The sequence below is a fragment of the Nesoenas mayeri genome (assembly GCF_963082525.1).
Source record: "Nesoenas mayeri genome assembly, chromosome: 2".
Classification (NCBI taxonomy): Eukaryota; Metazoa; Chordata; class Aves; order Columbiformes; family Columbidae; genus Nesoenas; species Nesoenas mayeri.
This window is the reverse complement of record NC_137543.1, coordinates 132,832,364-132,902,015: the sequence shown is the minus strand read 5'-3', so window position 1 is coordinate 132,902,015 and position 69,652 is coordinate 132,832,364. Positions and strand designations below refer to the sequence as shown.

Below are 69,652 nucleotides of genomic sequence, written 5' to 3'. Positions count from 1 at the left end.
TGAGTATATCATCTTTGTGTAAGGCTGGATCCTTTAAAAGATAGGTTCATATTTAAAATGGTTTGGTACTGCTGACACAGCCTTGTTTTTCAGCTGCATCTCAGTTATTGCTTTGTCAGCTGCTGCATCTCAGCGGCAGCACCAAGCACACTGTGAGCTGCTGTGACTTCGGCCGCTCCAGGGAAACGCTGCCATCAAGCTTCAACACCCTTCTAGAAGAAAAACCGCTCCTGTGGTGACAGGAGAAGGTGGAACTAAAGCACAAGATGGTGTAAAACACATATTCCAGCTCATACTGGGAAGTAAACTAATTCTTAACTTGAAAATCCACCATCATTTAAAAATCTCTGCAGAATTAAGTTTAGATTTACCTTTACATTTCCTTGGAATTCAGTGTACTTTCTGTGAAGCACAGTCACGGCAAACTTTCCCGCATTTGGTGATTATTCACTCATCTTCTTAAAAAAAAAAAAAAATGAAAGAAAATAGAACAACATAAACCCCACTGTTTCCTTCCTTCATTTTGTTCCTGTTTGCTTCTCTAACTCTCTTGCACAAGGGCTCTTGTCCCATGTGAAAGTGCATAATTAAATGGAAACTGTATCAGCACGCTGGTAGAACACTCTTCTCTTTGAATGTGTAAACCATAAAGAAAAAAGCAACTGCATAGAAAAAATGAACAAACCAAAGTTAATACTGGCCAATTCATACCAAATCATTTTTGACCGATAGCTCTCCTGACCAGCAACAACTAGAAACATGAAAAACCATAGCTCCAAAAGGGCAAACCCTAAACTAGGACTGCATGCTGGCAAGCCCGGCAACAGAAAGAGGCAAGTCTTGGGACTCTGAGAAGAAACTTGGGTGAAATATAAGCCATGCCCTATCACCTCTTTTTTTTAGGAAAATTGTACCAAGTAAATTCAACTGACAGAAAATTCCTGTGTGCTAAAGGGATTACTTGCTTATTGCAGGTATCAGTATGTGACCATCATCTTGTGTTATGTCCCTAACACAGATGTTTGGTCACTGATAGCAGAAAGCACTGACAGCAGACTTGATAAGCAACTAACCTGTAGGATAAAATCCGAAGTTTAAATGCTTAAGCCTATATATTGCTTAGCCTGCATAATGTCAGAAACGCACCCCATATCAAGACAAATAGGCTGATTTTCACAGTGATATGGCTGCTACTGTGCTGGAGCTGGATGTACAGGTCAAGAGCAAAGAAGTAAGTTCCGAATAAGCACAAGACTTTAGTGTTTCACTGCCAACCCCTGGATATGTCCTGGTTTCAGCTGAGATAACTTTCTTCTAGTGACTGGTATGGTACTGTGCTTTGGATTTAGTGTGAGAAAAATATTGATAAAACTCTGATGTTTTAGTTGCACTAAGCAGTTAAGGACTTTTCAGCTTCTCATGCTGGCCTTACAATGAGAAGGTGGGAAGTGCACAAAAGGCTGGGAGGAGACACAGCTGGGACAGCTGACCTCAACTGACCAAAGGGATAGTCCACACCATATGATGTCATGCTCAGTATATAAAGCTGGGAGAAGAAGGAGGAAGTGTAGATGTTCAGAGTGATGGTGTTCGTCTTCCCAAGTAACCATTATGTATGATGGAGCCCTGCGTTCCTGGAGATGGCTGAATACTCGCCTGCCAATGGAACATAATGAATTAATCCTTGTTTTGCTTTGCTTGCATGTGCAGCTTTTTCTTTAGTTATTAAACTGCATTTATCTCAACCCATGAGTTTTCTCATTTTTCTGATTCTCTCCCCATCCCCACTGCAGGGGACTGAATGAGCAGTTGTGTGGTGCTTAGTTCCAGCTGCGGTTAAACCACAACAGGATATCACCCAACACTCCAAGTAATAACAACAAATAAGGTTTGTTTCTTCTATTTCGTAGTTACTAGGTACATATTCCACGGTGAGCTGCATCCGCTTGCAAGAAGACTACTGGAAAATAAAGAGCTGTGCTCATAGAGGACCATACTCTGAGCACTCATGTTGCTTTACATTTCTATGCAAGAGCCAAAAACCCTTTCAGGACTTTCAAGGGAAAAGACTGAACGATGAAACTGCTTCCCAGTTTGTCCCCAGCTTGTGCACAGATGCTAGTGGTGATGCAGCAGAACTGGCTGGCAGTGGAAGGTTGTTTTCCTAGCCAGAGGAAAGAGTCATAGCTTTTTCTATATGCTCCTCATGCATGCTCAAAAGTACTGCATTCACATACCGACTGCACTTCAGAGAAAACAGAAAGAAACACCAGATACACAAAAATCTGACATTCTTTCTCCTCTTTTCTCTCTGTGAATTCCTTTTACCTGTGGATTGCTGGTTTGGACCTGTCATCTCCATTCTCTCACAAGTGATCTATCCTACCTGAGCAGGGAGACAAAGGAAAATACCAGCTCATGATGCCACAGGTCAAAAAGGACACTCTAGCTCCTGAACAAATGACATAGGAATGACAATGGAACTGGGTTTATTTAACCTAGATGAAAGAAGGCTGGGGGCAGATCCGACTGCATTCTTCCACTCTCTAAAAGGAGTTAGAGCAAGGACAAAAGCCAAACTCTTCTCAAGGGCAAACGAACAAGGCAATGGCCATAAGGGTGAAGTTTTCACCATGAGAGTACTCGGGCAGTTGCCCAACAGTTTGTGGCACTCCATCCTCAGAGATGTTCAAAACTTGCCTGGCTGTGTCCCTAAGCAAACTGCTTTGGCCCAGAAGTTGGTGTTACTTGGAGCAGCAAGTTGGATCAGACGACCCCCGGGAGCCCCTTCCAGCCTGTTGTTCTGTGACAGGCACAACAGACCTTGTCAGAAAGCTCACATGCACAGCATGAGCAGCAACGCAGCCAACAGACAGACCTGGTGACAAGCACAGCTAAGCAGCTTTCACTACAAACTTGTTGCTCGAGCTTTCCTTCATGATGCACAGCTTTTCTCCCCATCCTCCCGCTCTCACAGTGCGACATCTTGCTCAGACCATCCTCTACTGTTCTTCCACATACTTGTAAACACTTTGGATTTCTGCTTCTTAGCATATAACGCCTGATTACTTCAGGATTTCTTGAAAGCCTCCTATAGAATCACCTGGAAGGGCATTCAGCAGGTGGTATCAATTTTCCCTTCAAACCAAAACCAAGTGGTGATGGTTTCCACCTGAACCTTATAAAGGAATCTTTGGGATGTGATGGTAATGAGAACCTGTAGCAGATGTAACAGAAGACCAATAAAAACTGTAATTCATTTGAAAACTATTTATTTTCCCACTGCTGACACCCCACTGTCAGTCCACAGGCATTAACATGTCCTGTTAATCCCAGAGTTACTGTCTTAACTTATATTCGTTGCAGTTTGCTGGGTTTATTTCAGACCTGAAGAACAGATGTGACAGCAGATCAGGTGCCAGCACATCGCACATCCCCACTACAACAGGGTAGGATAAACCCTGTCTCCAAGAGACCACCTTCCCAACAGTTATCCACCTCTACAGAGAGACACACAGATGCCCTGTACCCAACAGCACAAACAAATTTGGATTTGGCTGCAGGAAGCATAAAATCACTTTGCTCCCTAGAACTAGACTTCAGCCTTTTTCTTTTTCAGACTTAATCTAAACCCAGCCCACTCCTGAACATCCCAAAATCCTGGCTTTGAACAGAAGGAATGGGCTTTGAGTCAAGCCTTTGATGTGCTACTATTCAAAATATCATTATACTGCTATTTTCAGCCTCCAGTTATTTGTTTCTTTAATACATGAGAGGCAACAAACTCTCCTGATCCTAGTCCTCTATCAGCTTAATTTAAAATGGATTTTAAATGTTCCAAAAGGCAATTCTTAAAATTAAGAGCATCAGAAAATCCCAAGAACTAGCTTCTGAACCCATAAAATGAGTATTCGCCTATCTTGCTATTTTTAGAAGGCTGACCTCCAAAATACACTTTTCCTTTACAGTCAGTGCCCTGGTGCTATCTTATTTCTTTGTTTTGTTCTGTTTTCTTCCATCTATAAACATTAAATCAACAAACTTCACCAAGTCTGTCTTTTGTCTGGTAAGCCTTATTCATTGGACAATTCAAAAGACATGGGTATCAACTGAATTAACAAGTAGACATGCTATTGTTACACTCCAATGCTATTTTCACCCAGTGCATAGTAGATCTGCTGGGAATTATAAAGAATGGTTTCGAAAGTGAGGCTGGACATCCAGCTGCTCCATCCGGAACAATGGCTTCACGCTTGCCTGTAGCTGCTTTTGCTCCAAAATAATCTCTCTTTTAGGTAGTTTTTTGGCAGTGATTTAACTTTCCAAGCTATTCCAAGAACTTAATGCCATTTTGGTCAGAAAGTTTCTCAAATAATATATTCAGTATCTGTCTTTTCAAGAGCAAAGATGAACAAATTGTTATTTCATCACTAAGTCATGCGTAACCACTTGTTAGATTTATTAAACTGAATATTTGCTATGTCTTTGTGCTCTTAGAGGAGCTAATTTCTGGCCTAGTTGTGGGTTGCTGTAGCCACTGTACTTAAATGGCCTCTTTTCCTGTCCTAATTTCCCTTTCTCAATCTATAATGCTCCGTTTCACTAAAAAAATAAATAAATAAAAATGCCAAATGGTTTTGTACATTTCTTTTTTCTTCCCGGCAGAGAAGAACTTCCGATCCAAACAACACAGGCAAGATTATTCTGCATGGCAGAATCATCTCACCCTTGTGTCTGGCTCATAATGATCATCGACATGAGACACCACCACTCTACTTTGCGCATCTACCCACCAGACAGCAAAGATCCACGCAACAGCTACACCTACCTCAGCCACTCTATTGCCTGGCACCAGAAAGGGCTTCTTTAAGGTTGGGGTGAAATGTCATGAACGTAACAGCACTGCTGGGGATCTGATTGTGTTCCAGGAAGTGGAGAGAAATTCATGACGGCATGCAAACACCACAGCACAGAGAATTAATTGCAATTCAGTGAATTCAGTGAATAACTGGGGTATGTCCCCAGGACATTTACACTGAATTTAGCTCTTTAAAAAAAAAAACAACCAAACAACAAAAACCTTGATTGTTACTGCAGATGACATTTTAAGCATATGTTTTATTTACTCCATATATTCTACCTGCTGTACTACTGATAACTAAGGTGACCAATTGACATGACTGAATAACTGAGGTGGTTCAGGTGACCAAGATGACTCAGATTTCCCTTTTCAGGGCCACAAGAAATGGCCGGACACTGGAACCTGGAGAGACACAGTTGATCATACACAGATTATAAACAGCATTTTACTTCACAGACTTCGTTAACCATAATATAGATCCTACAGCCACCAAACTGTTCGCCTCAACACTAACATCTAAAAATGTCAACTGCATAAAATAAATACTTTGAAAACAATTTAGACAGACAGTAGATGCTTGGCTTGTTTTTTTAGGGCTGATTCAATAAGCTTTAAAAACTATCCCATGGGACCTTTTTGCATCTATAAAAGGAAAATGAGAAATTCCCTAGATGCTGCATCATCATAGCAAAAAGTACAGAATTACTGATTTTAACACTGTCATTTGCTGTTTTGATAATAGTGTCTTAAAGGAAGCAAAAAGACCAGTGCTATACTTCTAGAAAATAACACCAAACCAAACAAAAATACCAAGACAAATGTAGCCAAAGAAGAAAATCGTGCAAGGTGCATTCCAAGTTTCCATAAAATCCGAATGGAATTAGCAGTGGTTTTAACATGCCTGATTGTCTTGCAGTGCAGTTCATACCGTTTAGACGCATATCTATTTTTTCTACTATCACAAGTATTTTGCTTACACATTTAAGAAGAGAAAGTCAAATTAAAGTCTAACAATTACAAGTACAGAGATTGCATGCGGCATTCCTACTCCTGGAAGCTTCTGGCTTTTTTTAACGCCATTTTTCCCCTCCCTGATTTTGATGTGCATGAAAGACTTTATACAAACAACAGGGGAAGAAAAATGACTTTACAAGACAAAGAATGAAATTAACTACCCAAAGTGCTGTCAACAGCTCACCGTAAACCTGGGAAAAATAAAGCGATAAAAATCAATCTCTGCAAACAATGTTTCACTTACAAAGTTTTAAACACTCCACAATAGCAGAGAGCAAGAAAAAAGGTCACACTGGCTGAATTTTAAGACAATAGTATATACTTTAAGAGAAGTTTGTACACACTTAAACCTTCAAAGTACAAATTTGTGCCTCAGAAGTGACACAGACCTTTAGATTTCATGCACATAATAACGTAAACCAGCTGAGTTTGCATTCAGAGTGTTTCAGCAGAAAACCTCCTGGAAACCACCCCAGCTGATGGGAGCTTCACAGGGAAACTAAGAGCAAAGTACCCAAACGGCTTCATTTGAAGCTCTTCTGACTAGTAAGAAGCTCACTGGCACTGAGCCCTGGGGTAACTCTGCCTTTTCGCTCCCCTCTCGCCTTGCAGGAGCTTTTCCTTCTGTAATTCTGTGCGGTCTGTATGTGCACGTCAGCAGCATTACAAGTGCCCAGTGCGCTTTCCCCTGTCACAGTTTCCCATGAAAGAACAACTAATTCACGCTGTCCATAGCTGCTCCTGCTGCCAGCAGTGTCATTGAAAGACACCAAAGACGGGCAGGAGAACAAAGACTGTGCAAGGAAGCGGAGAATAAGCGTCAGAAAAAGTGAGGGAAGAAAAGGAAAAGGCAAATTCTGCTCTTGCTTATATCTGGCAGCTCTGGATTCATGTCACAGATCGGAGTGCAGAACTTGTCTTCCACAGAGACAAAGGGTGAGGAAACAAATACTTAAGATCCTCACCTGGACCAGCTTAAAATAATCTTTAAAAAGAAAAAAATAATCAAATAAATTTCTCCTACAGAGAAGGAAAGATTTCCCTCCAAAAGCAAGACAACCATTTTATGACTAACAATTTATAACTATCCCTTTAAACGAATTAAGCCAATTTAGTTCTAGCCAGAATATAAAATAAATTCTGCAGCCTGATAGGGAATAGGAGCACAGACATACCCCTGACCACTACCAGAAATTACAGCAGTCAGCACTGCCAAACGCTGTAACAGCAACAGTATTATTCTGTATCTAAACCATATTATTCTAAGTTTATACTATAACTTGTGAAGAGAACTGGAGGGAGAAAAAAATAATAACTAGACCCCAGCTACATTTATCTCAGTTCCACTTATGTAATGGAAGCCTCTGATTATTTATATCATCTGAACTGTGCCCCACAGTTTACAGTCAGAGGTGGGTAAAAAACAAGTTGCATTAGTCATAGTTAGACATCTACCTGAATCTGAAGAAGTAAACCTGTAATAGTTACTTTTCACCCACAAAGGGCTGTAGGAGCTGGTTCCCTTAATATGAAACAGCAGCATTAATTAAGAAAGTGGAGGTACACCTTTTAATAATTAAAAGTGAAAGAGATCTTCTAAGAAGGGCAGTGGGTGATAATATTGAATAATTCAGCACTATAACCAAAGGAACAATGGTACAGTAACTTTAGATGTGCGCCTTTGCAACAAAATCCAACAAAAACATTTGATATGCTGATGGCTTCCTGTGTTCAGGAAATGGTGTACATTCAAGGTTCTCCTTCCTATTGAGAGGGCACCAAAAAGCTTCTGGAACCAGTGTTTACAACAAAATTCAAAACAGCTGGTAAAATTGCACTGAAGCAAGTGATTGTCCTGGGCTTACACTCTGCCAGACTTGGGCCCAAAAATCAGAGGTGTGGCCCTGTAAAGACAGTAGCTCCAGCCAGTAAATCTGCATTCCGAATATGCCAAATAGACCAGAACATCAACAGTTTAATTAGCAAGAGGGAAGGAAAAACAAACAAACAAACCATCCCAAAAAAGCCCACCCCAAACCAAACAAACACAGAATCCCCAAAACACAACAGATTTGTCACTCACCCTGTCACTTCACAAAGCACCAGCAGCAGGGATAGCCTGTGTCTGTCAAGTTGAGAAGCAAACAGAAAGCTTCAGCAGCTGTTGAACATTCAGATTTAATTTGTGGTCACAAATATCGGAGAATTTTAATTTGTTGCCTGGCTAGCAGCTGAGAGGTAGATATACACCAGTAAAAAAGTGATGAGTCTGCTATTGCACGAGACAAAAATGTGTCTTATATTTAATTGCAGAAGTCTGGCAAAATATCAAAGAGCATGAAAAAAAGACATTAAAAAAAAATCTGAGTGACAGACAAGGACAAAGGCTGGTGCTGTTCAGCCTCTTTCTGTCTCACTCGCTGGCAGGGATTATTAGCCTGCTGTGGCTTCCCTTAGCAGACAGAGGCCAGCCAAATTACACAAAGCAGAATGCTCTTGGAATTTCCCTCTTAAATTGCTTTGATGACAAGCTCCTATTAAGAATTGTCGTGAATTCATCAGAAAGCAGATGCAGCTTCCTCTGCTTACTAGGAACTGACCATCACAACTTCTTCCCTGGCAACAAAACCCTGATGAAGCAAAACCACCGTGCTATGTACCCTTACAGACATCCCAAGGGAAGAATGTTTGTTTCCTTGTCTCTTTGTGAAGCCCTGCAAAAACATAAGGTATCTTGGGACACCCATCACACAACATGTACATGCTGAAGTGCCTCACAGTTAGTAGGTTTGTTATAGTTATTCTAAAGCATTATAGAGTGAGCCCAGCCTACAGTGACTGCAGGGACAGGCTTTTAGAAGCTACCAGTGAACTGGGACACCACCCATGCCAACTAAAAACAGTTAACAAAAAACTTGGTACCGACTGGTAGGAACTTATTGAACTTTGTTTGACTACCTCCAGGTAAAAATATTTAACTCTCACACTAAGGAAATATGCAGATTTAAATATGTAAGAAGTATCACAGTGAAAACATGACTGTTCTTCAAAATTTAAAAAATAGAAATAAATACACTGATGAATAGCCGGTAAAACTGTAACAGTGCTCCAAAAAATTAAGTGCCCTGGAAAAGTAAATCCCTGAATGTTTCCTTTTAATTACACAGGGGATTAGGTCACCGACGATACACACAGACCACCATGGAAGAAGAAACCTCTCGTTCCCTAAACAAAATGGCCGAGGAGATGCCAAACCTCCTCCAGGCACCCCTGGGTAAGGCTCAGCAAGTTCCCCTCTGCCCAGCAGCGCCTGCAGCAGCGCCTGCAGCAGCGGGGCCGGTAGCGCTGCCGGCCCGGGGGCAGGTGGCGCTGGGCCCGGGCAGCTCCCGGCGGGCAGCCCGCGTTCCACCACCCCGAAAGGGGAACTAAGAGCTGCGCGACCGACCCCACCGCCGGTACCGGGGGAAGCTCCGCCGGTGCCCGCAGATAACGGGTGACGGGGCCGGCGGGCAGAGCCTCCGCCAGCCTCCCAGCCCCCCCTGCGCCTCCTCATTTGCATACTTTTACCTTTGCGCCCGGCAGCAGCCAATCAGCGGGCGCGGCGGCTGGCAGCGGGCGCCGCTCACCTGCTGCGGCCGCGCCCGCGCCCGCTCGCTGCCGGCGCCACCCCGCCCCCCGCCTCCCGCTGCGCGGTTCCCGGCGGCGGCAGCGGCGCGATGGTGTGCGGGGGCTTCGCCTGCTCCAAGAACTGCCTCTGCGCCCTCAACCTGCTCTACACGGTGCGTGCCCGCCGCGCTGAGGCGAGGCGGCGGGAGGGAGGGGCGAGGGCTGCCCTGGCGGGGTCCCCCTCGCCCTGCGGGTTCTGCCGCCGGGTGGGATGAGGAGGTGTCGGGGCTCAATCCGGCCTGAGGCGGCTGCTGGTGCTGAGGGGCCTGGGGGACGCCACGCCGGGGCCGCCGCTCGGTCGCGGCCTCCGGCTGAGGCGGGGCAAGGTGGCACCGGTCGGGCCGGGCTTTGTCACCGCGGAGACGTGGCTCCCTGGGATCAAAATCCAGGGCGGTCGGGCAGCGGTAACACGGGCCGGGGGCTCGTTTCCTGCGCCCCCCACAGCGGGCCAGGCTGGGCCGGGGCGGGGGCGGCGCCGTGGCGAGGGGAGGCCCGGGCCGCCGCTGCCCTTTCTTCCTTGCCTGCGAATATCGCTGCGCCAACCCCGGCGTGAGCGAGGGAGGGCTTATTTTGTTATTCCCCAGCCAGGGAGTAGCAGCGGCTTAAGTGCAGATCGGTGAGTGACAAGTGCCGTGTCGGTGCGTTGGGCCCTACGAGGCCTGTAGAGACCAGAGCACATCGGAGAAGGAGGGGGATGCGCTGGAGAGGCCCCGGCCCCGTGGTGAGGGGCTTCCCGGCTCTCCCTAGGGACCGACCAGTAGGTTTCAAAGTCTGTTTACTTCGGGGAGCTGGGAACATGTGTGAGGGGAAAAGTAGGAATATACTAAACTGAAATAATGGAATTGCTGGGAACTCCCTGCAGGTGCCTGCTTTTGTTCAGGCAAGTTGGAGGACCTGTTTTCAACAGAGAACAACGAAATCTCCACTTGTGGTACAGCTGTGGGTTTTTCTTTTCATTATTTTAAAATGACACAGAAATAAAAAGAAACAGGACTACATGTAATGACTTCTCACAACACATCCGGACAGATAGTGTGTCTTCTAATGTTTCATGTTAACAACTGGGAGTTAACTTTCAGCAGACTTAAACTGGGGTCAGCCAGAGCTTGTGTGCAGTTGTATCAGTGCTTTTCTGAAAGCACTGTCTGATCTCATATTAAAGGCAAGACAGGAGGCTTGTAGCCGGCAGTGACTGTACCTGATGGTGATCACCAGGACAGAGTGCAGATGGAGATAGAAGCCACCTGTGTTAAAGCCAGAGTTGGTTGTTATTATATTATTTGGACCATGAGGTGACCCTTGGTCCCTTGGAAAAGAGCAGAACAAAAACCTTAATACAGGAGAGGGTGTGCTATTATGCATGTGCTTCCTTGGAGAAGCTTGTGGAATGTGACCCTGAGAAGTCTCCGTAGCATGTCTGGGGAGCCCAGTCTACCCACTGTAAAAGTCACCCAGGATCACAGTGGTACTGTGGTTTGCCCATGCTAGCCCCAGCCAGAACAGAGGGGAGCAGGTAAGCGTTGCTCCTGACATCTATAGCTGGAGGTAAGTTTAGCGTATATAGATTCTCATCATTTGGATAAGTTAGAATCATAGAATAGCCCAGATTGGAAGAGACCTAAGAAGATCATCTGGTCCAGCCTTTCATGGGGGTCCCTCATCCCAGTGGATGGGTTATAGATCTATTGTCCCATTCTGATTTCTCCTTTCCATAAATCAGAGATTAATGCAAGATGTTGTTATTATCTCTTATGTGACAGAAGAGAGAGAAATGTGAATCTTTCCAACATAATACAGACACAAATATCATTTTGATGTCATATGGACAGCAGTTTTTTTTTTTTTTCCTGAAGGTACCAGCACTTAGTCCTACAGCCATATATTAACCAAATCTAAGTGGTCTGGTTGGCGTCTTGTGTGTATTTAGCCTCAGCACGAGTGGATTGATCTTTGAGACCTCTGTAGTTCTCTTTGTGATACCTGTACAAGGCACCTATGATCCTAGTCTTGTGTATCGTTGGGCAGAATTTACTTTGTGGGTGTCACCTTGCTATTCTTTCATCTGACCTATGCAGAACATAAGTTTTTGCTGAAGGGAAGGAGTGACTTCTTTGAATTATAGTAACTGCAATATCCAGTTGTTATTGCTTGTGTCACTTATTAGTTATAAGCAAGTTACAGGACTAATGCTTTTAAATTCTGAGTTGCAGAAATAACATTTAAGGTATCTGGTTGGCCTGGTGGAGTTGATCCAGCAAAATGTGTGGACTTCTGTGTTCCTCAGTTAGACAAAAACCTGACAATATAGCACATAGGTTGCAACAGGACTTATTTTTTCCCAGCTGGAAAAAAAATGCAGAAGACAACCAGAGCAAGGACTTAATCAACATCTTTTTAAACAATGTTAATTCAGAGTAATAACTGGTGGGGAGTAGTGAAGGTAAAAAGGGTTGTTAGCTCAAGTAGGTAACACTTCTTGATTGTTTTTTGAGCTAGCGTTTATGTGTCTGTATCAGGTACTTGGGATGAATTAAGCCTCAGAACTGTATATTGGGGGTAGTAGTTTATATTCTGCTTTTCTTTAAAACATTTCTAGAATAGGATATTTGAGCTTGACTTTGTTTGTTTGTTTCTTTGTTTTAATGATGTCTTCTTTTACTTTTTATGTTAGTGCACCAAGAAAAATGTATGTCCTGGCAGTAATAAATCAGATACTGGTACAAGGCAAGAAACCAGAAACCCACTAACCTAATTGCTCGCTTAATGTTCTTTTTAGATGATGACTTTTGGTTCTTCTCTGAACTAAGTTAATGTCTTTAGGCCATGATTCTATTTTAAAATTTGTTTTATATGAGTAATTCTGACATCTATGCTGCGTCATGCTACCTTCACTATGGTTCCTTATGGGTATTATAAAAGTAGAGGAAATTAATTGACTATTTGTTGAGTCAGTGTGTATATAATGATGTGTATTGCTGGAATAAAGTCTTACATGAAAGAACTGTTTGCATACAAGGATATTTAAAATATTAGTTTTGGTTATCTGACCAATTTTGTTGTTACTTATTCAATCATACCAACATTTCCCATCAAATGACAAATCCCTGCAAACTGTTTAAAAAGCCTGTCCACAGAGTTCTGCCAAATTCAAGGATGTGTATGTAAAGCAAGACTTCTAATCTTGCAGGTATAAGAACCCTAGATGCTGGCTCCACCAGTATTTGCTCACTTGAACCAGACAAGGATTTCCTTAGGTAGACAGTGTTCTTTCCAAGCAAGTCTTGAGTAATTGTGTCAAAGTGTGAACAGCTGATATCTTATTGCAAATCAGATTCTCAGAAAGGAAAGGGAAATTCCTAAGTCCTAGCTCTGGATGAAACATTGAAGTGGTAGCTAGCTTGCAAGATTAAATATTTAAATGTAAAAAACAAAAATGACAGTTTGTTTGGATGGTGTTTGCTGTTTTTGTCACTTAATTATTGCTTCAGCAGCAAACATGAACTGTTTGTTCTCAGTATGTAAACATCTTGCCTTTGTTTTGATAAGCAGTTTTTCAGTTTTCCATACACTGGAGTGGCCATTTGATTTGAAGTAAAACATGTGGTACCTTTACCATTAAAAGTGTGTATTTTTTACTAGCACAGAGGTCATTCCATAAGAGCATCCATCTTTCCTCTTAACACTAAAGAGTACTTTTCTAAAAATAATTTACTTTTTTTTTATAATGCTTTACTCTCTGAACTTGCTTTCTAGACTGCCTGTTAAGTGTCCTGGTTTTGCTATCACTTTCCAAAGCGTTGTATTTGAAAGCTGTTGTGCTTTTTTGTTGTTGGGATTTGGGGTTTTTAATTTGTTTTGTTTGATTTTTTCCTTCCCTATTGGTGCCTGTTGTTTTCTGGGTGCAGTTTTTATTGGAAGTGCAATTAGTGCTTTTCTGCTGCCTTTATCAAAATTGCTTTTCCGCTGCCTTTATCAAAATTGCTTTTCCAGTATTATGGAAGTATGCACAGATGAGGACAGAAATTCTCAGATTTGGGCAGAATGTATTTGGCATAGTAGGGTCTTTAATAGTGTTTGTCTTAGTTGCAGCATTCCAGATGCAAAGATGTGAGCATGTTGCATCTTTGTGCAGATTTGCCAGCTCCATCTCCCTTCTCTTTGCATAGGGGAAACCTGGTGTCTGAGGTGTGGGCAACATCTGAATTTTCCTAGGGAAAGTGAACGTGACTGTTTTCCATGTTTTCTGATAGTTCCTGACCGCCATAATAGCCATGTGGAACCAGGTAGTAGCAGACAGGGATTAGAGAAACACAGTTCTTGCTTCATGTGCCAGTTGGTTTCACAATGGTGAATAAATCTGCAATCTCTGAGTTTAATTCCATTTTGGTTTGTGTAAGCTTGTTTTCTGCTGTAAGAAGTGAACAGTAATTATCCTGTTGTTTGCTGAATTTGATGGTCTGTGATCAGCGTTCAGGAGAACAGTGTCAGGAGTTTGCCCCAGTGCCAGCCTGTGCTGGGATGGTCTATCTCATCCTCCTACCTGGATGCTCAGCAGATGGGGCAGGTTGCCCTGGAGCCATTTCTGTCTTTCCCAAGGACATTTTTAAGGCGTCAGTATAAGCTGTGCTATCTGGTATTGATGTATAAATAAAACCGTGGTACAGAAGGTCCCAGGTACGTGGCAGGGAAGGTTAATATTGGTCATGTCAACTTAGTCTCAGGGATTTTTGTTTTCATTGGCTTTTTTGGGAAGGATTCTATGCTCATGCTTGAGAATACTGAAGAATGACCACAGCAAAAATATATATTTTAAGACTTTTTGTCAGTGCTTGGGAATGTCCTCAGGTATACTGTGTGCCAATTTATAGCCAAAGTGACAGTGGTTTGTGGTAGCAGGTCAAAATTGAGACATGTGCAGGGTCTGTAGACGACATATGAGCTGGTTTTGGTTTGTTTGTTTTTTTCACTTGTCTGGCACAGAGTGCATAGTGGCGTTGGAGCTTGGAAGGCAGACTGCCTTTGGTGACAGAACTGGAGAATGACAGGACACAGAAGAAGGAGGCTATATGTAGCATGGTATGTTTTGATACCACTGATGTTTTCAGCCATCCTAGTGGTGCAAGTTTACACTTTAAAACCAGTACAATTATCGAGAAGCCCTTTGAATGCCCTGTGGTAGCTTTGTAGCTTCAGTTACTAGTTGTGCTCTTACTACTCTTTTTCATGTTGAGGGGGATATATGTGTGGAAGAAGCATCTATGGGATCACTGAGCTTCCTGAGAACATTTAACAACTTCTTAAAGAACAGTGAACAAACAAGCAAAGGTAAACTTGGCAGAAGATAGTTTTTCCTGCTAGACAGCAGAAAGCTTGCATTTCCAAGGAGCAGGGAGTACAAAACAGGGGTTAAATCTCACTGCCATTTTAACATGAAAGAAGCTTGTTATATGGTCAAAACCAATTTGATCCTAATCATTGGCCAGTAACATGAAGAACTCTGAAGTAGACCGTCAAACTGAAGGAACCGGCTTTCATGATAAGAGACAAGAATGCTGCCTTTCACATAAATTGCTTGTTCCACGTCATGTGTCTCACGCCTGTTCAGTAACCAGACTACTCTTCATTTAAGTAAGTCGCCTAAATGTGCAAGATTTTGCTCTCTTTTAGAAGTCCTTTGGAGGTACCCAGAGCTTTCCTTACCCCTCAGCTTTTACTGTGCTTTCAGTAAAGCTGAAGAAGTACTGTAAGGTGATGAAGTTGCTTACAACTTGGCAAGCTTACAGCTGTAATGGAGATCTATTTAGCTTAGGCTTAGCTTGCTAAATATGTACCACTTTGTACTGCCTGCTGTTTTAATATGTTTTTGGATCAAATGCAGGGGACCAGAAGAACTGTCTTCAGGATTGTCTATGTTTGTGCAGAAGTGGCTGGCCAAGTTGAAGGGGAGAGTGGTAGAAATCTCTGCCTTCAAAATGTATACCATTTAAGTTTTAAACTTGAAAGCCCTCTTAAAAGAAATGGAATATGAACTTTCATGTGGGGAGAGAGAGAGGTTAGGGATGATGTGTTGCATCATGTGTGTAATTTGTGTGATTTGAATTCCTGTTCCATATCCAGCCTGACAGCTATTCTGTAAATATTTCCTTTGCTGATACCAGTGTAGATGCTATATAATTGCTTTACATGGGAATGGTGAAGCTGTATTTCTTGAAATTTAAATTCTGAAGCCCATTGTTTACTAAATTCCTCTTTGGGCTGAGGCTACAAGAAAATGGTGGGAACGCTGACTTCTGCAAATGACTTCCTTCCTAGCGAGCACTCCAAGCTAGCTGAAATGCTGAAAAGTTGCTAGTTAATCAAAACAGCAGGTTTGCTTGTGGATTGCTGTTGAAGGAAGGGGGAAATGGATTTGGCATTTGAATTGTTTCTCAGTGGCGTTATTGAGAGAAACAATTTATCAGAATCTTGATTTCTTTTTGTAAAGTAGACTTTAAGCTTGTGGATAGTACGCAAGGGGTAATTATGAAGAGTAATACAGTTTTCCAGTACAGGAGTGAGGGAAACGAGCAGCTATGGGCACAGGAGAACTTCAATTTAAAGAATAGACCAAATTAGTATTTTTTATTGTGGTTTTTGTTTGTATGTTTGTTCGTTTGTTTTAGGAGGAGTAGTAATTTATGCAGCAGTAAGGGGAAAGAAAACCCTGACAAGTATGGTAAAAGCTAATGGTTTAATCATATTAATCAGAAATTAATTGGAGAACAGGGCAATCAAACTTGTGATGACTTTGCCTCTGTGACAAATTCTCCTTTGTCTAGAAATTGTTATTTTTGAAACATCTCTGGAGTTCAAATGTGTGTGCATGTATATATATGTATAAAAATACAATGGAAGTCACTTAAAATGGAGTCTGATCTATCCCACTGGTCTTAGTCTTAACAGTCCTTAAAATCCTTCCTGTAGAGATGCTGATATTTGAGTAAGATTTTGTCTATTGGCAGTATGCTTGATTTTTTTTTTTTTTTCTCCATAGAAAAAGCACTTGATTTTATAGTGAAAACTATAAACTATAAATTGATGAGTTTATATTTTGGATTATGCTAAGCCTCTGTTTGCTTGTGTGCTTTTCAACTAAAGCTGCCAGCCTTTGTATTTATGGACAGTATAGTATATAGTAAATACAGATATTAAATTTAACTTACTGCCCATGGTCCTGTGTTGTTTTTCTGGTTTGTGGACAGTATGTGCTTTTAGTGTTTTCCTGTGAGACAGATTGCTCCAGCCTGAGATTGTAAGAAATTGTTTTGCTCTCAATGCCTGTTGACTTTCTATGTAAATGCATCTTAAGTGAACGGGACCTTTAAAATCACTTCTGAGAACAAGACTTATACTTGTGTATTTGAAGCTGTATAAGTACTTCTGAGGAATCATTCATTGCTCTTTTATTGAGAGAGTTTCTTACTGCTTGTAAGAAGGTGTTTTCTTGATATGGGGTTTAGGAGCTGGTATGATCTACCTTTAATGAGGTATATGATACAGAGGAGTCCTTGGTAAGTACTAAATCTGTCCTTTATCTGCCTCTTAAAGCTTGGTGTGGAGAGTGGCAAACCTTTCATGCTGGAAGAGCTGGCTGTCGTGTGTGGGAGTGTTGGTTGAAAGGGACTTCTGGGGCTCATCTGACCAGGCTCCTACTTAGAGCAGATTTATGAATAACACTCCTTCGCCAGCTGTGGCTTTGTCTGCTGAGTTGTGAAGACCTTGAGAACAAAGATTATCACCTCTTTGTGTACGGCACCACACCACCTTGCAGATATTTTTTCTGATATCCAGTGTAACCTCCCAAGCCATTACTTGTGGTTGTTGCCTCTTGTTTTGTGCTCGGTCAATACTGAGAAGAGTTTGCTTCTGTTGTTTTTGTAATGTGCCTTCAGCTTCAGTTGCTATTAGATTATCCCTAGGCTGCCTCTTCATCAGATTAAACAAACCCAGCTACATCACCTGCTTCTCAAACATCATCCTCAAGGTTCCAAGCCATTTTGGTGACTCTTTACAGGTTCTCAAATTTCTTTTCAACCTAGGGGGCTTGAAATAGGACACAGTATTTGAGCAGCAGTCTCATCAGCATTGAGTTTCCCATGATTGCACTCCTCTTGGCTTTTCCTCTTTGCAATAAGAGCCGACTCCTGGCTCATACTCAACTTGGCAAACAGTGTCATCCCCAGGCCTATCTCAGGCTGTTGTTCAACTGATCCATTCCCAGGCTCCACTGAAGCACCCCAGAAGCAGAATTTTGCACTTCATGAGGTTCCTGTTGGCTTATTCCTCAAGCTTATCAAGGTCCATCTGTGTTGAATCTCCATTTGGAGACTCAATCACTCTTTCTTGTTTGGTATCATCCACAGATATTCTGAGGATTCATTCTGTCTTATCACCCACGTTGTTGATGAAGATACTATATAATATTTGCTCCAGTATCAAACTTTTTGGTGCTCTTATCTGCTAGCAGCTGGATGTTAAGACGTGGATTACTACCCTTAAGCTCAGCAGTCCAGCCTGTTGTCATTCAGTCTAACAGGCCATTTCTTCAACCAAAGCCTTTTCAGTTTACTAATGAGACTACTGTGTGAAACTGGCTCCATCGTAATCACTAAAAACTGGACTGTGACTTTGTTTGTTTCTAGTGGATTTACCAACCAAATATGTGAAGCATTAATAGCCAAGGCTAGCTTTATGTAAGTAAACTCCTGTAGGTAAAATTGAGTTTCACATGTACCTCAGTCTTCCTGGGATGATGCTGTTTTATGTGGGGGAGTTCTGGTGCTGTGAAATGTGGTTTCAGTAAAATAAAATGGGACATTCAGAAACTCCCTAGAGAGTCCTTTTTCCTTTAGTTAACAGAAATAGGTGACTTTTTAAATTAAGTAAATAAAGCTTGTACGTTTAGAATGTATGTATTACTCATTTAGAAGTAGTTAGGGTCATGAAGTAATTTTGTTTCAGGTACATTTTACAAAGTCTTAGCAGCTTCACTTTTAGAAATATTGCATCTAAATCCTTTTGTTTCAAAACACTGAAATAAGCACTGTTGGGTAGTCATTTCTGGTGGCTGAACAATGCCTGACACTATGAGCCTTGCAGTGTTTTACAGACTTGTAAAACCTCTTCCCAAAACAGCTTAAGTTACTCTTTCCTGTTGGCAGTGGTGTGTGTTTACTTTAGTTTTTCACATTATGGCATTATAAAACTATATATGTACATACATACATAGTTTTATTGCTCAACATTCAGATAGTCTAATTCAAACCTGAAAATGAAGAAATAATCATAATTTCATCTTTTGGTTGACATGCAGAGGAGTCAGGAACTAAATCTGTTTCTGGTATGGTTTGTAAACCTGCAGTGTTGAAACACGAAGTCAGCGTTCCACAATTTCAAGTGTCCAGAATTGGAGTAGCCAGTAGTTATTTTGATCCAAATCATGTATCTGCCTCGATGGATATAGCATTTTCACGTAGCTTAGCAACCAGAGCCCAGTAGCATAGATTTGTGATCATACTGAACTTCCAGATGTTTTAAGGAACTAGGCAATGGACAACTTCGTCATGTGAAAGAAAATACAGCCTTAGTATTGTGGTGGTAAAGCTTGAAAATGACACTGGCTCTAAAACTAGAATGTGATCAAAAGAGAAACTAAACTATTTTATGTTACTTTATTTTGCAAAGCCAGTCATGTGTTTCCTGGACATCTAGGGTTCAACAATAGGTTGAAAAGCCAGAGGTTTTCTTTTTTCCACTTGAAAACCATAGCAGTTCTAGATTCAGTACGTGGCTGTTTCTACCAGAAAAACTTTTTGGACTAGGTGGCCACCGTAATAACTTTTAGTGTCATACGCACTAATTTCTTGTGTACGCCATCAGAATAATGGAAACGGAGATGCGAGCAGCAAGAAGTAACTGGTACCCTGCAGCTGGTGCACTGCGTTTATCCAGTAGGTGTTTTAAACACAGACTTTGTTTAGGTCTCTTCTTTTGATTGTGATACTTCAAGAATAAAGCTCATTTCATCTAAATTGTTTTAGACCTCTTCTGAAATGAGCAAAGAGCTGAATAAATACACATTTTGATATCCTGGAGGGAGATTGGTGAAAATAAAGATTTGCAGTCATAGCTCAGGCAGGATAAAAAGTGTTCGTGAAAATCTTTAGGAGCAAAGTTTCTTCTTCTTTTCTTTGTGAAATAAATTGGAATTTGGCATTGCTTTTGAGACTTTTTTATAACACTTTGAAGAGCTATGTAGTGGCAGTGTGAGTTCTGAGCTTAGAAGCTGGTGCAGAGCACGAGACATCAGCCAGCGCTTTCTGATTGGAAATTGGGTTATGAGATTTCTTTTGTTGTTTGCTTCTGATGCTCATGTGGAAAAATAAATCCTCCCAGTGGTATGAGATAAATGAATGGGCCTAGATCAGAACAGGTAGGTCTTGCACTTAAAAATTAGCCTTGCTAATCAGGCAGTTAACATAAAACATCAGGAAGTTTATAGTCTTCTGAAGCATGCATTCAGAAAATCTGTCCCTGGCAGAGCCAAGGCTTTGTTTTATTTTTTTCTTCTCACCTCCATGTAATTCAGATTTATGATTTCTTAGCCCTGTGTTTTAGTTTTAACTAAGCTTAAGGCTTTTTGTTTGAGAAACAAAGACAAACGTGAATTAATCCTAGAACTGTACTGATATTGATCAATTCTTTGGAATTGTATAGTTTTCTTTCGTCTCTTCATGTGGTAAAAGAGAGGTAAAGGTATGGCAAATATCCTCCTTCTTGCAGACTCTTAAATTTCTCCTGTGGATTACTGGCTTTTGGTGGAAACGTTTTTTTCGAGGTGTGTTCTTGTGTGAACACACTTGAGAAAATACTCACTGTGTTTAATCTTGATAAGCATGACTACTTGTTATACTGGATTTCTTGATGTTACCTTCAATTTCCTTGTTTCAAAAGCAGCACTACATGGGTCAGTCTTTTGAAAGGTATTTAATCTGAAAAAATACGCCAACATGTTTGGTATTAAAACCCACAAAAATGCACAGCTTTAGGTTAAGTATACTCATGGATAAGTTGGAAATTTCCTCTTATATTTAACTTCTTTCACCTCTCTGGATAAGCAGTAAAATGTCATGAGATACATCATTTGAATGGAAACTGGTGAACAACTCTTAAGTGCTTGCTCTGGATTTGCTGTCAAATAAAGCCAGGAGTTTGGACTAGACTAATCACTTACTGGTTTTGTTCTGTTTTGTTTTTAAAAATGATACAACTCCTGAGTATTTTTTGGTGAGATCAGGGTTTTTTGAAGTTAAAATTTGTATGTTGAATTGGTGTTATTTAACAGGGAACGTCATGAGTGATAAGTTACGCATAGGTCTAACTGTTTGAAACATGAGTGTGTTAAGCAACCGGTGTGTTGGACATCTGGGTTGGCTTTGTCTGCTGCTTCCCTCCTGCTGTACTTCATTACAGATTTCTCTTCAGCTTTTCATGTTGGAATTTTATTTTTTTCTGTGCTTTTGGCATGGAAACAGGAAAGGCTGGAGCTTCCTGCCCACCTAACAATAAATCCCAGTAAACTAACTGGGACAGATTCTGCCTGCCTTCCCTGAATACCATCTCTAAAAGGAAGGAAACAGCGTAAGAGCATTTTGGGTATTGAAATAGGATTGACTTCATAGTAGAGCTATTTTTCTTGCAGAAGTACATAGCAGAGACAGGGCACTTTTATTGTTTTCCTACATGAAGTCCTTGAGATACAGACCTAAAAAGTATTTTTGTGTGACCTTGTTAACTGTTGTATTATATCATGAACTATGTAGAAGCTTCTCTGATGAACTAATACAGCTGTATTCCTGATTACAGTAAGTTGGCAAAGTGCACTTTTTTACATGTTTAAAGCTGTGGAGCTGTACATCCTATTTTCTTTGAATATACTGCCCACATTTCAGAAGACATCTGGAATTTTCATTCTTCCATTCTGTGACTGAAGCCAGTGATTTTAGTTTATTTGTCAATTCTGTTTTAAGTGTCTCTAGTCAGTTGCAGATAATGTAATGTGGCTTGATTTGCAGGTGGATTAGGTTGTAAAAGCTCCACATTAGCAGTGTTGAAGAGTATATGTGCCTTAAAACATCTGGAACTGAAGTGATCTCCATGATTAAGTGGTAGATTGGTTTGTTTAGGGTTGTGCTGCATCTCTTTGCACTGGAAAGAAAAACTGTACCTAATAACAACTTTAATGTAAAGAATGTAGCTGTGTGTAGGTTGACCCTCTGTTAATATGCAGACTGACTTTTTCTTTTCTCTTCCCTGCAGCTGGTCAGCCTGCTGCTGATTGGAATTGCGGCATGGGGAATCGGCTTCGGCCTCATCTCTAGTTTCAGAGTTGTTGGAGTGGCAATTGCAGTAGGAATCTTCCTCTTCCTGATTGCCTTAGTTGGATTGATTGGTGCAGTGAAACATCATCAAGTGTTGCTGTTCTTTGTATCCTTCTAATGCCTTACATGGATCACACTTGGTTCAAGCCATGTGAACAATCTGTTCTGTCAGCTGAGACGAATGTAGAAGCTGCTTCAGAAACAGAGCAGCAATTCACAACCTTGTTTTGGTCAAATGCAGTCTAAATTAAATTTCCTTCCCCTTTATTCCAGCTTCCTTTTTTTCCTCCCTTGTTTGCGCTTTGAAGAGGGAAGTGTTTGCATCTCCTCTTTTAAAAAATAAAATCTTCCCATTTTTTGAGAGCTTTTAGTGGTGGGTCACTGTCACAGGTGCTTCTTACAGTGTACCCAACCCTACACCAAGCTAGAGTATGTGAACTATCAATGTTTAGCAGTAGAGAAAGGTGATACTTCCAGATAGCGAGCTGGTTGTAGTTGACAGGGGAATGCATCGTGAGAAGAACAGGCTGTCAAGAAGCAGCACTTCGTTTCATACCTTGACTCTAGTGGCCAATTCAGTCTAGAAATGAGCACAGGCCTTCTCAGTGCGCTTTGCTGCCCCTTTATGCTCACTGACACTGTAAGCAGTGTGTGGTGCTGTCTTGCATAACAAAATTGATCTGAATGAGAAAAGAGATTCATCACATAAAAATCTGTATTTTTCTAGTTGTGGTCTGTTACTAAGTAGTGACCTCCACTTTACAAACAGTTTAATTGTGTGAGATAAATACCTGTTTCTGAATGGAGCAGCCAAATCATGAAGAGTTTCAAAACGGGATATTTTGTATCAAAGTTTGTTCTTTGTGATTTGTTCTGTTTTCAGATGCATTAGTCCAAAATTGTGTGAGGATATGTTCCAAAAGTAACTCTCACTTATAACTTTAACCTAGTTAAAAAAATATTTTGTAATTAATTACAAGACTATGTCATTGAAGAAAAAGAAAATCTGAATGTGCAATACCCAGAAAATATTTTCTTTACTTCTGAAGTGAAGTATCTTAAAATGACAACACCAGTCCCTAAAGCTGGAGAAATTGACTTAAGATTTTTCTCTCTCGAACCCCCTTTTATTAACCTCTCTGCTCATGTTAACTTGCTAGGCAAGAAACATGTTACAAAAGCAAAATTAATTTGAGAGTATATCCTTAACTATTGCTTCCAGTACATGATTATTCTTTTGCTAGTCTTTATTGTCCAGCTTTCTGTCTCCTGTGCCTGTTTGGCACTAAACAAGGAACAGCAGGTAAGAAATGTTTCCTGACTTCTCAGTTAATGTATAGCATAATACTATAAATATACATACACACACACAAATATCTTCCATAAAATGGGGAGAGCATATTTTAAGAAAATCAGCATTATCCTTTTAAATAAGGACTAGACCTTAGGCAGTACTTGGCCCTGGTAGCTAGGAAGAAATACATCTGGTCCTAAAATGACTTTCAGCTGTGTTTTGTTTTGGTTTTAAGCTTCCTGTCTAGGTTCATGGTCACAAGTGTAGCAGCATGATATCTTGACTATATAGTGTGTTCAGCAGTTCCAGATAAGTTGATGATATCTACAATAATCATAATATAAAGATGATAAGGCCACTGAATTGTGCTGGTGTAGCTGAAAAGGTTGTAACTACATGAGGAACAGAGGTGACCCTTAAGTGTGAAAGTAAAACCAGCTTCCATGGAGTATGGAGACTAATTCTTAACTGCATAAGAAGCAGGCAAGGGCACAGTGACTAAATAATCAACTTTTATATGTAAGTGCACTTCTTGTTTAAAGTCTGAGCAGTCCCAGTTAGATGAATTGCAGGTCCCATTACTAGCGCTCTTGTTAGTTTTAGGAAAAAGAAAGGAAGAAAATGAATTATGACCATGAATGTGCTGCTGTCAGGTGCTGCTATTTCGTTAGCTGTACAGGCTGTTTTAACTTTCAAGTCGTATTTTAATATATTATCCTGTTAGACTTCAAGATCTGAAGGTTTCAGCTAATTATTGATTTGGCCTATTATATTGGTTTCCATTGAAATGCAAAACAGTTCAATTAATATGTATTTGCTTATGCCTTTTAGAGTCAACTTCTGGAGGTGGGATGGAATAACACTAACAGCGCAAGAACAGATATTGAGAGAAACCTGAATTGTTGTGGATTCAGAGTTTTTGATCCGAATGAAGTCTGCTCTTCTGTGAGTTCATCATGCATGAAAAAACTTAGGTCATTGTGTTTGTTTATATATGTACAGCTGTTTTCATAGTTGCAGAAATCAGAGTTTTTAAAGAAACGTGTAAGGTAGTTGTTACAATGATACTAAGCTCTCCAGCTAACTTATTGGAGACATAATCACACAGCACCCTGCAAAGATTGTACTCCATTGTCATTTTTATATACGTGCTTTTTTGGAGCGTTTTAAAACTGCTTGAGTTTTGTCCATGGCTGGCAGTCTTTTATAGAGGTAACTAGACACTTTCACTTAATGAAATGTCATCAGAAAACAGAGTGCGATTCTGCTTATGTATCTGCTGCAGGATTGTTTTAGAAGTCACCAGTGTCAACCATGTGCACCAATAATAGAAGAGTATTCTGGAATGGTGCTGAGATTTGTTGGAGGCATAGGACTCTTCTTCAGTTTCACAGAGGTAAGAGGTTAGAAAATGTAGTCCTTTTTCCCCACTTTTAAGGCTTTGTTTTGTGAAATAATTAATTTTAGAGGGTTTGTTACAGGAACTCTCAGTGCCACCTCAGGAGTCAAATAACTAATTGGGTCATATTTTTCCAGGCCATCAGCTTGTTTAAGTCTGCCGAAAGGCGGACTTGTCTTTATTTGACACAGTGAGTTTTTACAACTTTGTTATTTAGACTACAAACCACAACTAGATACCACATTAAAATGTGGTGCTCTAAAGTTTAAATTTTGCAGTCTTTGGGGCTTTCTGGTTTTGGGATTTATTTTTTTTTTGTGCCTCCTGTAGTGCAAGGATACAGTTTCTTGATGAGTGAACTACATTTTAAACATCAGGTTAGAGAGGTGCTTTACTCTTTGCTTCAGTACCCAGATTATACATATTCTTGCTTTGCTGGTTGGTGGATAAAAGTCCTTGGAGCAGATCTTTAGTAACTTCACAGTACAGCACGTGAAAATACTCCTGCTGCTTATTGCACTTTTCAGACGGTTTGTAGATATTACAGCAACAGAAGAGATATAGCAACTTCAACAGAATCACTCTGACATCTGCCCTCAGTTTCTCTACTAGGAATGTGAAGCTGCTGGGAGGGGGGAACGTGGTTGCGGGAATGACAAGATTTGAAACTGTGCTAGAAAAATAGCTTTATAGTTAAATGTTAACTGTAAAATGAAACAATTTGGAAGATTTGTTTATCATTACATGAATAACAGGCTTGTGAATATTTGTGATTTGGGGAGGGGGAAGTTTAGTGCTAGACATGCATATGGGAAATATTTTGCATTGCATTGCAGGTACAGTTTTGGCTTTTTTGCTTTATTTTTCTCTGTGTGGCTAGGTATGAATTCTTTCTGAGAAGGTGCATTTTTTTTCTAATTAAGAAAGCTGATGTGTGATTGTGCAGTTTTAGCAATAGTAAAGTATCGTAAACTTTTGTATTGGAGATTCATTGTCAGGATTTTATGTTTAAAACAAATTTTGTTCAAGTGATGAAAGATGGGGTTGCAGACCCTCTGCTTAATATCTTTGTTTTTTCTTTTCAGATTCTAGGAGTCTGGCTGACATATAGATACAGGAACCAAAAGGATCCTCGTGCAAACCCTAGTGCATTTCTTTGATAAGTTTATAGAGGACTGAATCTTCTGTCTGCACCCTCTACTTCAAAATGCTGACTCTCTGTAGTTTGGTATTTCTCCATAATAGGGATTCTACATGTACGCAAAAGAAAACTTGATTTCCATAAGAAATTTGTAGTTTTCATATTTAATTTTGCAGTATTCTTCTAAGCATCTCTATCTTGAAGTAGACTGGTGCATTTGGTAGCTGGGCAGAGTCAAATTGCTGCTCTGAGCTGGTTAAATAACTCTGTTAAGACTTTGGTAGTTGATGTGTTGAACTCTATACAGTGAGTTTTATAGCAATACCGGCTTCTCTGGTGTCCAAAAAACCACTAAAGTATTTTCTGCTGTATTCGTTGATTACAAAAAATCACATGATTTCTCATAAAAATGCTAAAATTATATAGTGGATGGTTGGACAGTATGATTTGATTAGGATTTGAAATTAACTTGAGTCAGAATTTTTTGTCTTAATAATGATCTCCCACTTTCCTGTTAAAGTAAAAATAGAAGCTTTGTCGTTTTCTGTGGTGCACATTAAGTACATGTTAATGACTACTATATTCTTCACCCTTTCCCTTCCCTGTTTGTTTTGGCTTTCTGGTAGCTTTAGAATTTTGTTGAGAAGAAAAATAATTAATTACTTTTTAAATTGATATCTTCACTATGAGAACAATGAATGAGTAAAATCAGGAGAATGTAATCTGCAGCTGATTAAACTTTGACTTGAAACTTTTGTTTTCTTTGACAAGTGAATGAAGTTTGGGATTTGCACATCAGAATCAATAGTGTCTGTCATCTTTGATGTAAGAAACTCGATGTCTGGAAAGTTGTTGTACAGCTCTTTTCTCAGATGGGGTAAAATTGTTGTTGTAATAACTCCACAGTGTATATTCCTCTGTCATCCAGCTAACAGTCTTGATTTCATGAGAGATGGAATGATGTGTGAAAAAGAAAGTTTAAAAAAAAAAAGTTAAAAAAAAAAAACCAGTAGTGGTTTCCAGTAGTGGTTTTTGTTTTGTTTTAGAAAAAACAAAAGAATTAAAGTTGGAATGGTGCATTATCCATGTAGTAAGTGTTTTCTGAGCAGAAGGAAAGCAGGGTCCTTCTTCCAGCCTGTCATAGAAGTGGTGCATCAGCTGGAACGTCAGCCATCGCGACACCCAAGGTACATAATGTCCATTTGTTTCTGATCACACTGAACTGCAGACGTGCACTGTGTTCAGCTGCTGCTTCTGGTGCGATTGGCAGCTGCTGCAGCCTGAATGTGGCTCTGCAGGAGGGGAGGGGGAAGAGTATTAAGGCCATATGCCAAGTACACAGCAGCTGAGTGAGGGAGACAGTGAGGGCAGACAAAGTGGGTTCTCATAGCCTCCCTTTACTGGGGAGATGCCTCCTTGCTCCTGCAAAGGAGGCAAAAAGAAGTTGACTTACATGCCCCTCAGAAAGCCCAGTGCTCCTGAAGAAGGAATTGTCTCGAGGTTTTAAATGGGAAGAGTTGAACCTGAAGGCATAGAGAACTTGCTAAAGACATCTTCTCTTCAGGTGTAGCTGATTCTTCCACAGCTGCTGTCAGCGCCATCTTCTGGTGTTTGCTCTGAGTTACTGCTTCCTACGTGGAGAAGTATTGACATCTGTTTCAAGCACATACTTGTACAGGCAATGTAAGAGCCCACTCGTGTACTCAAAGACCTTAAGAGCCTTCAGATTATTGCTGAAGTATAATGTAAAAGTATGCAGCATTTTTTCACACCCCCACCCCAAGTGCTGTCCTGTTTAAGCAACTAACCAGCTGTTCTCAATACTTGTTGAGGACAGTGATTATCTTGTGACTGCCTTCAGCAAGAGTTTATTTTCCTAGTCTAGACAGGACTGTTTAAATGTAGTAATTTAAAGGAGAAGTCTTACAAAGAAGGTGTATGAAGCTTAAGATAATACCACATTGCTGCATCGATTTTTATTCGTCCTAACTATTTCAGTGCTCAGTTTTGGGTGGGTTTAGTCTCATAAATGTGGTAGGTGATGCTGGAGTGTAAGTGTGCATCACTGAGAAAATACTGAAAAGCTTACCACTTCAGAAAGTGTTGTGTCTCAAAACATGTGAATCGATGGATTGTGTGGCTTGATTGAAGTTTTTCTACCATATTAATAATAATTTGTCTCTTCAAGGTTGTGGTTAAAAAAACCAAAACAAACCCCAGCACAAACTTGGAAGATTCACATTAGAGTGTGGATTCACTTTCAGAACCTGATTCTTAAGCCGGACAATAAAACACATTGAGTCTGACTTTGGGTTTTGGGTGGAAGAGAGTAACCTCCCTTGGGAGGTCTGACTTGTGTATCATGATACAAGAAATGTATTGTTCTGATGTGCTGAAATACAGCATTTTAAAGAATGATTTATGCCTATTCTTGGTGAGTTTTGTCTTAGAAGCTTTCTTTTTTTCATTGCTTTGTCTTTTCTCTTGAGAAAATAGTTTGGTCATATAAAGATTTTGTTGTTTGGCTTCTAGAGAGATGTTTTTAATTTTTATATGATCGAGAATTGGGCTTAATTGTAACCGGATTTTCTAGAAGCTGTTTACAAAAGCAGCAAAGTATCAAAATAACAAAGCGGTTTAACTTGGAGCATTCTTAATGCTTATATTAGATGTTTTTTGACCTTAATTACATTGAAATGCTTTCTTAAAGTTGGTTATTCTAGGAAAATGTAGAAAGCTGTCTTGATTTCCTTCAAGACACCTACACATTTTCATCACATATAAGTAACTGGCTATAAAATAATAAAATATAATTCTTCTACATCAATCTGAGAAAGTGAATCCAAATGGTAACTAGCATACTGATACCACTGTGCAGCATCTGCCTGGTTTCACATGAGAAGAACTATTACAAAAAGAAAAAGCTTGCAAAACTTGATACCTTTAAAAATGTATGTTAAAGTCTATAGCTGACGAGTAGAAATGTGCTAGTGTTACTAGCTTGCATGATTATTTTAGACCTAATTATTTAAAGATTGAATGCTAGTGGAATTCTGGAAACCTCATCCATCCAGTGTACTTCAGATTACCGACTGTATGTACTTCAGCAATGGTTTTCCAAATAAATTGAAAGAGGTTTTTAGGTATCTTAGCTTGGTTTGATGCCTCTATGGGCCTAAATAATCTGCATTTAGAGGGGAGGATGAAAAAAGCAGAATTAATTTGAATTAAGATTCTTGAAAATTTGGCTAAGGTGAAAAGCAAATGACAAGTGCCTTGAGTGCAAAAAATTAATTTCAGCTTCAAAAATAAAGTTGTTGCTACTTGCAGGCTGAACTAGCTCATGTATTTGCATCTATAGCACACAGACTACGGGACCCTTGTAGATTCTGCCTTAAATCCATTTTAGGATATGCATCAGTACATCTGCTTAAGCAAATGACGTTACTTCAGGAGTCTTGCAAAAACAGACTTGTAAATGTGATGGCACAAGCAGCTTCCCCCCACTGCATCCTTTTCCCCCCGCTCTGTCTTCTGGATGCTGCAGTAGAATGGAACATCTTGCTGAACTGCTGAAGGAATAGTGGCATGACTGAGGCCAGTTCCAGGTGTCACATGAGGTTTTCTGGGTGGTAGGGTTTGCATAGCTTGCCAGAGACATATCAGCAGGTTCTAATTTTGCTGAGAAGTTCCTTTGAGCTGAAACCCACACTTCTCTTACCTGTCCTACCCTCCCAAGTGTGTTCCTCTCTTGTGGTCATCATCATGACTGGTAGTGCTAGTAGTGGTAATAGTAGTGACAACAATAATGGCTGACATCATTGCCAAAAAGCTGAGGAGATAGTGGAGATACATTCCTGGGCAAAGTGTTTCTCACTGGTGGTCTGTACAGCCATGTGTTCAGCTGCAGGGTTTCTTTTAGTTCTGACTTCTCTTATTCCTTTTGGGCTTGTAAATGAGCAATCACAAGCTGTAACACCATCATGAAATCAACCATATAATCAGTATAATATTACTTCTATTAATCAGCTCAAGGCTTTTCTGAATTCCAGTGTAAGCAGGAGTCGTCTAAGGGCAACAATTTTTAGCTTTAAAAAAAATTCTTCATGTGGGTAATGTGATCCTCAGACCACATCAGAATGCAGCATGTTTAAAAGAAGAAACAAAAAAACCCCATGTAAACAATCCCATCCTCTAGTAGCAAGTACTTTTCTGTGAAAGGTTTGCACTTCTTATCTAGCTGTAAAAGAAAAGGCTGATAATGACAGCTCAGACATAGGTTGGTGCTATGAGAAAATAAATGGAGATAAAGCAGGCTGAGCAGTCCTGCGTTTAGCTGGCTGCTAGAACTGGAGATAAAAAGCTGCTTTCCTGTACTGGGCTTGGCTGGGTAGAGTTAATTTTCTTCACAGTAGCTGGTATGGTGCTGTGTTTGGATTGTGACCGAAACAGTGTTGGTAACACAGGGACGTGTCACTGAGCGGTGTTCACATGGAGTCAAGCGGGGAGGCTGGAGAGGCACCAGGAGCTGGGAGGGGGCACAGCTGGAACAGCTGGCCCCGACTGACCCAAGGCTATCCCAGATCACACGTCATTGTGCTCAGCAATAAAAGCTAGGGTAAGGAGGAATTGGGGGGACATTGGGAGCTATGGCATTTGTCTTTCCAAGTTGCCATTGTGCATGTTGGAGCCCTGCTTTCCTGGAGATGGCTGAACACCCACCTGCCCATGGGGAGTAGTGAATGAATCCTTGTTTTATTTTGCTGGTGTGCACAGCTTTTGCTTTATTTATTAAACTGTCCTTATCTCAACTCACAAGTTTTCTTACTCTTACCCTTCAGTTCTCTCCCCCATCCCTCTGGAGGGGAGTGAAGGAGCAGCTGTGTGGGGCTGAGCTGCTGGCTGGGGTTAACCCACAACAGCCCTTTTCCTTCCAAAGGGCTTAGGTGTAAAACTGCAAGCTGTGGTCTCAAGTAACAGAGTGGGTTTAGTCTTTCTAATAATAGTAGATGATTATAAGGAAAAGAAACCAAAACACAAAAATCCCCACAAAACCCACAACACAGCAACGTTTTGTATGTAAACACTGGAAACGGATTTATTTCTTAAAAAATCATTTTTTACAGTTGGATCATACAATATTCTTCTGTATGCCTTAAAGGCCTCCAGCTTTTAAATATGCTGCCTAGTACAAAAGTGCTAATGTAAAACTGTAGTGTTTGTGTATATAAACCAGCACTACACATTACTAAATATCGCTCTAAATAGGCTCTTCACCAGTTTCAATGAGTGGAGAAGAGGTTGAAGATCAGACTTCATAGTATTTAAGGGCTTTCCTTCTTCCCCTTACAGTTCAGTCTTCAGGAGCTTCTGCGCTTTCTGCATATTTGAATACACTGGAAATGAAATATTTATACATGTTATTTATGTTGCAACTTCCTATTCCAGCAGCTACAATTGTGGTAGAGAAAATGTCGTTATTGTTAAAGCTTTTGCTCACATGCCTATTGCTATACGGATTCTGATGCACTGTGCTCTTCCAAGCATTTTCTGAACATCATCTGTTTGATTTTGAGCGGTGAGAACACAGATCTGTTAAGGCAATCGTGCAGGCATTCGCAGGGCAGAGATGGGAGCTGTGCAGCGGTGAGAGTTCTCACCATTGCGTACACTGAATACTGCTGAATTATGCACGTTCACACTGACGTGTGCTTTCTCTTAAAACAGATGAATGTTTAAGGCTCCAGGGCTCTGCCGTCATTCTCTTCACCTCACTGAGTTTAAGTCTAGCATCTTGTTCCATTTTAATCCTGGTTAACTATCTTTCAGCAAGTACTGATTGTGAGAGGCTGTAATGCCTGGTGTTATTCCTTGTCGCGTGAAAAGTATAACCGATTTCAGGATATTTCAGAATATGCTACTTACACAATGAAATGTCAGAGGGCTCATACGCGTAGAGGCGATTTGAGTATCTTCCAGTGATATCTGCTCTCACAGTCAGGGAAGGATCTAGAAGAAAACAAAAAGGATGAGAGAAGTTGTAGAGAACAGGACTAACCTTCAAACAGAAGGAAATAAAGCTTTCTGCGCTTCTGCTTGCTTCCTAAATGTTTCTGCAAGACAAGTCTGCTTTCGCTAAAAAAACCCCAAACAAATCATCCTTCTACACAGTCACTGCATTACAATTTTAAGTGTTCACGCAGAAGTGGATATGTTTATTCTGTTCAATGCTGATGAGCCTTACACCCTGTGCCACTGCATAGATCCTGAATTAACTTTACAAGCTAAGGCTGCTTTCAGGCTATTAATGTTTTAAAAAATAAGTAATAAAGGCAGAGATAATATGGCAGTTGCCTTGGTCTGTTGAAAATTATCATCACAAGATAGATTTATCAAGGGATGTGCTAGTGATACGTGTGTATGTAAGGTTATGTATCTGTTCTGGGAGAGGGAACACTGGGGTGCCTGCATGGCCGCTAATACGTGTTCAAAATGTAAAAGGCTATGAGGGGGAGTGCAGGTGAGGTGAGCATGGAGCTGAGTTCTGAGCTTTGAAAATCGGCCCCTGAAGCCTCCAAGGTCACTGCTGTTCCTGCATTGTCTGAGACTGTTGTTACAAATGGAAACCTGATGGGTATGTGGTATTTTTAGGGATAGGAAGATGAGCAAGGCTGAGCCAGTGTCTACTCATTCCAGTGACTGCGGCATCACGTCATTTCAATGCCACAAGGGAAGAAATTGCATCATTTGTGGCACCAGTGGGGGAGGAATGCTGGACCTGTGAGGCTAATGACCCATCTGGGTTTGCTTTGAAATTTCATCCAACAAAACCAACTAGATTTTTTTTGTTTCTTATGGAATATATTCCCGCTAGCAAGCCTGAGGATTTGAGATGCACGGTGCAGCAGGGGCTTCAATCTGAGATCAGCTTTGATGCGGGAGATACTCACCTATGAACAAAATCCGAGGGACGTACTGGCCATCAGGGGAAAGATTCTTGTCTGTGGTTTCATACTTAAAAAAAAACAGATAAGGTTCCCAGTGAGGATTGCAGGAGGGCATGTTACATAATTTTTTTTTGTCTTTCTGCTTTGTGTTATGAAATAGAGCTTAAATAATACATTTTGCCATTAAAAAAGTCAGCCTGAGATGCAAAGTTTTAACAGCTGGAGTTGCAAATTGATAGCAACAGTTAATGTTACTACTGAACTTTAAGTTCCCTCATATTTTGAGGTTATGATAGCTACAGATAAAAGAGACTCATTACTAAATCTATTATGCTTCAGCACTAGTCATTTTTCTTAGCCAGCCCTGGCTGTTAAACCATCTAATTATAGCTAGAGAAGCCATAATTAAAACATAACTTTATTGCTTTCACTTAATGAAGTGTAACTGGGATACTTACCACAAGGTTCAGGAGAATGAATTGTTCAGCCAGTTTCTGTATATCTTTACTTTCGGCAAAGGCCTTCTTGAGGGCTAGAGTGGAAACAAATGGGAATGGAAGTTAAAAATATGTCCCTGAAATATATTGTCCTTGAAAAAGAGATTCAAACAAAATTACAGAACAAAAATGAGAATTCCCAGTTTACAATTACAGCAACTGAAGATTTTAAGTTAATTCCACTGGAAGGTGATCAACACATTTATACTTTGCGGTAAAGAGTAATTATAATGGTACAAAATGTCCCTTCTTCCTTCAGATGGTGCAGCTTGGTCTCAAACTTGTCTATATAAGTTTGAATTTGAGCATTGGACTCTTCAAACCTCTTACTCTACTGTTACAGTTTCTGGCTCCAGTTCTTAAGGCGCTGACCATACTGTGCATAGGACCTCAGCCTTGTACTTTTGAAAGGATTTTAACACTTGTACAAAGATCCTTCAGGAGTTACTGAAGCTATGGATGGTCACAAAGATCCTGCCGTGTGGGTTGGCTCATAGCAAGAAGGCCCCTCAGGTAAATTCAGAAACACTAGGGAAAGAACCATCCCAGTTACCAGAAATCCCACAAAAGCTCAATTTCAGCCTAGTCTTGTTTAGTCCCTGGCCAGATTCACTCGCAGTCACTAACAGTACTGAGGGCTGAATACGTCCTTTCCAGTAAATCACTGTTTTTCACTATTGCTGGTCTTGCTCTTATCTGATTGTGACACGAACAGAACCCGGATTTGTTACAGGTCATGTTGCCTGTTTCCGTACCAGCTCGTGCAAAACTGTAACGCCAATTTTATTTTATTTCTGCACCTGTGAAAATGCCTACGTGTGACAGCAACTTGAAGAACATGCCCTATGCTTATGCGAGTTAGCATTTCACTGAGCCTTCCTTAGCAAGCAGTGGGGGCTGATTTGCTGATTGAATTATTTTTGTTTTAAGCAGCATTTAGCCAGAAACTGAAAACTGGATTTTCTTTCTTTTTCCTTTCCCAGTGCCGGGGGATTACCTTGGCTGTGCGGGCAGTCGTCCAAGTGATGGATAATCATCAGGGGCTTGTTGCTGGAAAAGAAGATTCCTTGTTAGGAGCGGGGTAGATAGTAGGGGGTGCTAGAGGGCGCCAGGGGTACCGTGGGGGTGCCGGGGCCGCGGTACCTGTGCTTGGCGCGGAAAAGGGCTTCCTCGTACGTCTGTGTCCAGATCAGCTGGTCTCCCCAGCCTGCAGGGAAAGGACAGGCGGCGCGTTATAAGCGGGGCAGGTCGCCACGGGTTCGCGTCCCGCCCCCTGCCACTGCGGGGCTCTGAACAGAGGTGCTGCCAGAGGGCTTTGAATCAGGAGTAAAGAGGGAGGAGGGCTGGGAAATACTAGAAAATTTATTTGTAGAATGAATTGCAAGAAAATCAATATTTTAGAGCAGCGTAGAAATCAAAAGTTTAGCAGATTGCACTTTGTTTGTTTGTTTGGTGTGTGTTTTTTATTTTTTTCTTTACCTCTGGAGAGTGTCTGAGGCAGTTTCGGTTTGGCAGTAGTCTCCTTTGTCTCCTTGGTCTCCTTCTTGCCTGCATCCTTTGCTGCCAGAGCACAGGAGATGGCAACGAGCAGCAGGAACACGGACACATAACTCTTCTCCATGGCTGCTCCTGGAACAGGTGGGAGAAGCTGCAGGTTGTCCTGCCTGCCAGGCAGGTGCTTGCCTTGGGGCACACAGCGGATAAGGGCGGTAGAGGGGCAGGTCAAGTCCCAAGCATGCAGGAGGGTGAGTCAGGGCTGAAATGAACTGCTCCAGGCAGGGGCCTGGGCTTGGGGGAATGTCCAGCAAGGGTGAGGTTTGCTCAGCAAATTGCCATGGAGGGCCTGGCTGCTTTCTACAGCTCTCTTCATGCCATTAGGCTGTGGTCCTTCTAAGATGTGCACTTATGTGCTGGCTTCTCTCTCTTCTTTTTACATATGTTTAATTTGCTCAGTTAAACAACTGAGTTTTGGCAATTCCAAAAGTACTTTCAAGTCCTAATAAGTTCACAATTGTACCTCGATCTCCCAGAGTTACAGCAACCAAGGACTTTAGCAGCCCAGGCACTAAAAAATTGACTTGTCTCAGCTCTTTTCCATTTTGCAGCGGGAGCAACTCAAATGAGAAGTCAAAATGTTAAGCTAGGCTTTATAGTTAGCCATTGGCATAGACACAGCTTAATGCTGTTGTTTAAACTTCTGATCCTGTCTTTTCCCTTAAAAGCACCATATAATCCTTAAAACCAGTAGAATCTGTAATAAAAAGAGTGGGCAGGACTTGCTGTGTGGAACGTTTACTAGTTTAAGCAACACAAAGCAGAGGACTTTTCCTGAGCCAGCCTCTCTGGCATGGAGATGGAGATTAGACATGTCTGATGGGAAGCTCCTGTTTCAGCTGGGATGCTTCCTTGAAGGGATAAGACACTTTAGCAACATGACTCTATGTTTTGTTGATTAATATTCTCCTAGAAACTAAAACACTAATGTAATGGGTACAGTTAGAGAATCCAAGATATTCCAAAAGCAATACAGAAAATTAAAAAGGCTCATGCGAAAATTATAACTGGCTGACATTATTTAAAGTTCAGACAATGAAAATGAAACTCCAGGGCAACAGAAGCATTTTGCTGAGTAGGAGCTGCAGGAGGAGACATTAGCAGAATCTGCATCAGTGGTACAGTGTTCTTTCCTACTGGGATGCCCAATAGACCTCAAACATTCAAAGAGTCACTGTTTCAAAGGAAGGAAATACGACTTTTGCAGCAGGCTGCCTTTCTGCCCTGAGAAAAGTCTCCTTGGCAAGGAGGAAAATTGCATAAAGTTAAATTAAACTCAGTGGTTGCCTGAATAGTTGTTTTGGCTCGACCCATATAGTGGAAGTAATGCTTCCTCAAACAGAAAAAAACCAGAGGAGGTATGGAACAACCAGGAAAGCAAAGACCAGGTGAAGTTTATGCTGTTGCTGATGCAGAAAGCAAATACAGAGGAACATTAAACCCGCTCTTTAAAAACTTTGCCTCTGGAAGGCTATGTGCACTTCTGCTAAGTTTTCCACCCCCCAAAACAACCCCTCCTCTCTCAACTCCTCAGCCTGCAAAGCCAACATTTCTCCACACGTTTTTCTTCCTGGCAAGCTGTGCTGAACTGTGCCTACTTTGTTGCAGTCTTTTCTTTCCATGGATCGACCATCCCACCCCAGGTAAGCCAGGCTCAGAGCTCCCCCAGGTGCCCCCTGCAGCGGCGCCTCACCTGGTGTCCTGGCCCAGACGCCTGCCAGGGTGTGAAGGTGATCCGGCTGCGGTGTGAATGCTGCCGTGCCTACTGCCTATTTATGCACCTTCACACACCCCAACTCCGCCCACAAGCTTTGAATTAGGTTACTACTTCCAAAGAGCTAAACTTTCCAGTCTTTTCCCCCACCAAAACTTTCAGGGTTAAATTTGTAATTAAATAGCATTACAGATTCCTTTTGGAGGCTGCATCTAAAGCTCAGAGGTGTTTCTGTAGACTTTTGGACCTTTTTTGAAAGGTGATTTTAAAATGCTGGCAAAGATCCAAGTCCAGGTAAGCTTAAGTCAAGAATCCTGATTTGCCCAAAGAGTGATTTGTCTTTTTTTCATTGGCTGGAAAATCAATATGAGTCCCTGTTCTTTTAGTCCTCTGAAGAAGTTAGGTTGATGACTCAGAATTTTAGATGTTAATTAGATAATTAACTATGCACATTATATAGATATCTGTGTACACATGCACAGGTAACAGCACATAGGAAAATTGTAATAAAACCTAAAAGGAAAATTGGTCTCAGCAAAAACGTATTTGGAAGGTATAACAATAAACTGTGATCATAAGCGGAGGTCTAAAGGGATCTTTATTTCAAATGCCATGTTTTGTTGGTTGTATAAACATTCATTTTTAACTACAACATTAAAATATACCATTTTAGGTTTCAGATACACACATAATACAGTACAACGCTTAGAAAAGTGAGACCTTTCAGGTGGCTGGAAGGCCATCTCTACCATTGCACTGCTTGCAGGTGGTCCCTCCTCAGGGCTCAATGTGATCCTGTCCTCAGCAATATATGCTGAAACTACAGCATGTTCTCCTTGGTGCATGCCTCATATATTTCAGTGAGATTAAAATCACGTCTGTGGGCAGTGAACACTTAACATTACTCAGCTGGGTAGATGAAATCCATCAGATATGGATTTTCCTGTTTGAAATTCACAGTGCTCTCTGATGACTGCTACAAGGGCCCCCTTTTTTTTTTTTTTATGAATATACTTAAGAGAATATGGTGCTTTTTTAAAAATACCTTTTGCAAATAGTAACTAGGAAAACTTGATGCAGAAGCAAGGCGATGAACTCAAGGAAAAAAAATGCTGTTCCTCACAAATGTACAGTAGTACCTTGCTTTGCTTGGTTGCTTGTCTTACTAGAAGGGTGAAACCAAAGCTCCCAGGGATGCCAGTTATTTTAACTCCTGTTTCTATATGTTTCATGGCAAGTGTGTGTTCTGATAAAGAAATAAAATGAGAAAGATTGCTTATGCATCTCTGCTCCTTCTCTAGCACTTCTCGCTGAAGATTCAGAGATGTGTTTTGTTAGCTTCTATGTTATGTATCCAAATCACAACCATTCAGATTTTCTTCTATTAATAAAACATATCCTAAATAAGTTTCCGAGATCCATGTTTGTACATGTGAGCACTCACTTTGGACAATCAGGTTACATCCCTAGCCCACTTCAGTGTAGATGTAGGATTCAACCAACAGGTACCATTTCAGAAATCTTGGCCTCAGCTCATAATTGTAATTTAACACACTCTTGCTGTCTGTCTTCCCAGGTCACACCTAATAGCATTTGGTAGCCTTAAAGCCTGTAATATAAATTCTAGTTGCTTTCTGGTTACGTGAAGCCCTAATGAGCAAGTAGGCTCCTACTCACACACTTTTCTAAAGAAAAAATTGGGTTTTGTCTAAAAATGCATTCTCAAAACTAAGCCCTTACCCACTCCTTGGCTCCCACCTTAGGTCTATTTCCATTTACCTACAGTTTATTGGTAATATTTTCAAATCGGATGGCAGAAGAGATGGTTAGGATTTAAAATATGACATTCTGACCCTTTGATTTCTGCTTTCAAAAAACCCCACCAATCCATCAGGATTTTGATATCTCTGAAGACATTCTTTTCCACTTGCATGTGCACATTTATAACACAGGTCACCACCACTTGGCATAAATTGGCAAGCTGAAATGCGAACGTGGAGCATCCTTTACACAGCTTCAGGTAAAGGTGGGGATTTATCATGTACTCTGTTCTTATACTCCTTTTTGAGCTGTGAAATACTGGGATGTCTGGAAGGCATTGCTGATGTGTTTTAAAATCAGTAAGTCATTTGAACACATGTAGTAAATATACTTGCTCTTGTATTTTTTAGTGCCCCTTTTCACAACAGTAAGGAAAATATCATGATGTTGCACCGAGGAGTTTCAAGGTTTTCAGCCTAGGTAGGGTTCATTGCTCGGCTTGCATTTGGTAAGAGAAAGCCTCATCCTGACAACGTTTAGATTTAACTTTGAAATATTTTGTTCAGTCCCACAGGGCGGCAGTGAATCAGTGCAGAGGGATTCTTTGATGAGAGGGATTGGGAAGCTGGGGTTCTACCAGTTTGTGGAGAAGATTGTTTACCTGGTCTCCTTAAGTGGGTAAGTCAGTTATGATCAGCAAGGCTTCGTGCCTGAAGTCTTGTACTTAGGTAAATGCATTTTAATTAACAAAAATAACTAGTGGTGCTTAAAAGCAGAAATTTTGCTGTGCTCCAAGATTAAAGCCAATGACTCTTCCCCTGTCTGAGCAAGTGATATTCAATTTTCAGTATTGCTCAAAACCTGTAAGACAGCAGGTTCTTATTTTTACTATACTGTGATAGATGACGATAGTGGGAAGACCTTTCTGGTTTGGACAGTTTAGTATCAAATGGAGAGTTTATAGTTAACCCCTTTTTGTTAATATAAATTGTTTATAAATCCTGCCTGCCTTGGTTCTTGAACGATAAAGTACTAGAGGCAAGTAGCTGAGCCACGATACTTGCAATTCAGTGAGTCTCCTGGAGCTGCCACCTTACTGTGATCTCTTTGTGTGTCACCTTGTATTCATTGTTCTTATTTCAAATTTATGTTTGATTATCTGTAGCCCAGACCCTCTCAGTTTTTCTGATGTTTTACCTGAAAGATCTGAAGACCTTGACTTCTAGTGAGTATCAGTGATATGTTGCCAGCTCCGACTCCCAGAACTGGTCCAGAAATAGTCAAGGATGTGATCCTCTTTATTTGCTTTATTCTCTTTATTCTTATAAATTTACTGGAAAGCTTGCAAAAATGAAGAGTTCCATCCTGGTCAGGTTTTTCTGTTTGTTTGTTTTTTTGCTTTTAGTTTTTTTTATTAGTGAGCAATAAAAACATTTGCTCAGTGAAATTCCACCTGAACCCACTGACACAATTGCTTTCTTAGAACCACTGCTGCTTGTGCACTAATGTCACAGTATTTAATATTGCTTTTGGGACAATATCCTGATCAGCATCACCTCTGCAGCAGAATTTATTTGTTTTGCTGAGCTGCCCTTTTTCTCCAAGCTGTGCAGACTCTTGTGCTATTGACACATTCTGGCCTGCGTGATGTGTTCCACAACATGCTCCATCTTTTCCTGAATTCCTGTCATTGCCTTGGCTTGTGTATTTGTCACAGAATGTGCAGTTTTAGCCAGTCACATAGACTGCACAGTTTTAAGGAACTCCAACCTTGAATTTTTCTGCAGCAGGTCTCACAGCTGTCATATTTTCACCATGTCCACATCCCAGTACCATTTTTTCTCTCTCTACTTCAGTCTGAACTGGATGAGGATCTTTGTTTGGATAACTCCAGCTGCTTGGTCAAGGTTAAATCTGGTGTTTAGCAGTCTGATTTTCTGAGTTGGATTTCCCAGATCCTGAATATTTTTTTTTAAATATGCATTTTATTGTATTTTTTAATGTGGACCTCAGCCACAAAGCTGTAAAACTGACTCTCCAGATTTAATCAGTGATAAACTCCTCTATGTTTTCACTTTCTTACCCCCTTTTTTTTTTTATGTGGGAGGAGGTTTTTACTTTCCTCCCAGCCCCCCACTCCCTGTGTGCAGTACCCTAAATTTTGTCTAATGTCACAACTGAGCTTCTCTACTAAAATTCAAGGGATTGGATGGGCTTGTCTAATCTCTTGAAGTGGAAGATAAGGAACTATCTAATAGTAGCCTTCAAGTACTTGAACAGATGCTACAAATGAAGGATCTTAACTATTCCATCAGTTTGAGGGCCATGAACTGTGTCTTGGGACATCAGGAAGATCATCTTCATGGGCAGGATAGTGTAGCAGTGGCACAAGTTACCCAGAAAGGTGGTGAGACAAGTCTGCTGCCAGGTTTCTAAGAGCTGGTTCAATGAAGTTTGAAGTTGGAATCTTAATGTCATTGTTCAGTGATCATGCAGGGGGACAGTGTTGTTCATCCTGTGTCTGACCTTCAGCTGTTTAAACTTCATAACACAAGCTTTGAAATAACACAGAAGTCTGTTCCATCTGGTTCGTGCTATGAGGTAGTTCCTGATGCAGACCACTGAATGTGCTTCTGAAGGCTTCTCACTGCAATTCTTGTCTGCAAATATTGACGTAATTCCTTTTCTTACACAGTGTCTTAATGATGCATTATAGACCACTGGTTTGTCTTTCAATTGAATAAAGTCATTCTGTTGCAGAGTGCCTCAAGCATCATATTTTCCTTAGTTTTTTACTTTTATGTGGCCTCTATTCTATGCCATGCAAATATTCTATTTCTTACAATAATCTTTGATTTGCCGATATAACAAAAATAGTAGGGACACACATGTTTAAAAAGTCTTAACCAAGGTCACCTTTAAAAATCCCTGTAGAGCTACAAAACCTGACATAGTCCCAGGACAGAATTCTTATCTTTTTGCATTCACTGATTGTGTGGGTATAAAGTTCTGCTGGATTTTCAGTAAAGCCAGCAAAAATAGCCCATCTCACAGGGTTGAGAATCTTTCCTTCTATTTCTTTGAAGAACAACATTTTACTGCTAATAATCTCTCAGCACGCATCACCAGTACATGGTCCAGAGTTTCCACTCAGGTGTTTCACTTCCAAGTTCAACAATTCTGTTATTTTGTGATTCTACATACGCAGCATATGCAAAAGAAAAGTTAAATAGTGCAAAGATGAATTTATAATGGAATGCAGACATATCCCACTTTCAACTACAGCTGACCTGTTGCCACATAAAAGCTAAATTAATGGAAAGGTGCCATATTGTTGTCACAGGTTAGGATATTATTGCTGGAAGAGTAATGAATGGTTACTAAGTTTTACCCATGAGGTGCTTGTGTTTCACCACCATGTGGGTCATACACTGTACAAATACAGTTGTAATATCCCTATCAGAATAGTTAGCTGGCTATTTAAGCCAGTTCGCATGACTTAAGGCAACGTGTACCTAAAGTCTTGTTTAAACGTTATGGCCTGGAAGTGGAAAGCACACTCCCGCAGGCGGTGACACTAAACAAGCAGTATCAGTCACAGGGAGCTGATAGGAGGATGGGTGTTCCCTCTCTCCTGCTGGCCCAGTTCCAGCCGGTGGCATGGTGATAATGCGGCTCTATCTTCTCATTCAAATGCACAATGCTCCTTAAAAAAACTGCATATTTTGTAGCTGGTGTAAGCAATGCTGCCCCAAATCTTGTGAAATACTTATCTTATAGTGGTCTAAGGGCTGACATAGATTACAGCTATGCTTAACATAGAGAGTGAGAATTTGGGATGGGGCAGGCAGCTCTCATTTCCCCTCCCGCCCCATGAGGTCATTCTGGCAGCTGAGAATGGCTGAAATAGAAGTGAGCTCAGGCTATGTGGTCTTTTTGTATCCAGCTGTGCCCGGTATCCAGCCCTACCACCTGGAGATTCCCTGGGAGGCAGGGAATTCCCACATAGTCAAGTCACAGGTGGTCTAATCTCTACATACCAATAAAATTGGGTGGCAATGATGGAGATAAGAGCATGATGAGAAAACAGAGCACTTAAAACTTTGTGAAGAGTCATATATATGTAAAATTTCACATACTGAAGTTGCTATGGCGATCGTCTGTTAGGATCCACTTGTGCTTTCAACATGTCTGCCAAAAAAAAATTAAATAAGGTGTCATTTCTTGCATTCTTTTGAAAGACGTGTCACTACCCTACTTTGACACTCTAAGAGTTGAATGCATTGAGTTATTACAAACACCAGTAAGCTGGGGCTTCAGCTCCTGTACTCCTATTTCATATAGTGCAGCTGTCAGAGCTGCAGAGCAAGCAGGCAGCTGGTGGGGAGCTGCCTGCAACCAGCAGCCTGCTGCATTCTGCAGGTGTTGCTGGGCAGAAATAACCTGGGGGCAACTGGTAGCACCCACCTGCTTGCTGGTATGGGTGGAGGAGGGGCATAAATCAGCAGCACAGCAGGAATGGGGAAATGTCCATCTATGCTTGGTTAGTGTGAAGCTCTAGTGTCTGTTACTTTGGTGTGTTGGCTGGTGATGCTGAGATCCAAGTTGCTAATTCAATGCACAGTACTGTTCCTTCCACTCACTGTAAGTTTTTAATGTCAAAAAAACCCCAAAACCAAAAAAAAATGGCAAACTGAAGGTAATAAATAACAGAGTTGGGTAAATGATGTCTGTTACCTGAAGAGAAGCAAATAATCTAGGCTCTACTTTTCAGTAATATTCAACAATGTGAGTGCCTTGTGCCAATAGACCATAGGCAGTGGGGTCTGTTTTTTTCTCATCCTGCTGCAGTGTCTGTGTGCGTTACTTGTTTTATCTGTAAACCAAAAAATAATGAGTATTACTATTCATCAAAAGTTTGTATGACAGGAGTTACTTTCACTGGTCTTGTATGATGATCAAATAGTAACCTGCAAACAGCTGTAGGCTCCACCAGCTGTTCTAGCTCCCTGTACTTTCTATTTAAAAATCTGGAAAGGAATAGGCAGAGGAATAGACTTCTAAAAGTCAAAAATTACCTACAGCTTTAAATGAGTTTGATGTGAACACTTTGATGTTGCAGATATCACAGAATCATAGAATCATTTTAGTTGAAAGATCATCAAGTCCAACTGTTAACCTGTCAAGTTCACAATGCTTGTGTACATGTAAAGCTGTGCTCTATGGTTGGGAGTCATGACCTTTGGCATGGCCTTCTCTAAAATCTTTTTTCTTCTCTTGTCTTTTACAAGAAAATGACAGTCTAACAGACAGTGGGTCTAACTAGTGATGCCTTCACTGTTGTTTTATTAGAGGTGCTCATTATACTCAGGTTTCTTCTTCCTGCTGACCAATAAGATTGTAGCACCTGTATTTTCTTGCAAACTTTCAGGTTGGTGTGTGCAATATCAGCATATAGTTTGCTTGACTTCATCTCTCATGTATATGTGTTCTGTAGAACGATTCCCACTTTCTGCTCTTACTATCCTGGCTCAGCCGAAAAAATAAATAACATTCTTGTAACCGGTTAATTAAAGTAGAGTCATCATAAAAGCCTAAGAACTGATGTAAGCAGTAGTAAGCTGCATCTTGAACTAGGGGATCATCCTTTTGGCCACTGACACTGCTATGTCAATGAAGCTTAAGCATGAGTACACTATAAGAATAGGGATTTTCCAACTCTCTCTCTAAGGCAGTCAGATTGGTTTTGAAATAAAACCATGCCATTTCTTCTGTTTAATACAGGAAACGTAGGAATATAAATCTCCTAATGCAAGTAGCTCTACCTTTTAACTGTTGCAGTTGTAGGCTGTAAGAATATCTCGAAGCTGCCATATTGTTTGAATCTGTCTATATGAGCTTTAATTGCCAGAACCTGTGCTGTGAAAACATGTTGTACTACATATGTTGTGATGTGCTGCAGTGAAGTCAAGTGGCCATTTGCTGCATGTGCATTTGGCTAGCAGAGCTCAGGTCTGAATTATTCACAATCTTTTTAGTTCATTATGATTTGGGAAATGAGGAAAAAAAAGAGTGTAATTTAACACATTTTTCAAGGTAACTGACATGGGCCTTGAGAGACTGAAGATACTTAAAGATGTTCATGTTAAAATATTAAAGTTGTCCATGCTAAATTATTAAAGATGTTCATTTTAGGGAAGAAGTGTTAAATTCACAAAAGTGTGGTGAAAATGAAACCAATGCTTTGTGTTTACAGATAATTTAAATCAAAGAGAAAAGGTATTCCAGAGGTATTATTTTTGCTGCACAATTACAAGGTTTTATTCCTGTCACTAGTGTCGCTCATGTAAAGCAGAATGATGCCTTTTGCTCTGCAGCACCATCAAGGTGAATCTATCAGCAAGGATCCCCCCCCAGGAAAGTCACACAGTTTTGCCTTCCTGAGAATACACCATGTTGCCATGTTTTTTTCCTGTTGCCTGTTTGGTGAGCAAACAAACCTTCTGTGAGTTCATTTAGTGATCCGGTTCTCACTAAGCAGAGAGGCTTATGCTTCCAACTTCTCTATGCAGCTATGTTAAAGCAGTTTCTAAAAGATTATTAGGTTAAAACCAAACTCTGTTCTTGACCAGTTGTCAAAAGGTAATTTTTGTAAAGCGATGCTACTTTGATGGTCTGTTAGGGAACCTGAGCCTGAAAATGCCTCAGTTTTTACAGGTCAGCTCTCACCAAGCACATTTCAAACTGAGCACCCCTTGTTTTTTCTGACTACATCAGCTGCTATAATAAATTAATTAACCTCTCCTTGCAAACTGGTGTTTATAGAAATATTGCTTGATAAAGTGCTCTGGTTGGCAGTGGTAGGAGCTGAATTCTGTAAAACCTTCTAGCCAGTTGCACGAAAATGCTGCTCTCCAGTCATCTTTGTTTGACTGAATTCTGACTGGTGACCGCATCTCGCCCAGGGCAACTTGCAGAGCTGGCGAGCAGGAACCTCTAATAGCTGCAGCCCTGGGTGTTGGCTCTTTGTTCTGTGGCACCATAGTAATTTGGGAGTGGTTTTGTTTGATTAATAGCCAAAATACTCTACTTGCTACCTTTACTTTTATTAGGATAAGGGGCAGAAAGAGAGCCTGTGCCCGTGGCTTATTGCAGTAATGAGGTTTAAATGTTATGGCAGGTAAACAGCAGAGACTTTTGTCTGTCTGTGAAGGAGGATATCCTTTTCCTTCCTCTTTGTGTGTTTTATGCAGGATGATATTGAATTCTGAATGTACTGGAGAGGGCATCCTAACGCAGGAATGTGGTTCTCTGTCAGCAAATCAGATGGCTAAAAGTTAATGCTGGATTTATTGTGCTGGTTAAAGAATAGCTTGCAGCTAAGTTGTACAAAGAATGTGGCTGCAGTTTTACTAAGAGGAAGTGAATTGGATATAAAACTAAATGCAAATAAAAGCTCCACCCTACAATTTCATTTTTTTGTTATACCATTTTCAATTTTTAAGATTGCCTTATTCTCCCGTTCATGCTAAGTCAATGTTAAAGATATAAATGTGAGACCCAGCAACCGTGCCTGACCAACCTCGTTGACTTTTATAAGGACATAACAAGATGGATGGATGAAGGCAGAGCGGTGGATGTGGTCTACCTTGACTTCAGTAAGGCATTTGACACAGTCTCCCACAGCATCCTTACAGTTAAACTGAGGGAGTGTGGTCTGGATGTAGTGAGGTGGACTGCGAACCGGCTGGAGGAAAGAAACCAGAGAGTTGTGGTCAGTGGGGCGGAGTCTAGTTGGAGGCCTGTATCTAGTGGAGTGCCTCAGGGGTCAGTACGGGGCCGGTATGATTCAATATATTCATCAATGATTTGGATGAGGGGATAGAGTGTACTATCAGCAAGTTTGCTGATGACACGAAGCTGGGAGGAGTGGCTGATACGCCAGAAGGCTGTGCTGCCATCCAGCGAGACCTGGACAGGCTGGAGAGTTGGGTGGGGAAAAAATTAATGACATATAACAAGGGCAAGTGTAGAGTCTTAGATCTGGGTAGAAACAACTCCAGGTTCCAGTATAAGTTGGGGAATGACCTATTAGAGAGTAGCGTAGGGGAAAGGGAGCTGAGGTTCCTGGTGGACAGCAGGATGACCATGAGCCAGCACTGTGCCCTTGTGGCCAAGAAGGCCAATGGCATCCTGGGGTGTATTAGAAGGGGGGTGTTCAGTAGGTCCAAAGAGGTTCTCCTTCCCCTCTACTCCGCCCTGGTGAGACCACATCTGGAATATTGTGTCCAGTTCTGGGCCCCTCAGTTCAAGAAGGACAGGGAACTGCTGGAGAGAGTCCAGCGCAGGGCAACAAAGATGATTAAGGGAGTGAACATCTCCCTTATGAGGAAAGGCTGAGGGAGCTGGGTCTACTTTAGCTTGGAGGAGACTGAGGGGTGACCTTATTAATGTTTACAAATATATAAAGGGTGATTGTCACAAGGATGGAACCAGGCTCTTCTTGGTGACAACCAATGGTAGGACAAGGGGTAATGGGTTCCAACTGGAACGCAAGAGATTCCACTTAAATTTGAGAAAAAACTTCTTCTCAGTGAGAGTGACAGAACACTGGAACAGGCTGCCCAGGGTGGTTGTGGAGTCTCCTACTCTGGAGACATTCCAAACCCACCTGGACGCCTTCCTGTGTAACCTCATCTAGGTGTTCCTGCTCTGGCAGGAGGATTGGACTAGATGATCTTTCAAGGTCCCTTCCAATCCCTGACATTCTGTGATTCTGTGATACTCAGTTGTCCTCATGTTCTTGCTAATTAGAAATGTTTCTTTTTAACATGTGCTAGGTGTTTAGCAATGCACAATAGCTACAACTTTTGCCTTTCTGAAGGAGTTTGTTTTGAATATGAACCTGGGTCATTCTAGAGTTCTTGCTGGGCATCTCAATATGACATCTTCAACTTGAGTACATTTTTTCTTTAAAATACCTCTACTATTAATGCTTCCAAATAGGAAAGTAAGTAACTAACAATTTTAAGCATATCACAGAATCACTGAATGGTTGGGGTTGGAAGGAACCTCTGGAGATCATCTAGTCCAACCCACCTGCTAAAGCAGGTTCAACTAGAGCAGATCACACAGGAATGTGTCCAGGCAGGTTTTTATTGTCTCCAAAGGAGGGAAAACAACCACCTCTCTGGGCAGCCTGTTCCAGTGCTCTGGCACCCTTAAAGTAGAGAAGTTTCTCTTTATGTTCAGATGAAACCTCCTATGCTTCAGTCTGTGCCTGTTGCCCCTCATCCTATCGCTGGGCATCACTGAAAGGAGTGTGATCCCACAAAAAAAAAAAAAATTATTCATATAGATCAATTCATTTATGAAACTTATATTGTTAAAATAACAAACAGAGAAGAAGTATAAATGGAGATGTGAGAGTATAGAGGGTTTGTGAAGTTGATGGTGTCACCTTTGCCAGAGGTACTGGAGCAGAGCGATATTGTAAATGCACACATAAGTGAGTGAATCAGCATCTCACAGCATAGCTACATGAATATTTGGAAAATTTTCTGCTCCTGAGTGGGAAATTTTAGCTTATATAATATGATACCATGAAATATTTTAATTCCCTGAGGAATAAAATTGACCTGTGCAGCACTGTGGTTATTTGTGAGACAGCAGTGATAATACTGTCATTTTGACAGATGGAGTGCCTCAGGTTCATAATTACAGGTGATCGGTTAACTGCTTAGCCAGGTGCCTTCATTCCTACACCATTCCTTTCTCTCAGTCACTGGGGAGCTTACCCTTTCTTCTTGGGTGAGCTTTGCTATATTGCTGAATACACCTTCCTTCATCAGCATTATACAAAGAGATTAACTTCTGCTGGACATGGTTTTAAGGTTAAGCTAGCTGAGGTGTGCCCATGTGTCATGCATAAATGCTCGGTTTTATCTTGGTTCCTGTCCAGTTTCTGGGGATAGGCTTTGAACTGAGGCACCAGCTTTGGGTGAGATCTCAGCCCACTCCCTGAATGACCTGAGGGCATGATGATGCACATATGTGCGTTTATAACTCTTGATTTTAAAATAATATGGCAAGGCAACTTTTTTGGTTACTTGTCTCATTTTTTAAAAAAAATTAATTCCTTCATTTTTAATCTTTCCCAACTATGGCAATGTCAAGATCTAATAATCTTTGAAACAGTCTCTCTGCAGCACAGGATGTGGAAGTATAAATCAGGCATGCAATGCAGCACGCATGTGTCCAGGCATCCTGAACTGGACATGTTGGCGGAAGTGCCCTGGAACTACCTTCCTCTTAATTCCTGCTTTAGCTCACTTGCAAAGCTAATTGGATATAGTTCCTCTGTATAAGCTGTAGCTTGACTTGTATTTCTACTTGGTTCAATGACTGATCTCCTTCCAATCTATATATGTTTAATCAGGAGGTGACCTAGGTCAGATAATAGGTCTGCTGCAAATGTTGTTGTACTTGCAGCATGTTTCGGTAAGTGATAGCAAATCTGTTGAGAATTCCTGCCATGCAAATCCCTTTCAAAACACTTTTACTGGAGGAGAGAATACGTGTCAGACTGGGAATGGCTGCCTTCCTATTCCTTACTGCCTTGACATTTTCAAGAACAGTTTCAGGATACAATATACCCATGCTATATTTATCCATGAAGGTTTCCGCTTCTCAAGCTGCTACTAATTAAAGTTTCAAAGAACTTCCTTTGGTATTAAGCAATTATTTATGGGTTAGTTAGGTTTAAATAATTTGTCCTAAATCACATACTTTTCCTAAATCTTATTTGCTTTAATTCCTGTTATCTTTCCTGTTTCTAATAAATGCAAATCTCAATATATAATTTAAATATGCTCTACAAATTTCAAATTGCTGTGCCTGTCTGTTAAATCTACATTTTTTTAAGATCTGTCTATGTATGACTATACACATGCAGGCTCCAGAAAGGACAAGAGTTCTTGCTGAAGCAGTGACACAGTAGGGTGCCTTTTCAGTTAATATTTAGGAACAGGAAACAAGCTTCTTTCATGGCCATTTCAAACTTTTGATATCCATTAAGACTATTATTTGCTGTTGCGAAATTGAAAATCCTTGTGGACTTTTCTGCTTGGTTTGTGAAGAGTGATGTTAAGACTACACATCTGAGGGTCTTTTCAACATGGTCAACAACCAACACATAGCATGAACACCACTTGCTACCAGTGATACTACCCTGGAGAAGAAATGCCAAGCAGAGGCAGTTCCTGCTCCCCTGTGGGTGAATCAATTCCAAACCAAGAAGTCATGCCTGGGAAAGGGGACTGTCAAGTTAAATGAATCTGCCCATTGACAAAGGACATGCTGTCTTCAGCAGATGGTTGTGCCTCTTGTTACTGTGTCTGGTATGATGTCCATGGCATGGTTGGTGCTAAGTGACATCAGTGTGTTTCTGGTGAGCGAGAGGGCAGGGGCTCAGCTCTGCCAGCCCAGGCTGAGGAGTGCCTCAGTGCTGGCTCTGATTGTATTCCTGCTGCTTAGGAGCCTAGAAATGAGGGCAAAACCAGCTGCACTAAGCTGCTGCATGGGGGGAATCATAGGGAGGTTTTCCACATGGCAGCCTTTTCAACAAAGCCCTTAAATATACCCACATGAGGGAATAGCTGTCATTCTGACTCTGGCTATTTGTTTCCTTCTTGCCTGCTTATTGCACATTAGTATGCTGCCTTTTTTTTCCCCTGTAATGTTCTGGGCTTGAGGGAGCACAGGAAACAGCATATTCTATAAAGGAAAATGGTAGGGAATGGTTCTTGAATGCTTGATCATTCTTGCCATGTTGTTTGCCTACTCTTTTTGCATTGTAGATGCTTGGTAAGACCTTTGGTCCCTAAGCCGGTCATATTGAGTTCATTCCTCAAAGTGAGGCCTCACTGTGCATTCAGTGAAGTTATTTTATCTGTGGAAGAGAGTTAAAGGACATAGGCTGCTTTGTGCAAACCAACCTGGGAGAAGGAATGTGTTCTGGAAATGAGGTTTCTGCGTCTGTGCCTCAGCCGTGCCTCTGCAGAGGGAGCGGCATTGCTGTGCAGGCTGGCTGCTGCAGCTGAGCTCTGCCTTGCTGTGTTTGCCCAGCTGGGTGGATGCCGGGAGACAAGGGGAAAGCAGATAGGAGCTCTGGCTGGTTTGCCTGCTGTGCGTAGGATCCTTGACGAAACACAGGACTTGTCATGCAGCGAGAAGGGAAGAAACCTGCCCTGTGCATTCTGTGTCAAAAAGGGAGGGTGTGATGGACACTGGCAGCTCTTTCTGCCTGTTTCCTCATTGGATGCAGCTCTGTGCTGGAGGTGAAAGTGAAGAATCAGGGTGGTGATACAGGCACTTATGATGTGAACTTCCTGTAGCGCCAGAAAGGATGCTGCTGTGTACCATAGAGCCTTCCACAAACCCTGTAGAAACAACTGCAACTACTCTTGACATGAGTAACCTTGAGCAACTGCTTAGTGGGTGCACAGTGAATAGATGCATTGTGAAGGGATTGGCTCACTTGTGTTCTCACCGGTGCTTCAGAAAAAAGGATCTTGAAATAAATGAAGATAAATAGAATCAGTGATATAATAAACCAGACAATGACGAAGAAGTGTTGAATAACAATCAAAACTCTATGCAAGGACCAAAAGTTTGCTCTCACGGATATGTGCCCATTTCTGGGTTATGTTATTTTGCAGGTAACTTTATAACACAGAAAAAGACAGAGTGCTGTTTTAGTGAAAAAACCCTCTATCATACCTATCATTTAACCTAAAAATTAATGTGTTATAGTATTTTTTTTATTGTGAAAATTCCTTTGGTTTATGAATAATACTTAGATTATCTGTCCTGGTGATAAAATAATATTCTATTCTACTCACTTTTGAAAAAAATCAACTGGAGAAGTATTTCCTTATTTGCACTTCTCGGTGTAGAAACTGGCACTCTTACCTTCTTTGATTCATTTACCAGCTCAACTAATCTAAATGGCATTTCTTTGGTCATGATTATAACTCGCTCCTCTTGGGAAGGCCCAAGACGTAGGCACAGCCTTGCCTACATCAGAAAGCTCCATGATCTGGTGATATGAGAGTACAAATACGTAATTGCTGTTAATGGGCAGGGCAGATTCTCAGGCTCATTCCCTGCAAATTTGTGCTGGAAGTTGGCCGCTTGAAATAACTCAGACCAGCATCTTTGATGGGAAAAAAAAATCACTTTGCAGATAATGAGTGACAGGTATGACCCTCCATCCCCCTGGCAGCCACTGACGGCTGACTCCTCCTTCTCTCCTAGAGAATGACAGCCTTAGGGTTTTAGTCCCTGTCTTGATTCTGGCTCACATTTAGGAAAATATAATTTGAGGTACACAGGGGAATTTCTTAGTGAATAGCTTGTTCACTCTTCTTCTGCTGCGTTCCAGATTCAGTCATACCTTTGACATTGCTTTATTTCTCATTTTTCCTCTTAAATCAAGGGAGAATGCAAATTTTGTGCCATGGGACAAGGTAATAGTGATCAGGAGGACTGAGATACATGTGGTCTTTTTAAAAACAAGTTAACAAATGTATCACTCTTATGTTCCTTAACATCCAATCTTTTCCAGTAAACTAATGGTTTAGTAGCATGAGTTACTAAATACCTTATCATGCCCACATATAGACTCTTTTGCTGTCTTACCCAACTAAACTACTCATATAAGTTATACTTGTATAAGTTACCACTCATTTACATCAGTTTGTGCCTAAAATTAAAAAATAAATCTGTACTTTGGTTCGGAATCTACTGTTGCCTAGCATTGTGACTTCGGCTGTGTAAGATGTCCTTTTCTATTAAACAAGCTAGTCTCTAAATACTGTTCTATTCTAGTTACATGAAGACTAGCTCATATAGGAAGTGAGTTTGAAAATTTTCTGTAATCATTGCACAGTAATCACTTTAGTAACTGCATGGATATTTGAGATATATTTTGTACCTCTGAGAGGTGCATAAAATAGTGATTAAAGCTAACACATACTGGGAGGATGCATCCTGTCTGTATCAAGCTTTTTATAAGACGAGAATATAACCACCCCTACAATTGAACTGCAGAAACACACTTAGAATGTGTTTGATGTTTCATGCACAGGAAGTTTATATCCTTCCTATAGGCAATAAAACTAATAATTAAAAATACAACCACCTATTACAGGAGAGACAGTGTGTTACAAGTATGTGCTTAAATTGTATTATACCATGAGATATGTAGCTAAGTCACATAGAGTGATAGGTCCACATGTGCTTGTATACATTCACCTTCAGGTAAAAACAGACAATTCAGTGCATCTATTCTGATTCAGGCACTTTATTCTAGCAGTTATTCTGATTTTAGAGCAATACTGCTAACATAAGAGGAAAAAGCTTGTAAGAAAACTTCAAGATTTGATTGGTAACTGGCTACACACTGAAGGCCAAGGCTTTACTCTGCGGTGATCACTGTTCTCTAAACAGAAGTTAGGTCCATATGTGGTAGATGCAGTGACATCCCTTGGCTTTTCCTATAGCCTTCCTCAAGCTATATTGGATACTTGACCTCTAAACCTAAGCCTTTCCCCTTAATTTGGATGAAGCCAACCAGTGTTTAGCTACTTGATAAACTTCTGATAAGATTGTAACAACCAAGGGATTATGATTATTGTTTAATCATGTGTCAAAATGACCCAAGAAGTACAATAATAGTACAGTAGCTACCATAGTTTCCCTCTATCTAAGCAGAGTCAGTATTGTCTACTAGGAAAAGTGCATTTTACTTGCAGAGTAAGGTAATCATTTACAGACAGAATCATGTGGGGGTTGTAATAGCCAGAAAGGGGAAATGTGTTCTCATCAGCCTAAATGCTATTGTTGCGGCCAAATTCTGTCCTCCATTACAATTCTGGACAGGCCAAAGTCTCTTCTGAAGTGCAGGGCTGTGATCTGCTATTTGCCTTGTTTACTCCTCACAAGATCCCGAGCTCCACAATGCCATGGTCACTGTAGCCAAGACTGTCTCCAACCTTCACATCCTGGACTGGTTCCTCCTTATTTGTAGGAATGATGTCCAGCAGAGTGTCTCCTCTCATCAGTTCATTGATCCCCTGTATCAGGAAGCTATCCTCCATGCCCTCCAGAAACATTGTGCATTGCTTGTGCTCTGCTGTGTTGTCCCTTCAGTAAAGATCAGGGTGGTTCAAGTCCTCCTCCCATGAAGGCCAGAGAAGAGAAGAGTTAACAACAATCCTAAAGAGCAATAAACTTTACTTCCTCCTCTCCTCCCCCCTATCAGCACGCAAAGCAATCTATACTTCTATAAATAAAATACTCTTAAAAGTATATTTTTTATTCTAGGTTTCATCTGTGAGTTTTGCCAATATATTCAGAAGCTATGCATACAAACACAGAAATTATTTATTTTTCCCTGTACTGTCTTAAATTATTGTGATTATTTTCATGGAAGATTTTACTTGTTTTTCAACTTTGCTGTTTCAAAATATGGTTATCAGGCTGACATCTTTTTGGCAACTTGCCCCTATAGTTACTATATAGTTTGAACATTTCGTGATTTATCAGCATTCCACTACAAACGTATTGAGTCTACATGACTGAAATATACACATCGAGTAATGCCAAAGTATTTACTGGCACTGGCAATATTTGGCTATTTTCAGCCTTAGAAACACAGTTTCTTTTTTAAATTAATTTGAACTTTACCTGTAGACATGGTAGCTACCATAAGACCTCAGCACTGTGGAATTAACTGTTTACCACAAATATTTCTGCAATTTACTCTTTCTCAAAGACATTGTTATTTCTGGGTTTGTTTATGGCTCAGTAGAGCATGTTATGAAACTATATAGCACAGGAAGAATTGTCGTTAGCTTTCTTGGTGAGTCATTCTTTCTCTAACAGAAGGACACGTATCCCTTAATTCGTTTCAATGCAAGAAGGAAAGGCTTTATGTTTTAAGGCTTATGCATTGGTTATAAAATTACAGATGCTCTCTTTCATCTATCTTAGTGCATACCTTTTTGCCCTTAATTTCAAGAAGTAACACAACCAAAAGAACACATTTCGCCATCAGAGAGTGGCAGCACTAGTTAGTTCATGCTTATTTTCACTCACATTAGCTTAATAAATGCCCTTTCAGTTCCTTGCCCTGCTACATGCTTTTTGTGTGATCTTAACCTGCCTGTGTTTTAGTTCCTTCTCTATAAAAGTATGGAAAGCTAAACATCCTTAGCTCCTGTGACGCTCTTCAGCAAAAATAACTAAAGGATCTGTCTGTCTCTTTAATGCTACTCCCATATCACAGGCAACCTTCAGGCAGCATACCTGCATGTTGCTTAATGCTTAAGCTGTCTGGTCCTTTGTGCTCCAGAGATGCCCTAAAGCTATACCTGGAGCTGTGCAAGTTCAGCTCACCATCTGTGCAGTCAATGTGTTTGGTCAGGAAAGGCAGCCTTGAGGTATTGCCAGTAGTCATACTCAATGGTGTTCATATACTGAATACCATATACACACTTCAGATAGGTTCACATTTGCACTGTTACCTCCTAGAAATATCATATTAAAAAGTACTTTTTCATTTAGTAAATCTCAGTGAGATATCAATAAAGTTGTTTCTTGGCTTTTATAAAAAACAAACAAGCAAATCCCAAAGTTTTCTTTTTCTTTTAAGTAGTTGTTCCACATCTCATATCTTTAGTCCAAGAATGCAGAACAACTCATAATGTTTTCACTGGAGTGTGGCTCCCTCTCTATTAATGTGTTTGGTTAGCAAATAAGAAAGGGTGTTTTTCCAAGGAAGGAAAGATTGAGTTTCCAGGCTCTGGGTAACTGCTGCTGTGAACCTCTGAATTCCCTTTTGGGAGCTCATTATGGGATTTAGGAATTTTTGTCTTTTTTGTCAAAGTTGAGAGTATACAAATTAGTGAGAACTAAAGCCACTGAGACAATGAGGGAATATTTCTTTCAGTTAGGATGAGAGTGCTCCTAAGAGGGAATATATATGTGAAAATATTTGCTAACAGTAACATATATTGAATGTGGAGTTTTCCACAAAGCAAAACACTGCAGGTCTGGGAGACGTGGGCTATTGTTCTGTGCTTACAATGATCTGATACAATTGCTCCAGAGCTGTGTAAAATCACAACCCCTCCTGCTTGTAGACTTGAAGCAAAAGATACCTTAACAGTTTGTGGCTCTTCTTCTCCTGATCCTGTACAATACACCTCACCTTAGAGTGTAGCTTCTTCTCCAGGCAGTCACTGTTCTCTTCCCTACATGTGAACATAAGTAATGAAGCTGGTGCTTTGTACGTATATCCGTGAACTCGGGTCTTCTCAGCTGGCTGAGTGCTAAATAGCAGGGTGGATTCGTGTGTGCCAACCTTTTACAAACAATTCCTTGGGAACGTGCAGTCAGGGTGTGCAAAGCAGTAATGCGTGATCGTCAGTGTGCACAGAAAGGTAGCAGAAGGCAGAGCTGATATTTTTGAAGTACTTGTAGGCTCTTTCCTGAAACAATATCCAAGTCTAAGCACCAAAAAAGAGACTCCTAGGGAGTGTTGTCTCATGAGTGTTATAACCTTGAAAAATTATTGCATATGTTTACTTTTCTTATGTCACATGTAGACGTGTACAAAGAGTGACTTGAACATCTGTTCAATAACAGTTGGAGTTGGAATTACAGAGAAATTTCAAAATGTAGTTCCTGATATAGCAGTGTGCACTAAAGGATGACTGCTGTATTTGGGTTCTTCATTGATATGCAAAGATAGGGAGACCTGTTGTTTTTGTGTGCTTTCTCTTATTCTGAAGAGATCAGCAAATATATGATACCTCTTAAAAACGGTCTGCTGAAATAGATTAACTTTTAGTGACTAGTGGATAAGTTACTTTACAATACACAGTAGCAACCTAAGATGGTAAGTGATAGCATAATCATGAGCACCTCAAACAGCAAGGAAAAAGTGTGAATATATAGATTGCAAATGCTGGCGATTTTCTGGTGGAAGAATAAATATTCCTCCCTTCTGATGGATTCCTTGGACTTTCTAATTGCCATGGAGACTTCTTGTTTCCACCTGACTCATCCCGTGGATCTGTGAATCCATTTGAACAAAAGAAGAACCAAAAAGAATCAGATGAATGATCTGGCCAATCCTGTGGAGGACACCTCAGCATTTGGAAATTTCTCCGTGTCAGCCTTTGGCAAGAACACATGTAGCACATGAAACAATCCAAAGTCTATCAGCCTTATTCTGCAAAGTTCAAGTTACTTTTGCATTTTAAGTGCTGAGGTGTCCCACAGGCTCTCACCTCCATGGTACACAAAGGTATGGTGGCTTTCTTTTGTTTTGGTCAAGCGCAAATATTTGCACACAGGAAAAAGCTTTTGCTCTGCAGACCAATACATCAGCCATCTGCCTAGAAAAGCCAACGCCTTTCTGCGCTGAGACGGATATATAGGGGAGGATCCTGTTCTGTCAGTTCTCAGGTTCCTGTGCCTCACCTCACTGACGTTAAGTCCACGTTTGTTTGACTGCCCTTGGTCTGATTACAACAGATAAGTCCAGACAGTAAAGCAGGTATGGATATGTGAACAAGTGGTAATAAAATTTGCTTCCTGGAATATGTCATGTTTGTAGCAAAGGCAGAATTCTGAGAAATTTTTTATAGAAAACATGGGCACTACAGGTGATGCTATATTGTGTTCATGTTAGTATAAGCATCCATACATATAGTAGACAGATTATGAGTTCTATAAAAACACACAGTCTACACAGGTAAGCTTTCTCAGCTACTTACTCTCTTGCTATTATGTTTGAATTTATTCTGTGTAAAACAACTGCTGCTCTTACATTCTCATTTTCAGCGTTTTATTCTCTTCCTTCAGCTCTAACCCAAACAGTGGATGTCAAATAAACCTGGCTGGTTTAGTTCAAATGAACCAAGGAATGAAAGGAACAGTTTCCCAGTCTTCCTTAAGAGAGAGAAGTAGAGTGTGAATAAAAACCTGCCCACTAATATGAAGAATAAAGCTGTGTGGCACAGAAGCAGGCAAGAAGGGAAGAAAAGAGGGAGTAGTGTCTCATGCCATTCATTTCAGGGGAAAAAAGGAAAGAATCATATTTTATCTGCCAATGCACAGGCTACAGACATGTCATCTTATCCTGAGGAATGAGACTTTAATCTGTAAGCTGAGTTTCTGTTCCATCAGGAGAGATATTACCTGGCAAAATACCATTTAAAGAGGAGAAGGCAGAGAGATAGTAGCAGCTGTAAAATTAAGGATGAACGTTGAACTAAGCTGTGAATGGAAAATATGTGTACAACATACAGCATGGTTTTTACCTGAATATCTAGCTCCACCAAAAGGACCGGATATGAATCTTTAAGAATCACAAAGATTTAGTCCCATTACTCAAAGCTATGCCTGAGAACAGATTTCAGCATGATACCTATGGGGTTTTGAGAAGGGAAAGAAGAAGGTGAAATCCCCTTTAGTCACTTTGCAAAGTCGATCTCATCAGACACAGATTAATTCATGTGCCTGTGACATTTCTGCAAAATGCCTGCTGTCTGCTTGGATGAGTAGTTTGTCAAAGCCGTCAAAAACCACAATGGAAAATACTGTTCTATATTACAAATGCAACCAGTATCAATAGTACCTTTGAAAATTAATCCAGATTTTCTTTAAATGTTAAAATAATGTGCATTGCAATATAGATATCAAGGCTAACTTTTGTTCAAAAATGAAAGTCAGTGGTCATTTTATTCAGAAAATTTTGTGATTTATATTACAGTAGTTTATTTAATTCACACAGTTTATTTCCTGTCTGCTGGCTCAATATCAAATGCATGAAATAAGGAGAAAACAGTAGACTTCTAGGCCCAGGGATTGCATTACTTGTTTCTTCCACAGTCCCAAAAAGTGATAATTCTACAATTTATTTTCCGCTACAGCTCTGAGGTCAGTCAGACTATGAAGGTTAGCATTCCTGAGCCCAGGTAAATTCTGGACTGTGATCTTGTGATCTTGAATCACAAATCTTTTGGGATTTCAGCTTTGTAGATTCTTGACAGCCATCTCTTTACTTGTGAATGGATCCACTAAAAGAAGTGACACAAATATAATCCCTAAATATGCAAATGTTTGTGTAAAATAATGGTTAACATAAAACTTTCAGATCAAGGAAGTTCATCTCCTCATAGTTGAGTAGAATGTAGGATATATAAAGGAATTCAGTGTTTTTATAATGACTAAGATGTATTGGATTTGAGTATCTAGTCTTTTAACTCGGTACCCTATCTGCTGCATCCTAGATGCTAAGAGGAAAGCATGACAGACAATACTATCCATTTTAATATAAACCTGCAGCAGCCAAAGTGCATATATACAAGTATGTATCTTATTAGCAGTTGTTATCAGCAGCGAAGAATTAATAAACTTGATTTTGACTGAGTGGGAGTAGCCAATATGCACCATCTTCAGATAAACCAGAGCAAACGCTATGCATCAGGATTTCTTGAGACAGTAAATTCACTGGGGGCAACCACAGGCGTAAGATGCACGTTGAGCTTGGTAATCGTCTCTCAGAGCAACTACAATGTGTCCTTGGATCTAGGAATAACTCTTGCACATTAGCTATTCATTTGCTGTGAGGGCCACCCTTCATCTCTACAACCCTGACAGTTTAAACTGCAAAAGTGATGTAAGACCCTGTTGCTGTGAATTATGTTGCTTTTGCAATTCTGTTCCAGCCAGTTAAATAAGTAGGTCTTGTTTTCTATTAACGGAAAGTAGTGACTTATATTTTTAGCTGACAATTGTCTAAAAGCAGTTAAGATATAAATCCAGCTAAGCAATTCCCCTGACTTGAGACTGCTGACTTCACAGGATGGCTGAGGATGGAAGAGAGCTCAGGAGGTCACCTGGTCCAACCCCTTGCTCAAGCAGGGCCACCTAAAGCCAGTTCCCCAAGACTGTGTCCCAACAGCTTTTGAATATCTCCAAGAATGGAGACTTCATCACCTCTCTGGACAACGTGTGCAAATGCCCAATCACCCTCACAGTAAAAAAGTGTTTCCTTACGTTGAGAGGGAACTTTCTGTGTTTCAGTTTGTTCCCATTGTCTCTGGTCCAGTCACTGGGTACCACTGAAAAGAGCCTGGCTTTGTTCTCTTTTCACTATCTCTTCAGGTATTTATATACATTAATAAGATTCCCCTCTGAGCCTTCTCTGATGGAATTATACTGATGTGACATGAGACTGTGTTTGTGGCTTCCCTCTCTTTAGTATATAAATGTATTAACATTTCAGTGTCAAGAGTGACAGTCATCAGCACACAAAGGACATCATCCCTGGGTTTGGGTTCTATATATGTGCATGTATCTACTTAACAGGAAAGAAGAATTAAAGTGCTCATCCAGTGTATTATCCCAGATGATCCCTCAGGATATTTATGCTCTTCAGCATTTGCATGTGTGAGGATGCCCGTCTCCTCCTGAAAGCCTGATGGAATATCTGGACTGACTAGGGTAATCCGTGAATGTAGTATTACACAGCAGACACTGTCATCTTTGCAATTAATGTAATAGAAGTAGTAGTTGGCAAGGAAACAAGAATACCATGGACAAAGATGTAATTACTGGAGTTAAAGAGAAGACAACAGGTTTGTTTCAAAGCTGCTTTCCAGATCTGAAATGGAAAGATTTTGTTTCACACTGTAATGAAAACATAGCCATGCAAATACTTCCACAAGCGTAACCTTCCCTCAAATACCCAGGCAGAGCCTGAAACCTTTGTCTTCTTGATCTGTAGTAGGTGAAACAGGCTTTGACTAATAGTGTAACTATCCCACATTTGATTTCCTGCCTGAGTTAGAGCAGAGGTTGTTTCAAGCCAATGTCTTGTGTGATCCTAGCTGATGCTGAAAGTGAATGTGAGGAGGTAAAATACATCCCTGCAATATGACAGCAAAGACTCTCCATTTTCCACCTAATCTTTTGCTGATATTTTAAATCTACCATATTCAAGCACTTCCTGTTTTGTGCTGTGCTTCTCCCCAAAGTAAATTGTCTCTTGACTCTACTTTGAAAGTGCTGTCATGGCCACCCTCTGTCATCTCTGGCAGCTGCTCACATCCCTTCTCCTGAACATCCCTGACATGCTCAAAAGAGGGTATGCCCACAGACTGGGAGATGTTGCCAAATCTGGAATAAAAACAGACATAAATGAATAGAGCTAAACACAACTCAAAGGAATGTGGTAATCGGTTTAATGTTTCTAGCATTTTCCTGTAGGTTAAAAAAACATTTAACTGACTATGAAAATAATAGACTGCTAATGACTAATACAAGATATTTTTTTTCTCCTAGTGTACAGGTCATTTATCACCACTCTGTTGGAATATACTCTTATATCCAAATTTTACATAGTTATGAAGATATAGATAGGCACAATATAACTTGTTCATCACAAATTAATACTAGGTATTGTAATTAGCAAAGCTGTCCTGCAAAGATTGTTCCTTTGTCTTTTATATCTGTATTTAGACAACATCATAGGATGTACAAATCTACTCACTAAGCTGCCACTGTCATGAAAAAGAAGGAACGACGTAGGATGAGCTTCAGTGCCAATTCAATGAAAAGAACTAGGACAGACCTGCTCATTTTTCTCATACCAGGCTTTACAAGCATCACTCAGCCTCAGGTGTGGAGTTCTGGAACTATCTCCTTCCATCTCTCTTGCTTCATTGTATCTTTATAATAGCAAAACCTGTAGCTGCTATTTGATGGTTATCACCTGAGACCACATGCTCAGTGTGAAATGTCTGTTCTGTTTCAGCTATCAGAATGATAGTTGAAGAATTATACAGAAGAAAGCTAAGCCCAGATCACTTTTTTTTTTTTTTTCCCCTATATAAGCTATTCCAAAATCTATAGAAAGGGCCTTCCTGTCTGATTTGCCAGCAAAGTTTCTTTTCCTTTATTGAGAAATAAGTGCATAAATCAGAGTTACATTAGTGACTTGCAAGCTTCTTGCAATAAAAAATAAAAATGAGGAGCTGAGATACAGCTGGTACCTTATATAACAAATTGCAAATAGACATAAAAAAGATTGGTTATAACTCTTGGTCATAAGTCATAGCTGACTTATCAACATCATAGCTGGATTGATAAAACACAACTCAAAGTTGCTGCACCTTAAACCATCACTTTCAGTTATTAGAATAACTAATTTCAAAGTGTTTAATAGATTTATCCTCTTGTTTTTCAAATGGACATGATAGTCTTTCTGTGTTTATTTTTCAAATTGTACATATAAATTTCTTATGAAATCTGATATATCAAAGTTGCATGGTAAGAGTTCAAAATGCTAGTAGAGACAGAGAGGTTAACTAAAATGTTTTAAAATGTTAGGTTTCCTAGTGCAGCTTCACCTCGTAGAGGCTATGGTCATTTCACTGTTACTGGTTACAGCTCCGTCTGAATGAGGCGTAGTGCTTTCTTCATGTTCTCTATTACTGAAAGAAAAATAAGTAAGAACTGTAAAAAGTACATTTGTACAATTAAAAAACCCACCTAATTTGATTTGTAAATTGTTCACACTGAAGTTAATTTATGGTCACAAGTTATATTTTAGGGCTTTTTATTGTGAAGATTCTCGCATTCATACCAAAGCAGGAAGTAAAAAGTTTCTTGAATCAACATGTTTAACTTAAAGGGGTTTGACAAGGCCCCTTTCAACTTGCTCACTTCTCAACAGCAAGCCTGATAATCAGATGTGAAGTGCATATTTGTGGTGAGATACTGCACTGGTGTCAGATAGATTGCATAGAGAAAGGACTAGCTCAACCTGTAAAATTACATTCCTTTCTGAAATATGGGTGCTAGGTGGTACCGAGGTAACCATCAGCATTTCTTTTCTGATCCCTCCCACCACTGGCTGTTTACATTGTGCAGTTTGGTACCTTTGACTTTCACCATTCTCCAACAAACTGCTCAGATCTTGATCCTGAAAGTTATCACCTGTGATCTTTCAACTTGTCTTACCTGAGTAGTCCTAATAAATTCAATGGGACAATAGGTGTGCTTAAGTGTTTTGCTAGAACAGGTTAGACCATTATAATTTTTTGCAAATGCTCACACACAGTCCTTATTCATTACTTTGAGATCTTAATGGGTTCACACACACAAATGATTGGGATGGGGTGTATCTGGCTGCTTACAATGTGAAAAGCAAAGTAACACAATGAAGAGGGCACTTACAGAACGGTATGTCTTGTGGTTCGTAAGTGTAAAGCCGGTTGGAGTATCTTCCTGTGATATCAGCTCTTACTGTGAGAGATGGGTCTGAAAAAATAACTGTATTAAGGACTACTTTCCATTCCCACAACAGCTGATGGTGATGTGAGAGGTGATACTTTGACAGCCCTCTTTCTGAACTGTTCTGATTTCATCAATGAGGTAATTACGAGGCTGTTATGCTATGTTCCAACTAACAGCTCTGGAGAAATCCTGAACAAAAGCTAATTTTCTTTTTCATATTATGCAGCTATTTTAAAGTGATAGATTACACATACATATCCTGTTTTACAGGTTCTGGGGTTACATCAGAGAAGGGCATTTTGACTGGATGCACACACAGCGAGGGTCATGGATACATAATGAAATACTGGTGTGACCTACCTAGAGTCTTCAGAATGAAAATCTTGTGATTCTTAATATTTCTGTAATAGGAGCAAGTTGTTGTGGACATGTATTCTCCCAGTTCCCTTTCCAAGCTTTTTGTTAACTGACTCCTGTCACTACATTGCTCCTCAGAGTGTGGGCTTCATCTCACCTAACTATGGATGCCACCACAGAGCTAGTCACTCTAGACTCCCTGTACAGTCAATGAAAAGGCACAGGCACTCTAGGACATGATTCATCCAATGTATTCCAGAAGTCAGCTTCGTGATGGAGTAAACAATTGCTAAGATGGCACTGACTTTGACTTGTTCTGTGGTCATGTCCACACTGTAGACACCTACATTCAGTCAAATATTTGACAGTTTTCAGTGAACTTTTGCCTTATAGCAGCTCTAGCAAAACGCATGGAGAACAAAAGCCCAGACACTAATGGACACTTAAGTATCTTGCTCCCAAGCATTAATTAGGAACTGTTCAGAACATATCTGTAACCTGAGGGTCAAAGCCTGCGATAGAGGGAGAACTGAATTCAGATCTGCCAAGATTTAGACTAATGCCATGGTAATGATAAATTTTGAGCTTTTTTTGTTTTTTGAAAAATGAATTATTTTGATGTTTCCAAAGGAAGACACTGGCATAGATTCAGATACCACATATTTGAAGATACATAAATATTTTACATACCTATGAACATGATTCGAGGCACATATTGTCCATCAGGTGACAGGTTTTTATCTGTGGTTTCATGCTGGCAGAGAAATTAAAGCTAATTATTAAAATATTTATGTAAATTTTATTAAAGTAGTACCACCTGTGAATAGTCTTGTACCAGAGGACAAAACCAAAAAGGTACTACTTGTGTGTGTATACACATGCACAGATTCCTGTACTTACATGGTACTGAAATGGCAGACACATTTAACTAAAATGACATGAAAAAGCAAGACAAAGAAAGAGAAAACACAAGCCAAAAAAAGATACAAGTCAAATCTCCCCAAACCCTTCATACCATGAGGTTCAACATAACGAAGTTATTTTGGGCCATTTCCTGTATCTCTTCATTTTCTGCAAAAGCTTTCTTCAGTGCTAGAAAAGACACGGTCATTTTCAAGTCCATCTCAAATACTGCTTTTCCCTCTGCATTTAGGAACCACGTTGGCCGGAGACTGGCCACATTGTTCCTGTCTCTGCTGATTCGCATTCCTGAGGAGACACTTAAGGGCTCTATCACTGCTTTTTGTTTTTTTGACCCATGTCAGTACAACCTCCCGGCTATGAAAATGGAATCTCTCTTCTGTTATTTATGAAGCTTGTCTCAATGGATACCATGTCTTAGCTTGACAAAAGTGCATTATTCTCAGAAAATTCTTATTAGATTGATTTCAGCAGCCCTATCCTCATCTCCTTCTCTAGTTACCAGTTCAGGAGAGCCAAACAATATTAAATCTGTTCAATGAGTCAGTAGCAAATCTGGGTCTCTTAATTTAAACTGACGAGTGCTACATTAGGGATAGCAGGAGAGCAAAACTCAGTATTTTTCATGGTCTTTTCTGGGTAGTTTCATAGTGGAGTTTTTATAAATAACAGTAATAAATTCTTAGCTTTTCAAGTATGTTTTCATTTGCCTATTTCTTTAAATAATTTTAAGTAAGTGCAAGGTAAATATATAGCCAAGTGCGGATTCTTATAAAAATATTCACAAAATGTTAGCGCTCAAAAAAAATCAAATTTACCTTGGCAGTATTGACAGTCTTCCAAGTGATGAATTACCATCAGTGGCTTGTTACTTTATTAATAATAATAAAGCATGTAGTTAGATCATTTGACAAGTATTTATCTACAAGTATTTACCTACAGTAGAACCATACAGACATTCTGTAAAGAATTATATTTTCAAGCAAGGGAAAAGAACATAAATCCTTCATAAAAGAAAGAAATAGAGAAATAGAGTTTCTCTATCTAAATGGGTTTTTTAAAGTAAGAAATTCCATAAGAAAGAAAAAACGGAGCCATCATAATCTCATTCCTGGTTAGCATGTAATCAAACTGAAGAGATTTTTAATATTGCCTAAGTGTGAAGTTCTCCATGAGTAAGAAAATAAAAATAACCTGTATGAACTGGAATAAAATATTTTTTTTAAAAATTTGGTTTATCATCAAATACTTTCCGTGAAAAGTTTCACCTTTTTTTAAGCTTTTTTGAACAGATATACAGTATTTTTTTTTTTTTCTGTAAATATTTTGGTAAAAGTATCAAAATTTTCTGGTTTTGGATGTCAAAACGTAAAATAATTCTGTTTATTTGTTCTCGTGTTTTTTTAAACTACTCTTACTGTTCAGTAAATCAGTTACTAATGATTGATCTGGTACCACTGTCAAGAGTTGTTCAGTTCCTAGGCATTTGTACATAGGGCACATGAAATTAGTTGCCTTTTATTTTAAAAATAATTTGCCTTCAATTTAAAAATAGCTTACGCCACATTATTATGATCAAAAATGAACTGTAACAGAGACTTAATACTGTTTTGAATTCTCAAATGTATTTTCAGCTGAATCCCAGAGAAGATTCAAATTAGAACTTTAACTTCTACCTGGACAGTGAGAAACTGTGAGTACATTGTGTTCATATGCCAACTGATAATGTGTTGGGAAAACATAAGAGGCAGCAGATCACCATGCAAGAGCAAATGTAGCTGATTTCTAGCTGTTGATTAAGGGAGTAATCAGAGGAAGAACGGCATATATATCTATTAAAAAAATAGTATTAAAAAAATCATCATATCTATTTATCATTGCTTATTCAAATGACAACACTACTGTTGTGACAAAGAAATAAGAGTGTTAAACGCAGAGTTCTCTATCAGCCCATAACGTTGCTTAAGAATCATAAGACCCTTGCAACAACTGTTATTTATAGACACTATATCTGTTTTATTTAACTGGGTGGTCTGCAGATGACTAATTGTCACTGTGTTTCTCTGTTTTATTTCATTATAGCATATTCAGGCATGACTGTCTGATTAACAACTTTGCCTTTTAATCTCTTACCTTTTTTTTGCTTGATAAAGCCCTTCTTCGTAAGTTTGTACCCAGGTAATTTCATCTCCCCATCCTAGAAATATAACAAAAGGATTAACTGGTGGCCAGGTAAGTAATTCATAACAAATTACTTTTTTATATATTTATCAACAGTTGTACACAAATAGGATTTGTTTTTCTTTGTCAGGCAATGTTTCCCAAACATTGTGAATATACTAAATCTGTATATCCCAAAAGGTGCTCTGGAAGATTAAAAAAATCCACCCAAACCAACACCCCCAAAAGCCTCAGCTGGTTGAACATCCAGTTCAAGTCCTCTAGCAAACCTGTTAGTTCTCTTTCTCTTTCTCAGAGGTCACTGAATCAGCACCCAAATAATTTATATCTTTATATTTTCTGCTCCATATTTAATGTAGACTCTGGGGCTTAAAGAGAAAGTTAGCTTATAAAGTTAGAAAAATAAAACATGACAGTTCAAATAAGATCAACTTTAATATGAACATTGTTAGAATATTCCTGAGTTTTAAGCTTAACTCTTTAATTTCAAACCCTGGTGTTGCAAGTACTTATAATTTAACAAAATAATCCCTGTTAAACAAAAATCTCCACCTAAAAAACTTCTAATGAATCATCAGCTTCATAGCTTATCCGTAGCTGGTGATACACTGATCTCAAAAAGTAAATTGTCCAGTTGGTTTAATGCTTTCGGATCCCAAAGATGCCAGCCCCTGTGTGGTAGATCCCTGCCTCCCAGTCAGTGTTACTCCATTCATGATGGCCCCCATGGGAATTGTAGAACAGCTTCTGAATCTGGATCAGGTTAAGGCTCGTTTTCTTCTGTGCCAACTGGACAGTGCTTGGACCAGCCCTGGTTACGCAGAGATTTGCTGTTAGCTTTCTCACGGGACAATCACTTGTGACACTAACAGGTCATATCTTCTTTCAGGAGAGTGCCTTTGATTACAGATCTGTCTGGTTGATGGTGGGATTCTGGCGTGTAGACCAGTGTGTTCCCAGCCCTGGCTGAAGTCAGCTGCTGGCGTAGGTAGCTCCACAGAGGAGTCACCTATGGTCATTAAGCAGTAGGTTTAAGTGTTCACCTTTAATCTGTGAAAATTACAAGTACAGCACTCAAGGCATCCCAAAAGGCCTGAAATCAGAATTAGAAAACTGATACCTTCTGTGAGTTTTTTTTTTTCCCCCCAAAATTGGCAGAATTGAAGGGATTTTGTTATGTTCTTATGCATTTAAACTCAGTGGGAAAAATAAAACCTGATGTAGGCAAGAGAGGCAATAGATACCAGATGTATTATAACCCTTCTCCAGGGATACCACTTATAAGAAGTGATTTGCAATTTTTCTTTGGTTAGTTCAGATGTTGCATGATTTTGTCCAGTGCTCCCTGAGCAATGAGGTTTAGATGGGACCTCTGTGACAGGTAGGCCTTTGCCAGTGGTTTGTATGGGAAGGTCTCAGGGGTGAGCTGTGGGGTCTGCAGGCTTGGCACAGCTTGCAGAAGAGGCCAGGGAGGGAGTTCGACATTTTGGGGGATGAATAGGCACGAAAGGAGAGGGAAGATGGAGAAGAGGAAAAGACCTTAGTAACTTAATTCTCAGTTTGTATTTCTAAGGATTGATCGGACATAGATAACTTAAAATAGATTCTTTAGTTGGCATCCAGGTGCAAAATTATGCACCACAAGGACAGGAATTATGCATTACAAAGCACAACTCTGACTATCTGATGAAAAGCAAAAAAAAAGCAACCCAAAAAGTAATGCTGAAAAACCCACCAGTAGCTCAAACTGTTTTTTTGTGTATAAAAATGGGTCTGTAGAAAAAAATTTCCATAGCAACTGAAGTTAGTAATTTGTGTTTCAGTAATTAACAAGTTAACATAACAAATTATCTTTTCACTGATATATGAAACAGTATTGTTTCAGTGATGCTCCAACCCTGATTTGAGAGACTCAGTTTAGTTTGTTGGCTTCTGCTAGGTCTCTGTGGGTTGTGTAAAATATGTAGGTTATATGGGACGCTCAGCCATATCCTTAAGAACAAGCTGATGGAATGAAAAAACATGAAACAAGATGCACTACTTAGAGTGTCACTTAAGGACATAGAAGCACACCCCAGTAAGTATATATATGTATATGATTTCAGGAAGTTCCTAAATTAAAACCTTTGCTGACCTGTATGGGAAGATTAAGAGAAAACATAAAGTAAATACACAGTACCTCTTGACAGTGTTTGAGGTATTCTTTTTTCCTTTTTGATTGCCATTGCAAGGTTGGAAGAGACTGCAATTAGCAGGAGGGACAAGGCCAATGTTGAATGCAGCATTGTTTCTTTGAGAAGATCCCTTTCAACTCAGCAGGGAAAACCTGAATACAAGCAACAGCTTTAGTCACATGGATTCATCACCTGGTGCAGTGTAAATCACTGTGTTAGTAGCATCCTAGCAATCTATACTACAGAAGTAGTTTTGGTTATTTCTATAAATGCCTTTGGAGAAAAGTGGAAAATGGAAATGCTTAATTTTATCATGCAGTACTGCTTTCAGCTGCCGAAATTGGGCTGCAGGGGACAGTTCTCACAACAGTGTGATTGGGGAAACAAAGTTCATTTCAGTTCATTTCTGGTCACCCACAACTTTTTTCTTATGAGCTAGTACAACATTGTAATACTGGACCATGAAAATTTCAAGACAGTGCTACTATTAGTTCATTCTGTTGTTTTTTTAATTTCAGTGAAATGCAGCAGCACGGGTTCTTTTTCAAGGATAGTAGGTTTTTGTTTGGTCAAATGATGTCTCATGATATCCTCCTCAATAAAACAGGAAAATTGACAAATCTTTGCCTCCAGATATAATAAATTTTAAATGAGCAAATCCCTCCCGAATGTTGAAATTGCCATCATTTTTTTAGCCTGCACTCTGTGAGCCTGGATGCTAACGACTGAGGTAAATGTACAAGAAATTTCCAGCTGCTTCTCACAATGAAAACTCAAAAAATTTCCCCATTATCCATGGCATTTTAAAACAGATTTTCAGCTCAAGACCTGCATAATAAGACAATCCATCTGTGCTTCTGGTTACTTCCAGTATACTGAAGATGTTTGCTTCGCTTCCTGACAAAGATTATTATAAGAAATTCAGTAGCTTCTGATCTTGATAAAAGTTGGAGAAAAAAGTGATGGCTGAGGAAAGACATTACAAAGCCAAAATTTTTAACTGCTAAGTCTTCTTTCTGCCCAGTACAATCATCTGAAGGCATGAAAGCTCAGATATTCAGGTGGATACCTGATGATTTGAACTAAGTGAAAAAATATAATACGTGTAGCCGAGGATACCAACCTAGTCTGTTCTCTCTGGAGATTTCGCTTTTCAGAGGCTGAACTTTAAGCATTACCAGGATGACCTGTTGAGAAAATGCTTTGACTTAAAAAAAAAATAAAATAAATCCCCCAAACTGCTTGTGTCTATATCGGCAAAGAACATTTCAACTTTGAATTTTAAAGTGATATCCAGTATGGTATTACAGCCCTGAACACTGGCAAAAGAAGATGCTTCGCGATTCTTAGGACAAAGAGGCATCAAAAGTGCAG

The 69,652-nt window shown here is 40.1% G+C and overlaps 3 protein-coding genes across 3 annotated transcripts; 1 reads left to right on the top strand and 2 right to left on the bottom strand.

The window, feature by feature from the left end:
- Nucleotides 1-9,591: 9,591 nt before the first annotated feature.
- On the top strand, nt 9,592-25,813 carry TSPAN13 (tetraspanin 13; the record flags this gene model as incomplete). Its single annotated transcript, XM_080338733.1, has 6 exons — nt 9,592-9,654; nt 21,899-22,066; nt 23,183-23,263; nt 24,086-24,199; nt 24,540-24,650; nt 25,739-25,813. 6 exons carry the CDS (start codon nt 9,592-9,594, stop codon nt 25,811-25,813), a joined length of 612 nt encoding a protein of 203 aa, XP_080194859.1.
- Nucleotides 25,814-31,140: 5,327 nt separating this feature from the next.
- AGR2 (anterior gradient 2, protein disulphide isomerase family member) lies at nt 31,141-35,071 on the bottom strand (the record flags this gene model as incomplete). Its single annotated transcript, XM_080340527.1, has 7 exons — nt 34,718-35,071; nt 34,382-34,445; nt 34,236-34,288; nt 33,200-33,273; nt 32,745-32,808; nt 31,720-31,803; nt 31,141-31,190 (listed from the first exon to the last, which is right to left on the bottom strand). Exons 1-7 carry the CDS (start codon nt 34,857-34,859, stop codon nt 31,141-31,143), a joined length of 531 nt encoding a protein of 176 aa, XP_080196653.1. The 5' UTR covers nt 34,860-35,071.
- A 26,719-nt stretch (nt 35,072-61,790) lies between these two features.
- On the bottom strand, nt 61,791-68,389 carry AGR3 (anterior gradient 3, protein disulphide isomerase family member; the record flags this gene model as incomplete). The annotated part of the gene is made up of 7 exons (XM_080339386.1): nt 61,791-61,840; nt 62,586-62,669; nt 63,693-63,756; nt 64,018-64,094; nt 64,742-64,794; nt 66,057-66,120; nt 68,284-68,389. The coding sequence occupies 7 exons, from the start codon at nt 68,387-68,389 to the stop codon at nt 61,791-61,793; spliced, it is 498 nt and encodes a 165-aa protein (XP_080195512.1).
- Nucleotides 68,390-69,652: the final 1,263 nt, after the last annotated feature.